This window comes from Trachurus trachurus (genome assembly GCF_905171665.1).
Source record: "Trachurus trachurus genome assembly, chromosome: 6".
Lineage (NCBI taxonomy): Eukaryota > Metazoa > Chordata > Actinopteri > Carangiformes > Carangidae > Trachurus > Trachurus trachurus.
Window position 1 is genome coordinate 23,942,365 of NC_139897.1, and position 72,089 is coordinate 24,014,453.

The following is a 72,089-nucleotide window of genomic DNA, read 5'->3' on the forward strand; positions in this document are numbered from 1 at the left end:
TCATGTGGTGCAGGAATACACAGCATATAAAAAGAAAATCATCTTTAAGTCATCATGAACTGGGCTGTACAAGGGAAGCACTATTGCCTGAAGTGAGTTCAAGCCAGCTAGAGGAACAAGGAGAAGGTTCAGTTCAGGCTGAATGAGCATCAGTGTAGCAAAACAATAGCAGCAACAGTCGGCTAACAGGCCACACAGTTCCTGATTCATGCAGTCCCACTGCTGCTGTCTTCACACAGAAAACAAACAGCCCCTTTGTTGGAGACTGATACAGCTGTCCTCACCAGCTCAGACTGTCATGCCCCCTCCGAAAGCTATAGCTGGACTTAACAACACTAAATAAATTTCATTCGACATCTGAGATATGATGAAATAAGATCACTTGGCCCTGGGTGTTTTGTGATAAAGCAATAAGAGAGATCCTTTCCAGAGTACAGCAAATTGTTTCTGCTTAGTGCAAACCTGTAAACGCTCCTTCACATTAAAACTGTCACAACATTTCATCATATGCGTGTAACCATACAGTATGCTCTCATGCAAGAGGATACAGGACTGGATAAGGACATATATGACAGATTTACATTCAAAGAAAACATGACTTCCTTATGAAAGGACATCAGACTGATGCAGACGTGGCCATTTGTCTAGGAAGACGGGAGCAAAACAGACATAAAAGATGACAAAGCATTTTCCTCAGCATAAAATAATGGATTTCAAGTATCCAATTGTATACCAATTCATTGACCTATAAGTATGAAGTAGAAATGACAGAGCATCATTATAAGTCTGATACCGCCTCGCTTCTGTGGTCCAAGAAATGCAGGATCAGCCAGGCGTAATAAAAACAAACAAACACTGGATCATTAAGAGTCATGTTGAACCAAGTCAAATGGAAGGAATTACTATTTAACTCTGTCAGGGGCAATGAAGTTATACTTATTAGTCTTGTTTGGCGATTTCAGTTTTTGGAATCAACCACGGGTCAGGCACAGGTTAGATTTAGTTTTACAGAAAATGCCCGCCTGCATATGTTTATAATGGCTCACTAATGAAACGGTGAGACTAGAGAGGAGAGGGGAATTAAGGACGAGGAGAAATGTTAATCTAAGAAAGAATCTGCAATACTATTGTAGGCCTATATTGCGAAAACATGCATGATGACTCACAATGACAGATAAAACTCAGGATATCCTTGTCTTTACCTCACTTCCTGACTCATACCTGCAGAGGTGTAACTGGGGCTGTGAGCTTGGCTGATCTTAAGAGTGGCACCATTAACCATAGAGCAAAGTTCATATCAAACTGCAAGTAGAGCACAGTCAGTGATCTTTAGTGGCATGTTTGCACACGCATTCAAGATAAGAATAAGTCAAACTGGTGCCTCCTGTCTCAAGGGGCTCAGACAGACTGAGTTATGTATCTGGATCCTTGTTTTGTGAGAAACATTGACAGACTGATTGACTAAAAACCTGGGCAAACTTTCAGTTACAGCTGTTCAGGCTGCAGCTCTGAAAAGATCCATCTGGAAACGTCAATAGGAGACAGATCCCAAGACTGTCTGATCATCACATTTCAAATCTCAAAAACAACTCTCAAAAACAACATGCAAGGGTTGATGTTCAGGAACCGTTCTCTCATGGGAGATGAGAGTTGCATCCTGATCAGATCTTGGACTTCCTTTAAAGAAATATTTTGTGGACTGAGGGGGAAAAATGTGTGCCCTCCAGCATCTAGAATGGTTACACAACAGGCTGGGGCTTGTCTCTGAACCCTTCATACCTGCTGAGCAGCCACTAAGTCAGCAGTGGTGTGTAAACAAGGTGTGTAGGTGTGTTACAGTCTGGCCTTTCCATGCTTTCCCAACCAAATTGCCAGATTGATAATAAATACAGAGACAGACAGATAGCAGATAACAAATCATGATACTGAGTCATAGCCTACCTCCAGCTCATGCATTGACAGCCTGCAATAATCCATCATCAAAGTCTTGCTCTCAGGTATAGAACTTCACGAAGAAGTTATGGAAATGCAAAATACACAGTAGATAAGTGGTAATGAAGTGTGAAATCTTGTAGTGGGCCTGGGATGGGATAGTTATGTTTTTTACTATGGAAATAGTTTTCCAGCATTCCTTACAAACTCACCTTCTTCTTCCTCGGGCTCATCTGTTTCCAGACTTCGTGGTTTCCTGCGAAAAGCGACTCTGTTAAATCCGTCCATTCTTCTGTGAGGCTCTGGCCGCTCCAGCATCGAGACACTTCAGTGCGACGCATTCAAAATGACCAAAACACAACTTTTAAAGTTTAAAGAAATAAAGTCATCCTCCTGTCCACAATCTCTGCACCGCTTCCTGCTGCGCGGCGGCAGCCCATGTGCGCCTAACCGAGATAAAAAAAAAAAAAAGGAAAAAAAAGTGAAGTGCTTGTGCAGGTAAATAAGTAACGTCAAAGTGGCGTTGACTCGAGACACACCAGACTCAGGTAAACAGCTGTGTGCATGTACGATAACAACAGCTGGGTCCGCTCGCTGCATTCACTTGTTCCCCTGCAATATGCCACCGAATTGAGGGGGGTGTTTCGCTCACCACGCCCTTCTCCCTCCCCCCGGTCCGCACAGTGGTGCAGACCTCCTGTTATGTGAGTGAAGGCATTCAAGCGTAAAAAGAAGCGGAGGAAATTTGCCTCTGAAATGTGGAATAGAAATGGAAAGTATAAAATGTTCAACTTTGTAGTACATTAAAATTACTTATATGTATATTATGTATTATAATATTACTCATGTGTGTACAGATTCCTGCATATTGAGACAAAAGTATGTCTCAATAATGCAAAAGTAAAAATGATACTAGAGTTTAATAGGGGCATGCAGCTGGAAAAAAAAAACATTGATGTGATTTCTAAGAGACTGAAGTTAGTTTTAATACAAATATTCAGTCACTCAGATTATTGTTATTTTCACTTGCTTCCATGGTGACAGAGCTATAGCTTTCAACACTGATGAAACTAATTTTTGTAGGTAAGGTGAAAGACCAACGCACAAAAAAGGTAAGAAAGTGTGTGCTGCCTGTGTGATAGAGAATCAGACACACAAACAAAGTCACATACAAATCCAAGGACAGATCTTTAATTTACTCGTGAAACCAATTAAACACAGTTTTAAATGGAGGAGAAACTGTAAAACCCACTGTAGTACAGCATACAGCTATCATTCTTTTTAAACCACAGGTTGGTTGTTTTGTTTTTTTCATTTCTTTCACTGGATTAGTCTCTCTCCATCCACTGCTATATTGTGCAAACAAAACCAAGAGAGTTAGCTCACCAATGAGCCTGCATGGGGTTCAGAGGCTTCTTTTTTTTTGGACCACAAATAATTTTTCATCACTCTGTAGTTGCAAAAGTCAAACAATCTACACTGTTAACAAAGACAAATCCAACAAATGTAACAGTCACAGAGAGAACAAAAAGAGTCCACTCATACTCTGCAGTTGTAAGGAGGAAATGCTTTTATCTGTCGAGACAACACGGTACTGGCTATGTATGTTTTTTTAGTCTATCCTTTTCATATCCATGTGGCAGAAGTTATGTGTTCAGTGCAGTGAGGACAACACTAACGTTAAAGACATTATTATGAGGGCGTAACCATAGAGAGAGGGGACTTCAATTATGCAACATAGTAGGTCACAAAATACATCCATCTCAGTCAGACTTAGCCCACTTCCTCTGGGATCAAAGCAGTGTTTCAAAAAGAAACAACGTCTCGACTGTGTCACTGTGACCAAGTCCCCTACTGTTTTAAGAAAGCTGGGGACACTCTTGCTGTCTTATATTCTTCTCATCAGCCTGCTGGTTAGTTCATTGTGACAGAACTGGTTGAAATACCAGGTGTAAATCTCATCCAGATCCGTCTACGACCGGTGCTACTGTATTGCTATAATGCATACTGCATAATTGTGCTTGGACAGTACTGCATACTGTTTGGACGAAGCATATGGAGACAGCTCAACAAGGAGATGCTACGATGACAAACAAGGTTGCAACATCAATTTGATTGACGTTTCTATCATGGTATATTATGAGAAACTAAAGGTGATACGCTTTCTGACAAATACGGAGAAAGAAGCTCATGGAGAATACTTTGTGGTGATGAAGGTAACTCAACAAGGAGGCACACCTTTTGGGGGGGAACCCTCAGTTCGTAGCTAATGTTAAAAAGAAAGAGGTCAGATCACTCCATGGTCACCTACACCTGTGCAATTCAAAAGGCAAAAACTCAGGCCAACAGCCCTAGTCCTGATCTCACACTTCCTCTCACCTATTACCTCAGGTCTCTACAGAGATCTGAGCTACATAACAGACAGAACCACGTCACCAGAGTCTGCTGTAAAAATAAATAAAAATTAAAAGGAGGTATAAAATAGTCTTTATGCACATGATTTGCAAAACAAAAGTTGTATAAAAAACACAGGCATTCCAAGAAAGACTAGTGGCGTTAGAAAGGTAGTTGAAATCCACCCATCACCACCACAAGAAACAATTTCCTTGTAATAATAAAACGCTTACCTTCATTAGTCTGTTTGCAATGTCAAACCCAATGTCCTCTCACACCCCTATGTAAAAATGGCATATACGGTATAGTTGTTGATTATTATACTGACAAAATCTAACGTCTTAAATGTATAGTAAGGTTAGGCAAGTGTTCAACCTGCTCACTAGACCAGTAAGAAGATCTGCAATGAGGAAAATCTGTTCTGTTTTTTTGGTTGCATTGGCTTTCCTTTGTTTAAGTGAACAGAATTGGCCATGTACTGTATAGTAAATGTGCCAAATTGATCACTAAAGTCTTCACCACACGCAGTAAAACACGTCTTTTGATTTCCATTCTGTAAAATGACCAACAAACACAGAAATAACACATTCCAGAAATAAATATCTCAACAAATCAATATGTAAATAAATAGTTAATAAATTATAAATAAATACAGGTGGGAATAAAGGGGATAGATTCCCTTGATTTGTCACTCTGGCATTCGCGCCTCAGTCCAGTCTTTTTTTTTCAGGACAGGATGTCACTTCCAAGACAAGAAGAGAGCGCCCTGCTCTTCTTTTCTTCTGCGACCGAGGTAACCGAAAGGCCTGCCGGGGGGGCCGGGGCCACGTAGCACTGGGGGGTTGGAGGGGCGTGGGGGTCACAGAGTCCACTAAGCACCAGGTTGGACTGTGGGGTTAGGGGGGGATAAAGCCCCTATCCAGAGTGTCTCTGTCTATGCATGACTCCTATACCAGACCCAGGCTGCAAGGGCCGGGGCCGGAGCAGCTATAGGTTAGGTACCGGGGGGATGCGGCGGTTGGACCAGACAGTTACGAGGGTCGCAGGGGGAGAGAAGGCTTCTGCTGTGGGACAGGACTGCATGGTGATCCTGGAGCTCTTCCACAAACTTAGGACTGTAAGAATACAGAGACACAGGATAAAAGAATGAATAAGGCTTTGTGAAAACGTGGGATGTAACAACAGGGCTGTAAAAGAGGAGAAACAGTGATTAGAAGAATGAGGTTACACCAAATAAATAATAAAAAAAGCAACATATGACAAAGGCAAAAAAAGACTGGTGTGGTTTGCTCAAAGGAAACATTTGACATCTTGGGAAAATATATAATTTACTTTAAAAAATAGTTTTATATCAGAAGATTGGTAACGCTCGTGTCTGTAGCTATAGTAAATATACTTCTAGTTAGCTTAGCTTAGCACAAAGTCTGGAAACAGGAGGAAACAGCTAGTCAATTAAGCTGTTTTACAATTTGGGGAATTTAAGAAAAAGTATTAACATATCTCCCTAAATGTCAAAGTGTATCTTTAAAACCACTCCAGATACACGGGACGGGAGGGGCTGTTCATACTTGAGGACAAAGTATTTGGTGGGAACATGTACAGAACAAAACAGGGTTAGAGAGAAAGACTAAACAGCACAAAACTTGGACCAAACACGGTCTCAGATCTGTCAGCAGTTTCCTAGTTGCCTTGTATGAATGTGTCTCAATTAAATGTGTAGGCTATCAATTAAATAAAAATGGACAATTTGTTTTTAAACCTGTTGGTAAACTGAAAATATTTGCCAAACGTTAGCTTACTAGCTTCACATAAACTTAATTTCAATTAGGCCTACAAGTGAATTATTAGATTTTTTATTCTATTTTATTTGATTTGAAGAATGTTTATCTGTGTTTGTTACTTCTAACCCTTATGTATATAACTATTTTTTTTTCTATTTAGGAGCTTTGTACCAAAAGAATTTCCCTCCAGAGATCAATAAAGTATAAGACAGCCTGTGAAATGCACGTGCAGTTAATGATGCAAAATAGCGACTGGCTAACCTGCGTATGACACTTTCATTAGTACTGATTCTCCTGTGAACATGAATGGAGAGTCACCATCAAAAGTGAAATTTCTGAATTCAAAAATTTACCTAGGTAAAATCACCAACATATCCTTCATATGGACTATTCAAAATATCCATCATGCACTATGCCTCCATTCAGAATTGGTGCACTTTCATGTTGTAGCTGGTAAAAAATAGAAGATAGATCCATAATAGTAGATGATTATTTGGTGATTGTATGTTATACATCTGTACTTACTTGAGTAAATGTACTTTCCACCATGGGAGATAGAAAATAAGTAAATAGCATTTATACAAAACTACCATGCAAAACTACACATGCAAAGTGAAAAAATTCCTCACCCAGTGTGTTTATTGATGTGTGATAGGCTACAACTACAATTTTGTGGCCATAGATAGATAGATAGATAGATAGATAGATAGATAGATAGATAGATAGATAGATAGATAGATAGATAGATAGATAGATAGATAGATAGATAGATAGATAGATGTTGGTGATCCTACTACTACCAGGCTCTACAGCTCGTTACCTGCGGGCTAAGGAGGTTCTCCCTCGCCTTAGTTGTGGGGAGAGTGACGGTACTGAGGCAGCAGGCTGCTGACAATCTACAAGAAACTGATAAATTAGACAGATATACAGAGTGGTGACACTCAGGGTTAGACAATAGGGACAATAGGGACACAGGGAGGGCAAGACAGGGGAAGGCCTTGTCAGGGACGAAGGCACTGACTGGTTGGCCACTACAGTAGCTCTGGTTGTCATAAATGTAGCAGTAACAGTCTGATCCTCATCCACATACACTTGTTCTTATGTCACAGCTGAATTATAGAGGTATCTGTGGCTTTACATACTAATCTTTGGATTTATGTATTTATTTTTGCTTGGTTAGGCTTCTCTTGAACAAGGATTACATAATTTCTGTATGAGGGAAAAAACAAGAAGAGCCATCGAGTTAATACTTAATACTACAGGAAATACTTAAGGCCAGGCTGAGAATAACCTGACTTGCTTCTACGACATATAACCTGTGTGAATGGAGCTACTAATTAAGTAATAATGTAAACTAGTCTCATCCGAGCACACTGACTGACGGGATCAGTATCTGTACAGCTACACAATCACACACAAAGCATCCTAAGAGTCAGAAACACATAAACATTTACACACACACGCGCTCGCACACACATGTAAATCCAATACTGTATTGATCTGCAAAGCACACGGGGAGAAGGACAAACACTACTGTTGAACAATCCAATCCTGCTCAACTCCACAACACCTTCTACTTTCAATTATATCTCCAAACTTCACACAAGTCCACCTACTTAGAGAGCACATGTATGATGTCTTGTTTTGTTAAGAATGAAATGTGCTTTTACTAATGATGTATATGATTATCTTGAGTCCAGCAGCGTTTTCAGTGGAAATACTGTATGTTCAGACACTGCCACATGGTGGAAAGACTTGGTAACAATGCAAGAGCAGTTTTAATCATCAGTGTGGGTATAGAGGGGATTTAGTCTGCCCACATTGGATTTTCTTTTTTTTATACCAAATGCAAGGTAGGAGGAGAAGAACAATCAAAGAGGAGGCTGAGGTACAGAGAGGAGGTCTGACTGGTTTTTTATATTCTATTTAACAAGACATTAATCATGTAACACACTCTAAGCCTGATAGATGCTTTTTAATAGAACTTTACATGTGACAGCATAAGGCATGCAAAATAAACTGGAAATATCCTTTTTTACAACACATTATATCTTAAATAAAGTATCATATTCTTAATGCAATGGGTTAATAAACATTTAAATTGAAATATTATAACATGTAATTTACCGAGTCTGCCACAAGGAGGTGCTATGAGACATTATATGTTAACAGAGATGCTGCATTTTTTTTTTTTCCTTTATCACACTGAGACACTTCCCAGTACTGTAGGAAAGTGATGCATCACGTAATGTGTTATGCTAGCTGGTATAACAATATCAAATTCATAAGAGTGTTCATTATTAAATCCTATGCTGAGCCACTGTCAGTCAACCTTTGCAGCAGCAAAATGTTGTAAAAATGTTTTGAGGATGGACATTGCCACGGTCAAGGGCTCCTTCCTCCTGAGTGTTGCTGCATGTTCAAACCACAGACATGTGAAACCAGTTTTTTCCTCCTCTCTGTATCCCACCTACTTCCAAGGCTTCTGGGTGCTGTGTGCGCAGCTGATACTGGTGCACAGTCAGATGATGATGAATCATCGCTTTCGACGAAGGTGAGGCGATATCGAGGCGGGGCTGCTGCTGCTGTTTGGCTCGTGTGAAGGGGACAAAATGTGGTCTATGCTGTGTCGTAAGTAAACGAGTCGTTGGAACTCTAAGCTGATCCACTCGGGCTCTATCATGATGGGCTGGCTGTCCAGAGACAACGTGGAGTAACTCAAGTCAGGCAAAGCTGAAGCTGAGGTCTGGATTGTTTCAGAGAGTGAGTCAGGAATCCACGGAGACATGGACGGACAGGTGGTTATTTCTACAGAGGGGAGGCTACTACCGAGGGTCAGGGTGGAGGGTGGGGTGGTGATGATGGAGTGGCTGTGGAGCCTGTTAGGGCTGGGTGGAGCCGTGTAGGCGCCTCTGCGACTTACTTTGGGCGGGCTGCTTCTTATCCTGGGCACTTTAGCGCCACGACCGCGGTGGGTCTGCTCATGGTCAAACTCCAGATCCTCCAGGCGCTGGGTCAAGGCCAGTTTCTGCTGGATAGCCATACGGAGGAGGGAGTTCAAAGTCTTTTTCTCATCCTCTGCTGCCGCCAACTGCCTCTGCATCTCATCCAGTTGGGTCACGTACTCATCACACCTAGGAAGAGAGGAGGCGTAAGAGAAAATGTATTCACGTTTACAGAGAAGTCAGATCTTTAGTTGCACAGTTGAGATCTGGTATTCTTCCTCTGGCCATTGAGGTTGGTCGATTTAAGAATCGAGGAGAATAGAATATGTGAAATGTGTGAGTTAGATGAAGTAGAAAGTGAGTCTCATTTCCTTTTATATTGTACGTATGACGATTTGAGAGAGGTACTATTTCATGAAATCTGTGGACAAAACCCTGAAATATTTTGGTGCTCTGATGAGCAGAAGTTGGAGTGGTTGTTTAATTTCAGTGTGTTTAAAACTGCTAGTTTTATTTCTCAAGCCTGGAAAAGAAGACAGGAAAATATGTTTAATTAATTTTTGATGATTTCTCTTGAACCTTGGCATTGTTTTCCTTTTCTTTTTTCTTTTTTTTTTCAGATAATGGTTTTGAACCCCTGTTTGTTTTCTTATTTCTTTGATGTGCTGATGATGTGCTCTGGACCCAGTTTGTTTTCTTGGTGTCTTATAAGCCCATGTGGGCTGGGCATACAGAAGTATGCATGACACAATAATAAAAGTGATTCATTTCAAGTTATATTTCTGCATCTCACCAGATTCCCCCTCTCACCTTGTGGCGAACATGGCCCTGAGAGATGAGAATGTGGCAGCATCTTCTTTCAGAGCTTTGAGCTCGTTCCTCAGCTTCATCATGGTCTCCGTCACCATCGCCTTTTCGTTCTCGTACTTGCTCTTCAAATTTGCCAGAGCAACCTCTGCTGTCTGTAAAAGAAGACATTTAAATGTAACTCTCTTGAAATCACACGTCTTTTTCATTATGTATCAAGAGCAAAGGATAAAACCCTTCACCTGTTTGTTGGCCTTGAGCACCAGCCTGAGCGTGGCGATCTGCTCTCTCTTGGTGCTGAGCAGGGACTTGAGCTTGAGAATTTCCTCCATGCACGATTCCTTGTCCTTGTCGAGCATCGGCGCCAGCTCCCTGGCCGCGGCCCTCTGCCTGGACAGCTGCAGCGAGCGGTCCACGACTCTCTGCAGGTGTTTGATCTGGTCTCTGATGATGGCGTTCAGGTTGTAGATATTCATGGGCTCCTTCCGCAGATCCCCTCCCGCCTCCGAGGGGAGTGGGGACGGGCAAGGAGAGATGCTGATGACCGGGGAGCCGGTGGCGTTGCGGGTGGGGCTGCTGTGGCAGGACGAAGGGTCCCCGGTGGTGTTGTTGGTTGTTGTTGTCTCATTGTTGTGATGGGCGTCTTTGGATGGGGAGTCCATGGGGCTGCGCGGGGACTCGGAGGAGGAGCAGGAGGAGCAGGCCGCTTGTGCCGCAGCGAGGCGTCGGGCCAAACGGGGCGAGAGCAGAGCCCGGGGGTCGTCCGAGCCTTTCAGGCTGCCGCTGCGCGTGACCCGGCTCTGGCGGTAGTAGTCCAGCATGACGCGGTTGGGGGTCTCGTTGTTGCACAGACAGACGTGGTGATAGAGCTGGGCCAGTTCCTCGCTGAAGGTGACCAGCTCGTCCTGCGCCGCGTTCAGCATGCCCTGGCTCTCGGAGGCCGTGCTCGAGGCCACTCGGAGCTCCGCCTCCAGGCCCACCACCTTCTCCCTGCTCTCACGACAGTTGCGCTCCAAATGAGTTACCTGGAATTATTTGGACAGTTGGGAAATGTGAGGTCAATACGCTCCATAAAATATGTTAGGGGTGGGAGAAAAAATCGATTCACATAAGTATCGCTATATTTCTTTTGACGATTTTTAAATTGATTTTTTTTTCCAAAATCAAATTTTTTTTTTGAATTTTTAAAAAAAATATTGTGCAATGTGCATTTGTTCGCCTTTTTTACATACAGAGAGTCCAGGTTTTGAAAAGGGTTTAAGTTCACTTTATAATGGAGTATGTTCATTTATAGGCTCCTACAGTATTTGTGTGCAGATAAATGTTAAAATGTAGCAGTTTACCTCAGTCTATATCTCATTTTTTAGTTTTTTTTAGTTTTAGAAGCCTGTTTTAGAAGTCTTTTTTTTCTATACTCTTTTATTTTTTACCACTTTTATGCAGTCCAGGCTTTTGAAAAGAGAGTAAACATATATATTGCTGCTGAACAAATCTTAAAAACTGACTTACATGTGATGGTGGTTCCTGGAATAGTCTGTAGACAATCATAATCATTCAACTGTTTCACTGGTGTTAAAAATGCAGACTAAAAATCGAGAAAATCTGCAATATCGTAGAATCGCAATTTAAATCGAATCGGCATCCAAAAAATCGTAGAATCAAATCGGGAGAAAAGCATATCGTCCCAGCCCTGACAGTATACATAAATCCACAGTAAGTTTACAACAACAAACCTGGTCATTCAGTGTCTGGACTCTGTCGTCACTGTGGTTGTCTCCCTGCCCCTCCACAGCCTGGTTGTACTTCTCCTTCAGGGCCTTGAGTTCTGCCTTCAGGTCGATCACCTCCGTCACCGCCACCTTGTACTTACACTCCAGGATCTCAAACCCGTGGATGTCGGGATCGTGGTGACCGTTGGCCGGAGGCGAACCGGAGCCACCGTCGGGCTTCTCGCTCTCCTGAGGGTCGTCGAGCTCCTTGTCTCCATTGAGCCGCTTCATGGCGTTGACGCGCTCCGTGAGGCGGTGGACCCGCTCGTTCTGCTCGGTCAGGGCGCCCTGCGTGTGCTGCAGCTGGGTCTGTGACTCCTGGAGGTTCATGAGCAACGCTGACTTCTCCCGCTCCACCTGTATGACGGGAGGATGAACACCAACATGGGAGTCAGGCAAGACAGGGAAGGTAAGAAAAGAACAACACAAGCCTTTTCTTTTTTATTATTTACACATTACATCATTATGTGTTTTGTTATTCATTCATTCACCTATATTGATATGTTGAATACAAAAGATCCTACAAACATTTCCTTATAATAAATAATATAATTGACAATCAAAATAGTAGGCTGCTACAGTAATAAAAGCTTAGCAGTATGACCTGCCTCAACACTGTAGCATATAGAGGTTAAATACAAATACAATGCACTAGTATTAAACAAACACAGGTTAATCATGTACTCCATTATAACCGTTGACTGACTGTGTAATGATATATTGTATCTTTACTGTTTAATTGCTTTTTGGTGAAAGGAGTGAGCTGACTGAGCATCCCCAGTTTCCAAAGGGTGACACTTTACTGATCCACCGTCACTTCACACTGTTGTTGATAGCGAGAAAGACAAAACAGATTTTGCAAAAATCCTGCAAGCAATTAGAAGTCAACATCTTCCCCAGAATAATCAAGTGGAAAGCGTAAATTGATTAGGGAGTAATTGTGTTTACTGAGAAAGGCACACTGCTAATATAGCAGCCACTAATCTAATTGTCTATCTCCCAATGGGGGATCAGCTTGGAGAAAATTGTACAGCAATGACTAAATTAGATTTCAGCATGAATCTGATTTATCTATGGTTTCTATATCATTTAACATACCCTCCTGTACGGTGTGTCTGATTATGAATGTTTTATACACGCACGTGAATCAGTGAATGAGCGAGAGTAAAAGAGAAAACAGTTCTTACACTACGTTACATAACCGGTATATTTATAGTCTTAGTTTATACGGATGAAGTTTATTGTAGAGAAAGCTTAGAAGTAATCTAGTATAAATGTGAGCGCGCAGCGGACAAAAAACTTTTATGACATTCTCTCTCTCCATTGGGCTCTCTATTTCTGTCCCCGTCTCTACACAGAAAGCAGAAGTCGTCAGTTTCTGTCCTCGTCTTGCAGCTGGATCTGCTCCTCCTGCTTATCGGACTCTAATCACCCTGACAGAGCTCCCTATGGCACATGCAGATGTACACGCAGCAACTCTGCTGGACTCCATGTTCAACTCTAAGGCTTCGGTGTAGTTCCTATTACTCCCACCTTGGCACAATTACAGTAAAAGCCAACAAAATGCATGTACACAAATGCACATGTACAGATATTGCTGTTATATCTTAATAGGTGAGTTGGGTCACTAGCAAAAGACATTATTATTATGGATTTCAGTGGAAAGTGTACTCAGTGCTGTATCTCATACTAAGCCTGTCGTGTTGTTTTTCCTGTGCGTCTCTTGTTCACCAGATGTCATCACCTTGTCATTTCCTTGCTGCCACCACCAGCACACTGAACTGCTCTTATTGGTGAAGCAATCAACACTTATAAATGTACTGTGGGAAAGTGAATCAGAATAGACAAATGGTCTGAACAAAGAATACGTGGGTTGAAACTGTTTTTTTTTTTTGTGGGCGATGTAATTCAAAGGTGTGCTTTAAAGGGTAACTATTCAAGTCTGGTCACTTTTCCTCTGTTTTGGTAACCTTCCCCCCGGCAATGTGCATTTGTTTTTACAGTAATGAAACTGGCGAGAAATCAATCCATGTGGCGGTGCATAACATTATTTATACGCGTTATGATGTGTATATTTGCGAAGTCTTATCTGTCATAAACAAAACATTATGGATTACGGGGCGCGTTTGTGTTGCGATGCTGTCGAGGCGAGCGCTGAGACACCGGGTCGGAGGCGCTCTTTTGAGGTTGGTTTTCAGCCAAGAGACACTTGGTGGAAGGCAGAGAGCCTCCATTCTCCCTCATAACAAGTTACAAGTCTAACCCTTTTAACCATCACAATTACTCCAAAGCTAAAAGGTAAAAATGTAGCATATTTAAGGTAATAAAATCTTGCGTAGTTCCTCTTTAAGGCATCTTCCTCTGACCCACCTGTAGCAGCTGCTGTTTGAGCTTCTGCATCTCTGACAGGTTGAGCTCACTGAACAGGTCCGGCACAGATTGCAGGGCTTCTCCTTTCCGACCCGGGCGAAACTCCCCGTTCATCTTGCCTGTATGGACGTGACCGTTGCGCCGGTTGCTGTCCTCATTGTTGCCGTTGGGAGCTGGGATGGCGGTGCCATTGGTGCCGTTGGTTCCAATAGTTTCCTCTGGGAATTTGAGGCCCTCAACGCCAGTGACGGTGAGCGCCAGATGGGCCCCTGCTCCGTACACGCTGTCACTCAGGCTGATGTGGTGGGCCAGCTCCTTCCTCAGGTTGTTCTTCTGCTCACGCTCGCTCTTCAGGGCATCCAGGGCTTCTTCCAACTGACCCTCAGAGATTTCCTTAAGACGTAAAGCGTCTTCAAGCTGGCTGTTGAGGAGAACGGTCTCCTCTTCCAGCACTTTAATTTCATGTTTTAGTCCCTCATATTCCACCTGAGGGAAGAGAGGAAAGGAAAGGAGTAGAAAACATTTAATGTAATTATTTGGTTAGATTCTAAAAGGTTTTTATTTTAATCATACAAAAGATAGGAATAAAACTGTGCTTCAGATTATCTATCATTTTATATTTAACTCAAATGACACCTACATAGGTGAAAAATCTAAATGCTATTATACAATTACATTTTCAAATTTATTTAATCTATTAAACATAGTCCTTTCTGGGCTTCCATATAGATTAGTGCTTTCATATAATACTTCATCTAAAAATTGTGCTGGATGTCATGGACCAAAAAAAAAAATCTATAGTAATCTGGATTTGGTTACAAAGTAGGTAAAGGGCATATTTTAATTGAGTTCACAAGCCAGTGGTTTTCTATGATGTAGCCCTTACAGTAAGACCAGCAGGACTACATCACACTGGTGATTTTATGATGATGTATAGTCTTAATCTACTCCAGCACAGAGGGGGCATTAGAAATTGGGGCCACAAACAATACATACAGTGTTTGACTTTGTAATTGGATGAGGGATAATGTAACCCCTTACAGCAAATAAACGGTGATGACCATCTAGAGAATAGACCTACTGTTAAGTCCAGTGCATCCCATAATGAGAACAGACACTAAAACATAAAGGCGACCTCACTGTTTTGGAAGCGATACTGGAAAACAGAGTGTGAGTCATCTCTCTTGGTTTGTTTTCCATCGTTAAAAGTGATGACAAATCTGTATGAGGCAGTTTTGTGGTGTAATTGAGAAGTGACTAAAGATTAAATCAGGGAATGAAATGTTCACTTAAATTGCTGGGTGTTATTCAAACTGACCTGGCTCTGCTTGAGTGTAGAGACCAGTTTCTGCAGTGTGATATTCTCCTCCTCCAGCTCTGTGTAATCCTGAAGAAGTCTGGTCTCCCTGAACTTGTACTCCTTGATCTCCTCCCTCATCCTGCTCCTCTGTAGCTCCAGCATGTCATTGCTCTGGAGTCCCGGAAAGAACAAATGGAAAGAGAGAGGCAAGGGGGAGAGAGAGAGATGGGTACAATGAAAAGAAAGGAGTGAGGAAAGTGAGAAAAAGAGGAGAAAAAACAGAATTTAGTGCTTTGTCATAACCCAAGTGGTACCACTCCTCTCTGAAAGCCTGAGAATAAACTCATTCTCAGAAGAAACTTTTCCGAAACAATGCCATTGATGTAAATGTAATGCATCAGCAGCCACACACTCCCAGAAAGATCATCATTTTCAGTCATCTGCTGTGCACCGACAGAAACATGAGCATATGCTGGACCAGAGGAAGTGTCGATGGGAGAAATGCACAGACCACAGAAGTCATAAATCTACATACAGAAGGCGGCAGCACTGGGAATAAACGTAAGACTCAGCAATATCATCTAAGCTCACTTAATCCTTAATGTTACCTGAAGGAAATGTTGCTAAATTATCTTTTAGAGTCTACTTATAGATAGTGGTGGTATAGAAGGATTATTATTAATCCCTATGTTTTCACACACTAAATGACTACAGTACAATGCTGCAACCACTAAGGAGACAGCTTATATGAAGTGTAGGATGAAAGTCTGCGTGTGCATGTGGGTACTTCCCTCACTGCAGAGCTCCCTGCAGCTCCCTGTATACATATGGCAGAAGTGCTGACCCAGAGACAGAGTCAGGACTCAGTACAGTCAGGAGGTAGAGACACATACGGCCTCCAGAATCTCTATATTTCTCTGTGTGTTTAGCGGTGGATGGCAATTTTTATAACTGGCAAATGGACTGAGACTAAAGACCATTATGATTCACTGGATCGTTTGATTTGTACCGTGGCTGACAGCGGCTCCTATACTCGTGAAGCAAATGGAGGCAAAACTGCAAAGTCCATAGAAGGACAGCAGGGCGGCTTCGTCGGCTGCACTGGAAATAAAACACTTTTATACTGATCCAGGAGGAGAACACAGAAATCATACATGGTGTTTTAGGAAAATGCGAAATCATACAATAGGTAAGAAAGTCAGTATGTTGATCAATTACATGTTCACTCTAATGTGGGGGGAATTAACACTGAGCTGTGTGTAAAGTGCACAGGATTAGAGGCCAATTATCAGTCAGTGAGGCTCCATAGAAGCGTAGCTGATCAGGGGCTACAGCGGCCGGGGTCAGGGACAGTGCGGCATACAACGCTGGCACCGGGCCGACCATGGGCCAGAGCCGGGCAAACACACCCCCTGACCTGGAGGCCACAGCACTGTGACCGTGGCAGATTCATGATACATTGGCAGAAGTCCAGCCATGATGTATTTATTCATCATTACCAGCACTGTAGCGGTGGTGATGTGGAATGAAAAGACAATTTTTACATAATTTGTGACAAGATCCTGGATAAATGAATAATACAGTAAGGTGGTGGTCACATAAATATATCAGCTAATGTTCTGATGTGTGTCTGCTGACAAACAGCAAAAAAGTTCAACTTTCCATCAAAGTTTTTTCTTGATAAATCTGCATATGCTAATAGGAGTTTCTGAGGGGTTGTTTGGAACTTGCAAAAATCTTTTGATTAGACATGATTTGTGGTGAGTGAAGCCCCCAGTGTGGTTGCAACACCTGCTTCTCACGATGAAAAAGGCGACTCCTCCTCATTAACAGGCATCAAACATGCAAATGAGGCTTTCAAAGACGGGCAGAAGGCATTTGATGAACACATCATCAAAGAGCCGTGATCATGATGCACACAGGTGACAGGTGTGCCATGAATATGTTGACCAGGCTTTTCAACCAATTAGTTGCTAAATTTAAAATATATATTGACTCTTAGGGGTTCAGACTATAACACAGCAACAATTGAACCCCACAACTCTCCCTGGTGAATTTAGTGAATGGGGAGTGTGTGTCCTGTGAGTGTAGTGTTGGTTGTGTGATGAGAGCAGCCCGGCTCACTCTGTCCCTACACATGTGCCGAGCTCAGGGCATTTCACTTATTCCCCAGCTTAGCACCGGATTTGCCCCCCACAATGGGGTCGTGGCCGCGGTGTCTGACCCCGGCTCGAACTTCTGCACTGTCCGACACAGTGGCTGCAGACGTGTAGTGTATGCATGCATAAACACACGTCTGCACATGTAAACTGTTTTCTCTGGCTGAGATTTGACCCTGTCCTGTCTGTCACTGTGACCTTTGCCCTTTATCATACACATAGATATATGTTTTTTTTTGTGGTACAAAAGACCTTGAGTGACCAAACTTTTCAAAACTAAATTACATTGTCAACCACCAAATCTAATCTAATCTAAAACATCTAACATATCACAAAATAAAAGTAGATGTCAGTTGCTGCTGCATTTGTACAATGCGATGCATATTCAAAAATATTTTTTAAATAAATAGACGAATAATGAAACTATCCGATTTTGGAAACTCACCTCTCGCAGATCCTGCACGAGCGCGTTGAGCCTCTCGTTTTCTGCCTGGGCGTTGGACGCCACAGAGCGGCTGAGTGTCACCTCGGTCTGCAGCTCCAACACGCGGCCTGTGTAGTAGGCCTCCTTAGAGGCCGACTCCTGCAGCAGCGTCTCCTCATTGCTCTCCCCATCCTCCGCCACCTTACGCTGGTTGGTGTAGGCCTGGCCGAATGCCTGAGGAGGAAGAGAAGGAGGGATGGTTAGAAGAATAAAAACAACCACCAAGTTTGCATCTGTTGGAGTAAGCTGAGTTCATCTTTCATTGTTGACCACTAGGTGTACTCCTGCTGTTCTTTTGACCACCTCACAGCACCAGCAGCACCATTTGACACAGAGGCGGTCCCTTAAGGATACCTGCTTTGTGTGTATGGGATGGTGTTTCAGTGTGATCAATAGACACACTGTTCCCATTTTCCTGACACAGGTTTTCACAGCACTGAGCGCTGACTTGTCATGATAAAGGACCCGAGGTCTGATTGAGAAAATCAAAGCAGGCGTCAACAGCAAAACAGGCCTTCAGCATTGGCCCCTCTGTACTAAACTACGTGAACAAATGCACAAACTCAGTTGGCTACAATATTTCTTGCAGTTAAATATAATGCATAAATGAAGAAGTGTTCGTGCACCATCTTCCCGACAAGTTTGCCTGAACACACACACAAATTCCTTAGCTGTAACTGCTCCTCAACATCCATGCTGCTGCAGCCTCAGTGGTTCAATAAATAGCCCTACTATGAGCCATCTTTCATTTTCTCAGCAGATCAGCAGATGAAAAAAACGAGAAAAGGGATTGGGTGCCCGAGGTGGCCTCTGTGAGAGAAAATCGATCAATACTGCCTTGTCTGGAAAACATTTTATGGATTAAAATTGCCACATGAAACTGTAAACAGCACAGCATGTAGAGCTTTTTACAGCCTTCAGGAGGCAGTTCCTGGACAGGGTTACTTGACCAAATCGACCATGCAGCCTAAATCATAAGGGAACTCTATATTTTGGAGTAGATGTATTAATAATTCACACTGCAGTCTTCCCATTCCCACTCCACCTTCATAACAACGTTTTCTCTGTTTGAGATGAATCATTTATAAGTTATAAACATCTGTTATTTGCGGAAGACAAGAGCCTCATTGGATCAGTCATCTTCCATTTTTCTATTTACTGTTGATTCATGAGCTAACTGGTTAAGTAAGCAGCGTGCAGAGAGCTGTTAGATAGATAGGGGGGGATTTATGACAGTCAGAAATCGACTTTAGTGCAGAACTTGAAGCGTACGGCTCTGGCACAGAGAGGGCTGTTTGTCATGTGGTCGTTTAGCCACCGTGGAACTATGTTATAAGGTCAAACCAATGCGTTGAAGACTAAATAAACTGGTGCGTGCGTGTGAATGAGATGAGGCGATTCACCATCTGAGAGATTTCAACGACACCTAATTAGCTTTATTGACCATCTCCATCTGTCTGCCACATCTCACTCGCTGCTTCAATATACTCATCACCTGCTGCGACGCCAAGTGCATGTAAAACAACAGATCCAGTCATCCATCGTCAACACCATCTTTTCATAAGCTTCACTGTCATGATCAAACGTCTATAATCTATAGAAATTAATGCCCACACTTTCCACTCTGTCAACATGAACTCGCCATTAATAAACATGCTGTCAGCCAAGTCAATGAAGACTTATTCACTCATAAAGGCGCTGATTCTCCCTGCTGGCATACTGATCCTGATTCAACCGACTCCTTTGTTTTCCCTATGAATGACAAATGTTACAGTTTGCATATGAATAAGACTCCAGCAAAACCTCTGTAAATACACAGAACATTTAGCCGCTCAACCACAAAAACCAACCTTAAGGACTCCCCTTTGTAATGACATGAAAGCACTCATCTGGAAAAAAGAAAAAAAAGAATAAGAGTATTATCATTTTTTTCTCACTTTCTCTCCCCACTATTACTCCCTTTCTTTCACACTCTCTCTGAGGGGAGGCACATTGTGATCGTGGGGACCGATTAAGAGGGAGGGCCCCTGGAACAAAACAGCTGATTAATTCTGAGCACAGTGCGAGTGAATGAGCTCAAATTTTCACTTCAGATAAAGGACTGTGGAGGTCTGAACAGCTAGGCCCCTACAGCAGCAGAGCAGCTGAGCCCCGCAGGAGGTGCTGGCGAATGTCTGTCCACACGGGGCAACCGCTGCTGGATTTCTGGTGTCAGGAGGTCAAGGAAGAGAGAGCAGAGTGTGAACAGAGCATCTGTGCTGCTTTCACCAGCACTGTTACTGTATGTGCCGTGACTGGGGGGCCTATTTAAAAGACAGACAAGGAGTTTTTTCAAGAGGAAAATATGTCACGTTTGGCAGAATATGCAAAACTTCTGTTACAGTCACTGTTTTGGGGTTTTTATCTTTAACTCTTGTTCACTCTCTTGTCTATACTGTATGTATGTAGTATGAAGCTGGCAAGTTGCTTAGCTGCTTAGCATAAAGACTGGAAATGTGAAAACAAATGAGTTTATTTCTCAAAATGACACACACACACACACACAAAAAAAAAAAACTAATAAAAGAAACCTAAACTGAAAAGCTTTCACTATAACTAATGACAGATTGGCCAACTTTTTAATCTTCTACACATACATCTTGTCCATTGATAACCCAGCCCTATTGATAAACATGCCAGCCGTCTCCTCTGGGGGTCAGGGGCGGAGAGGCTGCCTGCCCTATAGTTGCGGGCAGTGATGCAGCAGTTACTCAGCCACGGAGAATCGGTGGCTCTCGGATGCGTAACGAGAGGCAGATGCTTTTGTAACCACCCTCCTTCACGGGCTGAGACATGCCCGCTCCTCCAAGTCCGCTCTCTCCATCTGCTTCCCTCTTCAGGGAAATCACAGTGAGTGACACTGATGGCTGAACCTCGACGTTTGCACATAAAGGAGCACAGCGCGCTCTGGCCCTCCTGTTGCTCATGCACTGTATAGCTTCTGGTGGGCTAAAAATAACACTGTGGCAGCTCTGTATTTTTCTGGCTAATTACTTGAATAGCACTGACAATGCTGCATGCTATTATCATTACAGTGATGGATCTACAGTGCTCCACTGTCGGGGTCCTATGGCTGGCACATATAACATAGTTATCCAGGCTAGATAACATGGGAATAAACAATGTGGAGGATTAAAATTTAATAGCATTTCCTGAGGATGATATTAATATGGAGCCACTGATTGGCAGTCTGTTTGGTTTGGTGTACTGTGAAAACCCCATAATGCATTCAACCTTGAGGCTCCTCAGCCTTCTGTGCCTCAGTGGATAAAGTCCAGACAATAGGGTCCCCTTCTATAGATATTCATCCCTGGGGCCATGGGAAGAGGAGCAGACAAACCAAACGCTGCACCAGTGTGTGTGTGTGTGTGTGTTACCCTGAAATCCTTCCCTGTCTGTTGCAGTCCATAATGAGGGCCCATGGGTCTGCAATCTTGTATGTGTGTGTGTGTGTGTATGTACAGTGAAAGTGTATTTTTACACCCAGGAGGGAGAGAGAGAGTGAACTCTCTGCAACAGTAATTAATCTAAACCAAAACTTTCATTATAACGGTGAGGTACGAGGTCTCCCCACCAGCAAAAACAGGTTTATTTATAGACGGCAATACACAGCTATACAGTAGCTTAGAGTCCAGATGTGATTAAAATTTCAAGGTCAGAGAGCAAAGCTCAGAGTGAAATTCATCTAGATGCTGGAATTAAATTTCAAAGACTGTAGAAATATTGACACAGTCAAGAGTAACAACCCTCAACCACTTTCCATGTGTCCTTATGTATTCATGATTTATTCGCCTCCTTATGTATTTGAGTTCTAATTTATGTGGATCTTAATTAGACGGTCTGGATAATCTAATATTTTAATTGTGGCTGTGACACTTAATTAATTGTTAATCACTGCACAGTCACAAGTGAATTAATGTATAATATGACAAGGAGAACATCAAGTAAGGTCGAGGTTTTAAGTGATACCGTGATAGATGGGGTTTGAATAAATTGCAATTCGCTGCAGTAATCCATCTATATTTCATGAACGTACAAGATGAGTAAAGCACCATTTTTTTATTGCTGGTTATGAAAAATGAAAGAAAAAAATGAAAAGGAAAAAAAAGCTCTGAATCTTGAACATGAAGTGATTTAAATATTAACCAAAAAGACAACTTGCTCAGGCCAAATCTCTGCTACAGCCATGTTTTGATGAGTTATGTTGTAGCAGAAATCACGGTATTAGTCATCACATAAGAAGCAAAAAGTCTTATGGCTGAAACACATGCATACAGACACACACAGACACACATGGACACACACACACACAGGCCAGATGGTCAGCCCAGCCAACCACATCAGGGATTTCAGTACCATGGAGAGAGACATGCAGGACTGCTGCTGCTGCCGATGTGAAGCCATGCAGCTGTCAGTGTCATGAAGGGAGCCCTGTTTCTGTCCCTGTGTGTCTGTGTGTGTGGGAGAAAGTGTGTCTACCTTGTTGTTCACTTGCTTGATGATCAGTTGTAAAGCATGTCAGAGCAATTGTCATGACTGTTTGAGGCCAAGCCGAATAATCCGAAACATACTGTGTCTCTTCCATCAGCGAAAAATAACAGCATCAAGTACGACAGAAAAGCTGGGGACATAAGTCAGAGGGCAGCGTGAGATGTGTAAACCTCCAGTCACAACAGGACAGCACACGCACAAACACACGTCAGCCAGCAAACAAGATTTGTTCCTGACTCACTGACTGTTTTTGACAAGCATGCTGTCTACTCTGACTGCACTCTGGGGAGGTAAACACAGCCCAACAGGATGAGAGGAAAAGTTGAGTTTCTAATTCACTCTCTCTGTGATCTCTCATGTACAAATTCAAATGAATCAGATGATACAGTTTCTGTAGTTAGGTTTGGGAATAAACTTTTTATCACTTTGAAAACTCTCAATGTAGAATGTGCTATGTCTATTCCTCTAATTTAATGTGGTAATAGAAATCTTCTACCCTTTGTAATGTTGCTGTCAAGGGGCTACATTTTTATGAACTGATTTAATGTATGTCCTAAATGGCAGTTCATTATTGCATTTCCATAAAGTTTGGAGACAAAAGGAGGACAAATATCCACATTTTTGACCTAACACTGCATTCCCCATGATGCCACACAACAGTGCCTCTCATTAGACCATCCCTGCCTCCTAAATGGCCACTTTTTCCAAATTCAGACATTATACAGTTGTTTCACAGGTTGAGTACAACTGTTAAAGACAAGTGAATTGAACTTAATGTGTAAAATCAATGGCGCACCGTGTTAAAAGAAAAGGTTAGACTTCCTCGAACACCGACTGAGGTTAAAGGATAACACTCCTATCAGACCCTTATTTTAATGTCCTAAAGTTACCCTGTAAGTATTTAAAAGCCATGTACCCACGACGAGCCGTTTAAAGTGTGTTTATAGGAGACATTACTGTGGCTTATTTTGCCCTTTAACAAGGACACTGAAATGTCCCCATGTGCTTCTCAGCCGCAGGGAAAAGTGCCAAGTCAAGAGATCTGTCATCTATAAAAACACACAATCACATTTCCACAAGCACGGGGAAGCTGGGTAATCACAGCCCAGCAAAAATGGAGGTCAATCACTCTAATACAATTAAAAAAAAAAAAAAAAAAACAGAAGACTAACAGTAATTGCTAAATTAAAAAAAAAAAATTCAGTAACACAAACTTTGCATGCATATAAAATCAATTTGTGTGTGTTCACGTACTTTAAGCCTCCCCAGGAGTCCTCTGTTGAATCTGTAGGGATGCTTACCATTTTAATATTGTAATGCTGAGAGGCCAGACATGCTCCGCTGCACCATTTAAATCCTTTACTTTAATTCCTCCACTGATAGGAAGCTCTTGTGTTCATGAATTACTGTCTACAGTCTGCAGACACTGAGCTGGTTTAGTATAAATGTTTTATAGATTCTAAGAAAGGTGGATGTGTATTGCTATGCTTTCTGTTCTTCCCTACCTAAATGTTATTCAGTGCACGCAGAATCCTATTATCCCACTGATAATAATAAGCTATAATGCTGACACACAGGAAAAAAAAAATCAACAATACCAGATAGCAGCATCAAAAACGCCTTAATGAGCTTTGTAGTGGAAAATCCATGGCAGTTTACAAGGCATCCAAAACAGTGTCACATCTGTCGCTTTCTCCCCGACACATTGTGTACAGTACATGCTGCTGAGAGGTCTGCCAGGGGACAGGCCATGTTTTGTTAAAAAGATGGGTCTTGTTAAAATGATTCGATTTGGCTCAAGTCTGCTCATGATAAGAAAGATGCTTGGACTCTCTCCCAGAATGCCTATCACTAATGTGTGCTCAGTCTACGCCTGGCTGAATGGACATCGAATTGGGAGACAGAGCGGCAGCTGGGCATAAGATTTGTTTGCTGAATCCCAAATGGCTCTTTATTTCCTCTCTTTTCTCTTCAAATCCATCCTTACATTCCTCTTCTCTCTCTTTCCAGACAGGAGAAAAAAACCCATTAGAGCTCTCACAAAATTGCACAAGCTCTCCTAGCTGAAACTGTGTCATATGTAGCTTTATCTCTCTGCTTGGTAATGTAGCCCCAAGGAGATCATGAGCAAGTCGACCACAAAAACACATGGGCTGCCCCCCCAGGCCGTTTCTGCACAAAAATATATATACATTCAAAAATACACCTCAGCTACAGGCACTCTCCAACATGCACTCCACTGGTATTCATCCCAGACTACTGCCTTTCATTTGAATACAAGAGCTGTCAGGCTGCAGCGGGAAATAAAAACGTGTTAAGAGTAATGATGACGAGAGGAGGCTTTAATTCAGAGAGGATTCAACACAGACACAAAGAGGGAAGGAAGAAATATGTGCTTATGTTTTAATCTGCAACTGACTGATCTGTATTTTTTTTTTTTATTACAGTTTAATCTAAATCTAAACTAAATTAAAATATCAAAAATTTGCACTTTCCCAGAGTTAGCATATCTAAATATTGTGTTTTTGCATTTTTTGCTGTAAAAGGTCATTCAACCATTAACCAGGTAGGTACATTGCCTAACTATTTTAGTAGACTAACTATCTGACTATTCAACTAATTGTTTCGAATCTATGTGTAAAAAGAGTACTGTTTTATATGCACTGAGGGGAAAAAGCAGCTTCTGCCTGTACTTCCTTACCAATGATGTCAGTCATGTCTCTTCAGTGTTGCAGCCTTTCTGAGCTAACTCAAGTGCAATGCAGCCAAATACGGTTTCAAAGAGACACTGCATCCTTGTGCATATGTGTGTGTGTGTGTGCAGGTGTGTATTTGTGTGAGTGCGTCAACCTGAGTGTCCAAGACAAATCCTCCGAGCCCTCAGGGTACAGCCTGACGAAAGCAGTGATTCACAGAGGCTCAGAGGTCAATGAAAACTGAATAAACAAGGCTTTATCTCAATTCTCAACATCTTTTGCTTGCACTTAACAGCATGAACGACCTATTTTATTACATTTCTAAACATGAATCATTCCCTTTCTTTCCTGCTCCTATAGTTTCTAATACTTTTTTACACTCTTGTCCAGAAGCTTTCGTCATAATCCTCCTAAATGACAACAGACCATTTTCATTTTAATCCCTAACTAAGTGCAGAGTCTCCTCAGTCATTTCACTTCTCCAGGAACTTGCCTTGGGTCAAGAAAAATTAGAGCACTAATGTAGGGAGAGTGGAGATTGATCTGCTCTGTCTCCTCTTCCTTACACGCCACCTCCATCCCTCGCTCCTCCCCATAGTCCCTTATTCCTTTCTTTAGACTAAGTGGTGGTGGAAATATAATGAGTAATGAGGATGGCACAGAGAAATAAAAAAAAAAGACGGAGGTGTTTAAAAGCTCACCGGCTGATCGGTATTCTGCGTCGGTGCCAGAAGACGCAGGGAGGGAGAGACAGAGCGATAGGAGACAGAACAAACTAGATAAGATTGTCTCCTCTCTCTCTCTGCAGTGGGTCTCTACCGATAAAGAGGAGCTCAGTGGAGCCAGACAAACACAGGCCTATACAATGGAAAGGCGAGCCTGCCCTGCACAGCACGTGGGGCCTCTGGGTGACTCAGTGGTTTTTGTGCGGCCCAAGGAGAGCGTCCATGCCAAGCCCGCAGACCTGTGGGAATTCTTGTACAGTAACAAAAAAAAAAAATCTGGGCACGCTGCCGTTGAAACAGCCCACAGATGTTGTTGGTGGTGTTTGATTGGGCAACATGTAACATTTTGGTTCGGGTTGTTGCATCACATATTTCATTTGTCTTCCTCTTCACTTTTCATCCATCAAAACAAACTGAGGCAGCTCCTACAGGCAAGATTTTATTTTATTCACGGATCAGGACATTAAGGAGCTAAAAAGTTCTGCTCGATAACTGTGTGTTTATGCCAGCAGCACTGTGAGGCTGTATGTGTACTGTGGTGTTCTGAGATTCATACACGCCTACAACAAAAACGTGCGTTGGTCTCTAATTCTCAGGCCTCTTACCTTCAGCGTTGTTATGAAGCATCTAGTATAAAAGCTTATACAGCTACAACAATGGACCTTGCTCTTAGCTCTTTCAGTATCATGACCTAACCTGACACCAGCTCTCTGGTGATGGAGGATGGGGTCAATTAAACGGCTTAACTAGGGGAAGATTTAATACCTGTCTGAGCCTATACATCCCCTACCCCGGTGAAAGTGACAAAGACAGATCCTCTGGCCCTGAATCTGTGTCACGCATGCCCGATATGAGTGCATGTTTCGGCGTGAACGTGCTCATGCATGCCAGTGTATATGTGCACTGACAAGGGAGAGGCTTGTCCTTGTTCTACATCGTTGCTGGATATATAATAGCCTCTGGTCATCTAGATAGGAGGCTTTTCTTCTCTCTGGGTGCGGAGAGGATGATCACGAAAGAAGCTGAAATGAAATCGCTCCGTCTAGACACAACCAAAGCAGAATTACTGCTGTCAATACTGCTTTCAAGTAAAAAAAAAACAACTAAAACCTCTAAATCACGTGAACAATGTTAATACAGATAATAAACCCACATCTCTTCACACAATGCAGGCCTTTGGGTTGCAAATACAAAAGTTTTCCTTGTGAGAGGACGGACTGCGTTTTTTGCTACGCTTTCAGAGTTTGCAGCACACACAGCTAAAGTAGACGACTAATCAATACAGCAGCCTGCAGGCAGGGGAGTCCTGTTCCCTCTTCCTTCTTACCCACTACTGTATTTCACTGCAGCAAAAAGGAGCTTTCTGAAAAACATAATCCAGGCAGGCCTGAAGGGTCTCTGCAGAGAGAACAGCCTCATTAAAGTCATTTTCTCCCTCGTGAGAGGATCATGAGATATCAAAAAATTCCGGGCAAAACAAAAGAATAAGGGTGAGACTGAATTAAGTGAAAAAAATAATGATTTTTATTGATATGTGTTGATATGAGCTATGTTATTCTCTGTACAGTGACCAGTAGCCACTTCCTCTCCAGCCCCCGTCATCTCCCTTAAGTCAACGCAAGCGTGAAATGCTGAAACAACAAAGAGAAGCAACTGATCGGAGTCACTCACCAGCAGCAGCAGCAACAACCACTCTATCCTGCCGCCCCTCCCTCTCTGGTCTCAATCACAACATCCGCACCCAAAGGCCCCACCTCTCCTGCTACACACATACGGACAGAGCAGAGAGGGGGAAACAAAAAAGAAAAGCCATACGCATACACACACACGCAGGAAGAGTGTGACTCAATTGCAAAGACAAATGACCTTCCCTTCAGGTCCTGACAAAACACACACTCACCCCCCCATGTTCAAACACCAGAGGCCAAAACAGAGGGACAGACAGGTCCTTATCTCTATGCTCAACCTCATCCCTGAGCCTGTTGCCGGGGTCACAGGTCAACGCCACCAACCTGCAGCGTTCACCGACAAAGCAGAAAAACCTCCTCCCTGAAAAAAACAAAACATCCCACTCACCATACAGCTGAATGATGAATAATGTGTTACCAGCTGCCTTTAGAAAACCACAATCACTGAGTGAGTGATACATTTATTAAGTGCTGAAACAGATTCGGCCGACTGACTGACTATACCGTCCAGCAGACACCGCAAAGTGCCAAAACACAATTCCCTTTGTACAGTAAGTCACTCATTCAACAGCTGTTATCTGCTATGAAACATGTCCGATATGTTTCACCAACATGCACTGCACATGTTTCCACAAGCCCACGCTACACTTTACACACAATAGAGTGCAGCTTAGCTCAGACATGATACATTTCCATCACACAGAGCTGGAAATCGATGCATAATTCCCACTTCACTCCAGGGGGGTGTGGTGTGTGTGGTGTGTGTGGGGGGTATGAGAGTGAGAGAGTGTGGGGGAGAGCCATGGGAGATGAGGAGGGGGATGGTGGACTGATGGTGTGGAGAAAAAGTGAAAGAAAGAAAGGAACAGCATCATCTCATGAGCATGAGGTATTGATTCAACCCCTCCATCCATGTTTACTGCCCTCCTATATGGAGCCATGTAAAAGAGGAGCGGAGGGGAGGAGGGTGGGGGGGTGGGGAGGGGACAGGAACCTGTAATGCACCCTTTCTCCCCAGTGAGGACAGATAGATTTACAACCACTGCTGCTTTCTTGTCTGATCGTTGCCCCCAGAACTGGAGAAATGGCCCAGTCAAAGCACGCCAGGATGTATGGAAAAATAGTTAACAGGTTAATAAATATTCAAGTTTTGGCGTTTTTTTCCATCAAGTGTCTCTTTTTTTCTTCAAATTCAGGAACCATCTGGTATAAACAGATGTGCAGAGCAGGTTTGAATGTCCTGCTTAGCTTTAACACGTAATGTCAAGCTGCTGCTTCAGAGCCTTGTCCGCCACATTTCCCCTGATAACAGTTGGTGTGGGAGAAATGTTCAAACACCTCTGGAAATATCACTCTCTCTAATACTTCTAACATTCGGGCTGTGTGTTCTGGTCCTTTCTGTGCAGGACACAGAGGATTTGTGGATCAGCGTGACTTTGCGCAGGTCATTCACTGGGCTTTGTACTGTAATTCATTCTGAAGGAGACGGAGACAAGCAACACACCCTCATCAGGAGTCCCTGATGAACGGGGCCGTCGCATGATATTAACTTGATGCAGATGCACACAGAGATAATGCGGTGACAGGTAATCAATCATTATACACTGGGTACGGAAAGTATTCAGACCCATTCCGATTTTTCACTCTTTATTTCATTGCAGCCATTTGCTAAAATCAAAAAAGTTCATTTTATTTCTCATTAATGTACACTCAGCACCCCATCTTGACAGAAAAAAACAGAAATGTAGAAATTTTTGCAAATTTATTAAAAAAGAAAAACTGAAATATCACATGGCCATAAGTATTCAGACCCCTTTAAATTTTTCACTTTGCAGCCATTTGCTAAAATCAAAAAAAGTTCATTTTATTTCTCATTAATGTACACTTAGCACCCCAGCTTGACAGAAAAAAACAGAAATGTAGAATTTTTTGCAAATCTATTAAAAAAGAAAAACTGAAATATCACATGGTCATAAGTAACCCTTTGCTGTGACACTCATATTTAACTCGCATGCTGTCCATTTCTTCTGATCCTCCTTGAGATGGTTCTACTCCTTCATTGGAGGTTACAAAAGAATTTCTGCAGCACTCAAGGTTCCTAAGAGCACAGTGGCCTCCATAATCCTTAAATGGAAGAAGTTTGGGACGACCAGAACTCTTCCTAGACCTGGCCGTCCAGCCAAACTGAGCAATCGTGGGAGAAGAGCCTTGGTGAGAGAGGTAAAGAAGAACCCAAAGATCACTGTGGCTGAGCTCCAGAGATGCAGTGGGGAGATGGGAGAAAGTTCCACAAAGTCAACTATCACTGCAGCCCTCCACCAGTCGGGGCTTTATGGCAGAGTGGCCCGACGGAAGCCTCTCCTCAGTGCAAGACATATGAAAGCCCGCATAGAGTTTGCCAAAAAACACATGAAGGACTCCCAGACTATGAGAAATCTGTTCTGGTCTGATGAGACGAAGATTGAACTTTTTGCAATTAATTCTAAGCGGTATGTGTGGAGAAAACCAGGCACTGCTCATCACCTGCCCAATACAAAGGGCTGCAGTGATAGTTGACTTTGTGGAACTTTCTCCCATCTCCCCACTGCATCTCTGGAGCTCAGCCACAGTGATCTTTGGGTTCTTCTTTACCTCTCTCACCAAGGCTCTTCTCCCACGATTGCTCAGTTTGGCTGGACGGCCAGGTCTAGGAAGAGTTCTGGTCGTCCCAAACTTCTTCCATTTAAGGATTATGGAGGCCACTGTGCTCTTAGGAACCTTGAGTGCTGCAGAAATTCTTTTGTAACCTCCAATGAAGGAGTAGAACCATCTCAAGGAGGATCAGAAGAAATGGACAGCATGCGAGTTAAATATGAGTGTCACAGCAAAGGGTTACTTATGACCATGTGATATTTCAGTTTTTCTTTTTTAATAAATTTGCAAAAATTTCTACATTTCTGTTTTTTTCTGTCAAGCTGGGGTGCTGAGTGTACATTAATGAGAAATAAAATGAACTTTTTTGATTTTAGCAAATGGCTGCAAAGTGAAAAATTTAAAGGGGTCTGAATACTTATGACCATGTGATATTTCAGTTTTTCTTTTTTAATAAATTTGCAAAAATTTCTACATTTCTGTTTTTTTCAGCCAAGATGGGGTGCTGAGTGTACATTAATGAGAAATAAAATGAACTTTTTTGATTTTAGCAAATGGCTGCAATGAAACAAAGAGTGAAAAATGTAAAGGGGTCTGAATACTTTCCGTACCCACTGTAGTATGTTCTCATATGTTGCTTCTTGCTGCTGTTTGTTTATCTGACAGGTATCCCTTGAGAATAATGCACAATAACAACTCACTTTGCCACAATAGAAAACAAAAAGCTATGTTGTTTGGCTTTCCAAAGGCTATAAAAAATGTTAAGTTTTAATAAATATTTTTGAATTATTTATTATATTTAAATTATGCTAAAAAAATGTCCTGTTTGTTATTGTTGATACCGTCTTTAAATAAGCTGCTGTCCTGTCCAAAAAAGCACCATTGAAGAAAGAAATACATTTTCTTATTAGCTTTCTTACTGAGGGTTAGATGATCAGATACACCACTCACATCTGTATATTAAATCTGAAGCTACATCTAGCAGGTGTTTAACTCATCTTAACTTGACATACTGGACAAAACAACTCACACAAAAACACAGTCTTTTATCCAGAGCACAGTCTGTTTGTGTTCTTTCTATAAGAACAGAGACTTCGTGACAAAGATATTTAACTCAGAGAGATGATGACTCATGACTGAATCTTCCTCTCTCCCTTAACCCTTTGATGCACAACATGGGTCTAAAGTGACCCGAGTGAGTTTTTTTGTGCTATATCTTTGCGAAAAATGTATTTCATCATATAGAATTCCAGGTATTCCTCAATTAACTTGTTTTTGATCATAATACATCCTTATTTTGTTTTTTACTTTTTCACTTTTTTAATAAAAACACATTTTGTATCACTACCCCTCTAATGCGCAACATGGGTCTAAAATGACCCACATTCATTTCCAATGTGATTTCATGCTGAGTGATAGTTTATTTGCTGTAACTTTTGAAATCTATCTATTTTATGATTGAATGTTCCAAGTATTATTTAATATCTTGTTTTTTATTAGTGGGGTCATTATTTCCATTTTTAATTTCTTACTTGTGAACAAAAATTAACAAAAATGTCTCAGTGAGTGGACCAGTTGAAAAAACAAGTATAGCAAGAATACTTTAATTTTAGCATTCCCTCACTATCTATACCAACAACAGACCATTGTTTCCTTGATTACAATAATGACTAGTCATTAGGCTACTTGTCCTTTTTCCCCATTAATAGCTCTGTTGACATATTCTACTGTGGTCAACAGCTAGCCATAGTTTATAATGTCTGAGTAGGCTATTTCAATGTTATATCTTTGAAATCACTGCACAGTATTTATCATTTTCTTCAGTAAATATTCGTTTTTAAGCACATATAATCATATTTACTTGTTTTACAATTATTCCAATTTACCTAAAGAAACATTTGATGACTCATTAAAGATAACTGTGCATAATTGATAAGGTTTTAGTTACCTTGAATAAGTAGCTACATTACTTGTCATAAAGGGAAATACCTTAATATTAGCAAGTTAGCTAACTGTTAACATGATGACATGTTCTAGCTGGTGACAACAATAGAATAATATTCTATTGTAGACACCAGCTAGAACATGTCAACAGCTACCTAGCTAGCTAGCTGGTGACATGTTCTACTGTAGTTAACTAATACAGTAGAATGTAGAAATGTCAACTGCTAGCTAGCTAACTGGTCCACTCTCTGAGACTTTTTGTCTATTTGTTCATAAAATAAGAAAGTAAAAATGGAAATAACACCCTGTACTAATTAAAAACAAGATATTCAAATGATACTTGGAGGATTCAATCATAAAATATATTGATTTTAAAAGATACCACAAAGAAACACTCACCCAGTATGAATTCACATGGAAAATGAATGCGGGTCATTTTAGACCCATGTTGCGCATTAGAGGGGGTGTGCATATGTTGTGCATCAAAGGGTTAAAAAAAAAAAAATGTTTTTCAAGTTACCATGTGAAACATTTGATGCAGATTTGATTTGGCATTTTCCTCAGCCTACAGCCTTGAGAACAGAACTGACCTGTGAACTGCCAGTTCTCAACATATCACAAATGTCAATATTTCCACAGACTTGTAATTCAAAAGAGCTCATCAACATTATCTAAAAAAGATGAGTTATGACAATAAAAAAAATGACCAATACTTCACACCTCTTTAGACTTATATTTTGCACAGATGTTAAAAGGCCAGAGTATTTTTCTTTTTAGATAAAATGTCAAGGAGTTTCATTCAAATGAAGGGAATAATCCCATCTGGACTATTATAACTGCAAGGTTGCTCTGCGAGTGCACTGGCTCTAAAGACAGATTTCGAGTCTCAACAGTGCGATGAAAACACTCTTAGCCATATGAATGCACTGCTCTTCCTACTCTGCAGTGATGGCATCCTCCTCCTCCGGCCGCTTAGTGTGTCCTATCTGAGGTTGATCTGCCCGGAGACAGCACTAACAAGCCAGAACCACGGGGAAATGGTGTCTCCGTCACTGCTTAGGCAGCTATCCAGAGACTTACGGCAAACACACACACACGCACACACACACACTAAGCGATGCAAGACATGAGAGAGTGATTGGGCCGGGAGGCAGAGAGAAGGACAGGGAGAGGGAGGCTGAGTGAAAGTGCCGGCAGAAGGGAAAATACACGGGAGGGGACAGGATGCTACAAAGCAAGAAAACACTTTGTCCGTTGCCAAAATCCACTCTTAGCATTCTATTTCTGTTCGGACCCTGCTGACAACGTATATAAATGCTGCTTTTTCTGAGGAACATAGGCCTAGTGCACAGATAATGAGAGAATAAACAGCATGAGTTAACTTAAAAAATGTCTAAGATCAGCTTCTTATGAGTGGTAAAAATATGTTGCCATTTTAAACAACAACCAAAGAAACCGATAACTTTATAGAGGTTTTGTTTTTAATTAGTTGATTATTTGATTAGTCAGTTAACATAACAATTTTCAGTGACTTTTGGTAATCACAAGGAGCACTTTTTATTGATTAATTGATAATGAAAACAATAGATAATTTCCTTCCAAAGTGCTCAAGACTTTTCCTAAGAGAACGCTGTTTTGTCGTCATCTCCTTCTGTTATCCATCTCACATATACATGCAAATTACTGCCAGATACAGACACACAAATGCCAAGTTTTCTACAGCAAGACCAAATTAGCCCAGCTGAGGCATGAGTGTATGGAGTCTGTGGGTGGTGAATGTGTGTGTTGATGATGACGGGAGAGTGTAGGACGAGCAGTGCTGCAGCAGTGAGTTGTTCTCCACCAGCTGGGACCGGGATCGAGGGCAGAGCATGTAGGACATACTGTTACCACACAACATATGTAAACACAGCAGGAACACACATGCAAATCTGGCCAGTTTACTTGCACATATACTAGACTATACTCTGTGGGACATCTACAGTGATGACAAGCCAATAGTTAATACAAGCTTGAGGCATTAACCTGTTATTTTTGACAATCAATGATAAATGTGAGAGGTTTTCTGTGCATAACTATATAGGTAACATAATGCCTTGTCTCAGCATACTGAACATATACTGGCAGAATGAAAAAGAGGCTGCAATCTATTCTCAAATAAAAGGAAAGTGATGTGGGAGTATGTAATGGATTTGTGGTTTTTCATAAGAATAACCAACAGACATGAGACGGGCCACTCGATCCCAGAAGCAATCCCAATTTCCATTTTCTGTTTCCCCTGCCCTTTTATAATGCACCTCTCCCGAGCGCAGGCGGAGCAGATATGATGTTATTTTAGTGGCAGGTCTGCACACCGCCATGTGGACTCATTTTATAGGAGTGTGCGACAGGCAGACAGACAGACAGGGACCAGGAGGTGTTTTTCTGTGGAAGTAATATCACCTCCGGAAAATGTTCCCTCCATAGGATGAGTGCAAAAAAAAAAAAAAGAGAGAGAGAAAGACAAATGGGCAGGCAGACAGGTGGGGAAACAAAGAACAAAGGCCAAGTTTACCACACAATCCACTATCCTTCCCTTTCCCACTCTGACATCTTTATATCTCTGCTTCTTTCTCTTTTCTGTCTTGTCATGCCATTCCCTCCATCATCTACCACATCGCCCATCATCCAATAATCCATAAGTGTGAGATATCAGCAGGACAGTGCTGTGCTGCCGCTGGTGTCAGGCTGTCTCTTCATCTTAACTTCCTGCTGTGAGCTGCACAAAGATCACTCAGATTCTGCATGCACGTCAAAACAAAATCTTCAACAAGTCAAGCAGTGGGATGCAAGGGAGAGCAGGAGAGGAAAAGCTGCAGAGATGTAAATGTATAATGTGACATGGTGAGTGCTACAGTAGCTCGAGCATGTGATGTCATTATTTTTTTATGTGGACCTACAGTAAATATACTGAGCCAACGGAGCAAGAAACACCCACTGATGGAGTCCATTTTAGTCTGACAACCTTTTTATGTTTTTTTTTCTATATTTGGAGGACACTGTATTACCTCTTTTTGTTTGAAATGATAAAGTAAAGACTTAAGAGACCTATGAGAATCATTTTCTCTGTTTTCCCAAATTTGCATGCCTTTTGCACTTGTTTTTTTCATGCAAATGTCATGTTGAATATGTAATGTGGAGGAAACCCATCTTCGTTTGCTGTCTCTGTTGTTCATTAAGTTCATGCAGGTCTCATGTGTAACTGGTTTAGGAAGAATGAAATGAAGATATATATGAAGACATGTTTTTGGCTTCATCTTGCAAGTATAGCTGAATAAAGAATAGAGTCAGGTAACAAATTTAACTTCCTTAAAGTGGATTTTACTGTACACATTTTTCAAAGCCTTGATAAAGAGTCACTATATGCTTGTCTGTTACAACATCTAAAGCCAAGATGTGCACATTTTAAGTCAGAAAAATCACATCCAGAAGTCTTCAACAGTAAATGTACTACAATGCCAGAAATAAATCAACAAATCCTTACATACAAGGACCCGAAACTAACAAGTAGTTGGCATTTCAATCCATTTATAAATGTATCTCTGCAGCTCTAATATGCTTTAAGGATTTTCTTGTGACTTTTAGACCTAAGTGAGTGGTGTGTGCACTATTAGAGATGACACTGTACTGTATAAATAGCGACGAGGTCTTCTGAGGTGGCAGCACAGTGCAAACATCCCCATCTCTTTGACACACACATACAAGAAAAGAAGAAAAAAAACACACAGCCGCCTTTAGCTCCTCCTTCTTGTGGCCCCTTTGGCTCTGACGTCTCTATAAGCGACCTTGAGCTGTGAAGCTCTGTCAGCATCCACCTCTTGTTGCTATATATGCATGTGTGCATTAATGAGTGAATGTATAAACACCAAGTCATTATTCAGGCTGGGTCCCACAGCACTTTTTGACTTTGAAGCTTGTGTGAAGTTGACCCACCCAAAACATTTTATTGTTTAATTCATCCTTTTGGATTATGAAGATACAGTATATGAGTGGGTCATACTGTATCTTTATGTCCTTGTAAACTTGCAGGGTCTTTATGGAAACCCTTATGCTGACATTTAGATCAATGGGGCAACTGTAGTGAACAAGTCTGAAGATCCAATTACTGTGAGCTTCTTGAGAAAAAAAGAAAAGAAAAAGATCTTGGCAAAACTTCAAAAACCTCAGTCCCAAAACAGTTACTGTACCTCCTGGAAGTAATAACTGGCACCATGCACACACACTGGGAAGGAGTTGAAACAATGAAACACAGCGGTGTGGGTGGAGCAGGGTGTTAACTGTGTGCTTGCAGAATCCTGAGCTTGCAATTATGATATTATGATGTTCACTTCTGCTCTCTGTATAGCTTCACTGCACAGAAACCACATGAATTATTCAGGGATTTTTTCTTTTTTTCTTTAGAAGTCTAACTTATTCATACTGGATGAAACATATACACCACCACAAATATAGACATTGTTATGTAACCTCCATCTGAAGGATTTTCAATTAGATTACATAAAAAAAAAAAACTATTGCTCATCCTGTTAAAGACCCTGGAGACCACCCAACGACCCCTGCTGCTCCTCAAACTGGCCCTGCTGCTGCTCCGGATCGCACACACCAGTTTACAGCTACAGTACCCGCTGAGAGCATGGTAACACAACAAGAAACACATCAGTCATAGTGGGTGGACACCCGCTGGGCTGGTGCAGCTGATCCCACACACACACACATTCACATTCACACACACTCACACACACACACACACACACTCACACACACACCTGACTGCAGTGCCTCAGCAGCAACAACACAACCCGGTGCAGGCAGCCTATACCTACCTCCTGTAATTGCTCCAACTCCTTCCTGAGAGTCTCTTGCTCGGTCTCCAGCTCGGCATACTTCTGCTTCAGCGCCTGGTTCTCCTCCAGCACCACCAGTCCGCACTCCGCAGCCCGGATCTTCTCCCGGTTCGCCTCGGCCAGCTCCGCCGTGAGCCGCTCCACCTCGGCGCGGTACTGATCCACCGATTCCCCGCATCCTACACCGGCGGCCATCGCCCCTCTCTATCTATCTCTCTGCACCTCTGTCTGTCTGTCTGTCCCCACTGTCAGTCTGCGGTTCCCCCTCCACTGTGTCTCTCCACCACCGATATGGACAGAACCAGAGGAGAGAGAGGCAGGCGGGCGGAGGCTGAGAGACACTGAATATCCGCCCCCCCTCTCCTAAGAGCCGGTGCAGGCAAGGCAAGGCAACACAAATATTTAATGATATGACATTTAATGAGTTTAAATTAGCCTCAGCAGAATTACCAGCAGCAGCCAATCACTGATCAATAGCATCGCAACGGACATAGCACTGTGAAATGAAGCCTTGCGAGTTAGAAGTAGGTCAGTGCTGTTTTGTATGACACTCAGCAAAAATACAGAGCTTCATTTCTGCTTAATCATGGGAGCAAGAGCGCCACCTGCCCGCCACTTACAGGTATCTATCTATCTATCTATCTATCTATCTATCTATCTATCTATCTATCTATCTATCTATCTATCTATCTATCTATCTATCTATCTATCTATCTATCTATCTATCTATCTATTTTACTGGCCTATGAAAATACTGTTCATTATTTCCTTTCAAGTGAAAGTGCAATGCAGCCTTCATTATGGCTGTTAGGAACATGAGTGAGTCACGCTAATTACAGATATCAGTAGGCTATCACATCAGTTCTCAGAAATTGGATATGATATTACAGTAACTTGCATGTCTGGATTTTTTTTTTACCTAGCAATTTCTGATCTTTCAAAATAAAGTTTATGAACTGAACTCTTTGATGCTCCAGACAACACAGCTTTAATTCTCCATATATGTTTATCAGCTCTTCGAAATCTCTTCAAACCTTAAATCTAACAGATTTTATTGACTTTATTTGGAGACTTTTTAAAACCAAACATACATTTCCATATGCATATGCAATCCAATGCAAAACAATATGATAGATCTGAGCCCCATGTTAAACATTACAGGCAACATAAAAGGAATAGTTCACCAAAAAATCGAGTTGTTTTTTATTCCTCAAAGTGCATCTGGAGACCCGGGAGGCCGGTTCGTAGTCCAACGGAAACTTTGTATGACAGTCAACAACGTCCATAAAACTACACAAAAACCATTTAATCTTCCTCCACACTGCTCGTCCGCTGCAAACCAGGTGTCCTGTAGTCATTTACAGTAGTCATTTTTACAGCCTAAACAGTCCTGTATTGAATTTGCCAGGGGCACGCTCTTCATGCGATGCACGTGGACGTGACTGGACTTGCCTAAATGACGTTGTTTCGGGTAAACCCCGGACTATATCCCTTCAGGACACTTGGATTGCTGCGGACGAGCAGTATGGAGGGATATTAGAGGGTTTTTGTGTAGTTTTATGGGCGTTTTTGTGTCGGGCCCTATTACTCTCATATAAAGTTTTCATTGGACTACGAACCGGCCTCTCGGGTCTCCAGATGCACTTTGAGGAATAAAAAACTACAGTACCGTACTCCGGAGTATTCATCAGCATGAGGGTGAGTCACTAATGACAGAATTTCATTTTTTGGTGAACTATTCCTTTAAGATATAGTAAGGGTGTAGTGAATGATGAAGTATACAAACATCTCTTTTACCAATTAAGTAGACCTACTTTACCTTCAGCTAAACAATTCATTACTGAGCACTAGAGACACAGACATTACAGGAATCACACAGTATGTGTATGGAAATAATTGATTAATTGATTGATTGATTTAGATCTTTCTCCCGAATAAGTAAGCTGCCATTCACAACAATCAATGTAATGGACAAGCATTTCTCAGTTATCACAGAGCTGTAAGTGGCAATTTGTAATCACCTACTTTATGATAACAATACGCTTGATTTTTATTGTGCTGCCCTCTTTGACCCCTCCTCTGCAGCCAGGAGGACAGTTTATCTTGTGGCATACACACATGCAATAAAGGGCAACATAACCGGGGTGAAAAGTTTAGCTGCGTTCAGAGGCTTGTCAAATGTAATCAGTAATGGCACTGTCTAGTTAGTTATGGTACAGATAGTGAAGGCGTTGCTGTGTTATCATTCTTATAATTAGTAATTATATGAAAAATGGCCTATGTAACACTTCTGGGAAAGAAAGAGATGCGATGAGTTCATGTCACTGTTGCAGCCTTCTCTCAGAACAATATCACACATACCTCACAGGAAGCAGGTTTCAGGGTAAATGGAGGATATACTGTAGGTATATTATTACAGGGAAGGTTATGAGATACATTTACAGGAGCCTTATCTGTAAATAATAAATAAAGATGACTTGAGACATTAATGTACATTTCTCCCCTTCCCCCCCCCCACAATTATGCAGATGGTTGACACACTGACATCAAGTGTCTCAGTAGGGTGTTTGGGCTACTGCTTGGCACTGAGTCTACAGCTCTCTGGACTCTACTAGAGGGATGAAACCTCTTCTTTAATAAAAGTTTATTCATTTGTTATTTTGGTGAAGATGGTGGTGGAAAGTACTTTATAATGTGCCAAGTCCAAAATCCCCCATACAGTAGGTGTTCACCTGGGTTGAGCTGACCGTGGAGGCAATTACATGAATCACATCATATTTATACAGTACTCATCAAACCATTCAGTGACTCCCCCACCCACCCCATTATGAGGACATTATTATCCTGTTTCACCACTCATTGTCTGGTTTTTCCATTAATTCTTCATATCTCAACCACCCCCAATATAAAATAATACCAGTAATAGTAATTTTCCCTTTGATCCTATTTGCCAAGTTCTAAATTTCCCAGCTGACCTGCCAATAACCTCCTATTTACAAGCCCAAATTAAGATAAGGAGAGGTTGTCAGAAAGTCAAACAGATGAATGTTTTATGGTTGGCCTGTATATCTTATCTCTGACAAGGAAATGTGGTGTCATGAAAAAACTCGAACAGGCTTCTGCACAATAACACAGCGCACACTCACTCACACAACTCTTTACCAAGAAGCATGTCGCAGTATAACGAGTGCCCTCAAACCTTGATCTGTACAAATAGTGTTCATCAGTACAGACTTATCACAAGGGCTTTTTATCACAAAGACACCCAGCTGAATGCTTTCAGTAGCCATGTAGGACATCAACACTGAAAGCAAATTTCATTATTAGACAACAAAACGGCACAATTACTAATATGAAAACTTTATTCCAAGTTGGATAGTACAATATATACAACGCATTTTGACAACTATGAAGCGATATATTCAAATGAACAGTTATCAAAGTTTACACATCACAATCTAGGTTTTGTTGTTTGGTGTGTAACTAGAAACTCAATATGATCTTTGTACCAAATAAAATCAAAGAAACAGAACAGTGTCATCATTTTAGGGGTACTGAGGGTGCTATCTCTCTGTCCGCAGTGGATCAAAATAAAGAGTCCTGTAATCTGGGGAATGCGTGTTGGTCAGCACAGTCGGCGTTGATGTTGTTCTGAGGAACAGCCTCGACTGAAGAGGTTTAGGTAAGCAGCATGGCAGCCAGCACACAGCCTGCAGTGGGGGCTTCTGTAAAAACAGAAGAGTGCATATTAATGAGAAATACCCATGAGACACATAAGAGGAATCCCTGCGTCATCCTGTGATTGTTTCCCACTCGTGTCCGGTCAAGTGATTTCACAGGAGCGTCACACTTTGAAGTATCAAATTATATATTTCATGGACTTTACAGAATGACCAGTCACGTTTTGTTACCTCATAATAATGCAGCTCATGACCGGCCGTCTGTATGGGCTGTCTGGACATCAGCTCAAGGTCTCTCAGTGTCTCTGTCTTCCTCCATTTGGCCCTGCGGTTCTGAAACCAAATCTGAAGCACAAATAACACGTAATGAGGATAAGATATACTTTTTTTCTTTCTTTCTTTTATAGCAATAACAGGGTACAGAAAAACCTTGTTTTGTATCACATTCTACTGAGAGATGATTAAACCACACATTGAAAGTAATGGCGATGGTTAAAAATTCACCTAATTTGGATCAATACAGCATTCCAAGTACTAATAGGTTTTGACTCGCTGTGAGTGGGACATTCCAAATTGTGAAGGCGACACATATCATTATCAATCATTAACACTGATTGACATGTAATTTTAAATTGAGCAAGAGTACACTGGAAAAGTACATTTATATTTTTAGTCTTGGAAATAACCTGACAGTCCTACAACAGTTTGGATCTGATTTTATTTATTGTATAGCCACAATAGAAAACAAAAAATAGGTTAGTTTTTTTCTAGTCACAGTTGCATCATGTGGTGTGTCATTAGTCATCTTGAAGGTAATGCGTTACGTTAACAACAGGCCGATCACCATTACCACTTTTCCACTGATTACATTTTTGTATTATCTGTTGACTATACTCTATGTATTCACTGAATGAGTCTTGTTTGCTAGAAATAAATATATAAAAGGAAATATCAAAATGTCAAAAGTAAAATACAATAATTATAAAAGTTACAAAATTAAACAAATGTTTTATTGGTGTATGTGTCTAGAGAAAATGAATAAAGACTAATTTGCTTAATATTTGAATTGTACCTCAATTATGAACACTGCTACACAATTTGTTGAGTATTGTAATCAAATGAACTACCAGTAAGTGATTGCATATTACCGTCATGGTCTTTGGTAAAACCACACATACACAGACTCATAGAAAAAGTTACTCATTCATATAAATGCTGGCAAATTTAACAAATTCACTTAATCCACTGGTTAATTATCTATAATATTAAATGAGCTGTATGTGTCCTACCTGTATGCGGCCCTCAGTCAGGTGCAGGTGGCAGGCCAGCTGTTCTCTGGTGTTGATGTCTGGGTAGTGAGTCTGCTGGAAGACTTTCTCCAGCTCCTGCACCTGGAACGGCGTGAATGTGACCCTTGTTTGCCTCTTTTTTCTCTGACCTGTACAGTACACAAACGACAGTCGCTGTCATCTTCACCATCAGCATCATCCCCACACCTACAGTATCTAAACATGCAGCTCGGGATCACAGTCAGGCAAATTTGTCAAGTATAATACTCACTCATGCAGTCTGCGATGACCTTCGGAAACTCTTCTTGTAGTCTAGTCTGTGGTGTCTCTATTGATAGAGAAACATTTTCGATGTTAAATTGAATATAACAACCCCTGAGAGTTAATAAAAAGGTTTTTAAAAAAAAAAAAAAAAGACACATACCTGTACATGATTGTTGATTAGATTCCCTGGTGTTCTCCTTGATCACAGACCAGTTACGGTGAACTCTTCTCTCTTTCCTCCGCAGTATCTCCTCAATGGAATGTGATAATTTCTTACACGGCTGAGTTTCCCTCTCTTGATCCACGCAGGAGTCTCCTCTGTTCCACATTTCCACTAATGCATCCCCCGCCATCAGCACCTTTGTCATCAGATGTCTCGCTGGCACTCAGAAGCCCCTCTCCTTTAAACGTTTCTCCAGCAAAGGAAATACAACTCTTGTGCTCTGACTTCTCCTCCTGTCTGACCTCTAACGTTGCACTGTACTATCTGAGAGGTGAGGACCTGCTTTTCTCCCTCTCCTGTCAGCCTGGTTTTGACCTGCATCACATGGTCATCATTAGGGAGGAGCAACTGGCAGTATATGACAGCATACCTCTAGGAAAAACCTAGTAATAAACATCCGTTCATATCCAAGTTTTTTTTTTTCTCGGTACCTGCTCATTGTAAATGACCTTATGCGCTTGATCTTTTTTATCTCCCCTTATCAGACCTTAATGTGCACCCACACACACATACACACATAAGCATTATAGAGTTGTATTTGCTCTGTGACAAACAAAAGAACAAATTCTTGCATTTTTGAGGCCAGACTCAAACAACAGTCTCTGTGGTTTTGTTGCTTGATTGACAGCCTAGACAACATTTAACTATGGAACGTACTTAAATTGTTGCTCGTCTCTCTTATCACCCGATTTATTGGATGTCTAATCTTTATCACCTTGGCCTCAGAATACCCTCTCACACTCCAGTTAACCTTTCAGAGACCCTGGGAACACAGGCTGTTAGCGACTCCTTGTGGCCTGCAGGAGAGGATACCTCATGTGCTCAGTTTGTCTCCATCTAGTGGTTCATGCAGTTAATTGTGAGCCTGAGGTTGAAAATCAGGCTGGTACGGTCTGCAGAGAGAGACTCCTGCAGAGAAACAGAAAGTTGACATGCAAGTCGTCCTTGTGCAGAATAAGCAGACCATGTGAAGAATAACGTGGTGTATCAGTGCAGATCAGTACATCAGTGTCACATGCACATTCATTAAGTTTGTAGTTGCAAGTCTACAATCAAATACCAGATTTTTATTGCCTGACAATTCCCCTGCCTCCAAATGCTGTTATCTTTAAAATTAAAATCATGTATTCTAGCAAATATCACAGCTAATGCACAGTTGAGTCATGATTTATCATAATTGTATTGTTTTTGATGACCCACTTGAGTCTTGTGTGGTCTGTGGGTAATGGAGGATGGGAAAACCTTTGATCAAAGACAACTAAAATATATACTAAATTCAAAGGGACGCTCATTGCTCTTAAATGGACCCCCTCGAAAATGAGATGGCACATCTCAAGGGGCTATCCTGTAAAATAAAGTCAAGTCAAATGATTTCCTGCATAGTGTCATGGAGAAACACTCTTTGAATAAACTCGAAGCTGCGCTCTTTGTAAGGTCACGGGATGCGGTAAGACACTGGATCAGGGCAGATCTCTTGACTCAGTTTTTTTTATTTTTATCAGTGTTGTTACAGTCCTGTTGCCTCTCCTCAGGACTTCCCAGCATGCTACAGTGAAGATAATGACTTCATTGTTTTCTTTTTCTTTTTTGTGCACTGTTCAGCTCGTCTCATATTGTTTATTTTCACTGATACTGTATTATTTTTATTGCCTAATTAGACCTGGTCATTTACACTGAGGTGCTTGGTATGGCAACATGATAAACTGATGTTATAAGAATTATTTTTTTTTCATCAAAACAAAATATGTTACAACATACGTACATCTAAGAATGTGACATAAGTATCGTGATATATTTAAGTTGCATCATTACCAAAATATTGACCTTTGTGTATGGTGTAATAATGTTTCAATGCTGACCTTGTTTCACCCTGATTTCTCCATTACTCTTGTGCTTGTTTACATTTCTCTTCCACATTATACTCACTATTCTCGTGACTTTATTTCTACATTGTAACACAAGACAGTTCCCCGGTCCATACAGTGATTGGTTGCACACTGTAAGGTACACAGTGTCTGTGACTCAATGCGATCATGTGCGTTTGAGTTACAGACTGACGCAGAGCCTGATGTAAATGACATGACCAACAAGGGACACAAAATTGGCTTCGCTCTGCTGATTGGACACACATTCACAGAGATGAGTCATGAAAAAGTAAACAAAGCTCTGATTAGCCAGCTTTAATTTGTCAAGGACAACAATGGCTTAGCTGGTAATTACTGAAAGTGCACCCATTTTGAAGATAAAATACATTAAACCAATTGCTAACATTAATATTTTCATACATAACATTCATAATATGAGTATGTCTTCATTCAGCTTTCATAAATATAATCTAAAAGAATCCTGGCTCCAATCCCAGGCTGTCAATACCTGACATGTGATTGACCCTTCTATACTTCACACAGTCACATGCACACATAACAGATAACCTCATGATGTGCCAGCAGTCCGCTTCTCAGTGCTTTGCAGGTCTCATGTGAGCTCAGTTTCCTTTAACATTTCTATTTATTGCATTTGTCAAGCTCCCATTGCTACTATCTGAACAGTCCACAGGAAAAGGTTTTCTCTTAGACTTTATATTCTTTTGTTTTTTTTAAATTTCTTTCTGCACAACAATTCCACATTGATCTGCTGATTTTCTGCCAGGTTTTTGCAGTATCTATTTTGGTTTAGTTGGAAAGTTGGTCAGTCTGAAATATCTCAAAATCTGTTACAGACATCACGATCCTCATAATGATCCACTGACTTAATGTCCTGACTTAACCCCTGTCACCACCATGAGGTTGACATACAATACCCACAAGAAGTTTGGGATATATGGCTTTCAGGTAAAATCTCAGAATGCACCTAAAATGCACTATAACCTTTACAGGTGAATGTAATTTGACCTTCCCTAAACTTTTGAATGCACAGTTACAACAGTTTGTATTGAAACAGTCCTCTTCATCATGCTGTTCACATTCTGACATCATGAGACCAAGACGATCACCTAATGATCGATCAACAGGACCTGGCCATGTCGAGGTTTCAGACGATGGGATGTCGTCAGAGGGAAGTGTCCACTATGTTTAGAGTGTCACAGAGTGTCATCGGCAGGTTGAACAAAGACACAAAGAGACTGGAAGAGTCACAGAAAGGCTGAGAAGTGGACGTCCTTTGACCACAAGAGAACTTATTGACACATTGACATGTTTTATTGTGGCATACCCACCTTTGTTGTTAGCTTTTGTTTCAAAAATAGTTTCAGATGAAGAAATTACCATCCCATACTGTACCTCTACTTCAGTGCCCTACTTTCATCACTGTAGCATACATTTTTTACATTTCCATAAATTTCATCCGCAAGTTGAAAATCCACAACTTTTTGTGAGTAGTGTATGTGGTTTTGTGTTGGGTTTTGGTTTTAGCCAACTATTAAAGTGATCATCATGAAATTGTACAGACAATTAATGTCCCCTGCAGGATAAATTGTAGCCTAATAACTATCCCTAACCCTAACCCTCTATTTTAAAGCCAAAGAACAAATCTTAGCAAGCTTAAATGCCAAATTAAGATGGTGGACAACATTCAACCTGCTAAACATTAGCATGTTTGTACTAACAATTTGGGGTAAGTTAGCATGTTGATGCTAGCATGTCACTTGGCAAGACTTGGAGTCTTGTTTTAAAGCTAAAATGTTGTTTACTGTGCAAGGACTGGCAATCGCTGGAAGATAATGAGATTCATCATGAAATGTGAATCACATGATAATGAGATACTTCTTGTAACTCCAGAGATTTTAAAAGAAGTGGAGTGTAAGGTGTGCAAGCATCGGCTAAACTGCAGAAGCATTAGTTACACAAACTTTTGTTGGTATTTTTCAGATGGTAATTCAAAAAAAGGAATTGAGGTAGGCTATTTGTGTTGCTTTTGCTTAGTTTTGCTCTTGAAAGCCTGTTTTGTGTTTGTCTCACTCCTGGTGTCGTGCAGCTGCCTGCTTTGTGACCTGGATCTTGACTCTGGAGCAAGAAGAGATGCAGATTAACAATCCTGTGACAGTTGATGTGAAAGTACAGATACGGATGCCAGCAGTGTGTGTGACTCTGAACTTCCTCTGCAGCGATAGGAATGCCGTTTGGCTGCTGTTAATTAAGTAGATGTGGCCTGCTATCATACTCTTTAGACAAATAATCTAATTTAATCTAATATCATTTTAGGGAAAACGAGAGCTTTACGGTAAATCAGGAAATCAAGTTAACATTTAGGCCTACCCATCATCAATAGCAGCTCGGTACCACGTGATAGTCTGGCAACATGTGATCCTTATGAAAGCTTCCCCTTGCAAAGAAAACATTTAGTGTTAAAATTAGGAGGAAAGTATAGGCAAGACATAACTGAGATGCACCAGAGACGGGATTATTATCTGTTGTGTATCTGTTGTGGCTGAAACAACAGGCCAGAGCAAACGGTGAGTAGCCTATTGCCTTAAACTATAGGATCTATTCCCTCAGTTGACCTTTGTATAGACCGATACCAATGACTCACATATGATTTATAATGTTTTTATGGCCTCTGAAAAAAAAAGTGTGTGTTTGAGAGAGATGGAGACGGAGAGAGAAAGAGTTGTCTGAATGTATACGGTATCTCCTGCCTGCCAGATGCTGGTTGGTCAGCTGCTGTTACTGTTGTAATTGGGTTCACATGAGCTGCTGAGTAACAAGCACAGAAATCTCTTGTCTCAATTTCGCTCCTTCCTACCATGCCGCCCCCTCCACCCGCCACCCGCCTCCCAGCTCTCTCTCTCTCTCTCTCTGCCTTCTCGATCGGACACCCTTGTCTCGTGTCCCCGCCCCTTCAACTCATGTTTTTTCACTTTTCTGTTTTGGTTTTTCAGACTCACAAGTCCAATCACCTGAGCCTAAACTGAAGCTGTAGCATGGCTCCAGAAAAGGAAAGTAATGGTCTTGACAATTACGCATTCGCAGTGAGTATAACTTTTGTTTTTATAACTTTATACTGTTGTGTGAAGCTGTTTACAATAATCATAATATCTGAACTACTGACCACTGGCTGGACATTGTGGAAGAAATTTGATCAATGGAACAAATGACCTGCTGTAAGATGGACAAAATGGCACCTTTTTGTCCACCTACATTTGACAAAGTAGTGTTTACCCCCCTTGTATTTTTGTACCTATTTTATGAAAAAAAAAGAAAGAAGTTTAATAAAAAAAAAACCCTGAACTACAGAACTTTCACTACTCAGATAAATATCCCCAATTCAGTAATTTACTTTTAAATATTTAGAAAGTGAACATATTCCGATTGAACATAAAAATTCTGTGGAGCTTCTTCAGCTTTATCTCTCCTCTGATCATTGATCACTTTGACTTTGGCTGACTCTGACTGGTGCTATCAGTTAATAATTGACTCCAAATAGCATACCTAAGTATCATCACGGATGCATATGAATGTAGTCGTTACATTCCAGCTCCTCTGTGACTTATTCTAGTAATCATTAACTTTTAATACTGATTAGAAATGTGTATCACTAGTATTGGAAACGAGTTCTTGATCCGTCTGTGGCCTTTTTGATCAAATTACTCTGTAAATTCTTTGATGCGATAAAAGAAAATGAATATCTTGTGCATTTCCTTTTACAGCTGCTATATAAGCATGTGAGCTACAAGGGAATAAATCACATTCCCTCACAATGAACTGTTCAGAAAGCAAAGTGTGTCAGCGTCCCAAAGTGGATGAAGGAGTGTTTGTTAGGCATTCTGTTGTTGTTGTTGTTTTCTGTTTTGAGACTGTCATATCACTCAATTATAGATTGCGACAAATCAAAACAAAGATCTGCAGCATTCCTTCATTTCACATGTATATTTATTTGACTGCTGTGTGTCCTTCTGTCTGATTCATTCAAGCTTGAAGCACGTTTCTGTAATCTACCTGAGACAAAAAAAGGAGAGGAAGGGGACTCGTTCACGGATGGAGACCACAACAAGCTTGCATATTGCGTAACGGATGTTCCTCCTTGGTACCTATGCATCATTCTTGGCATCCAGGTGTGGTTTTTTAATGAGTTACTAATCATTTCCTGATAAAAGAGTCAATGTAGCAAAGTCCCTGCTATTATATAACAATACGAATATGACCACAGTGTCACATGAGAACCTCAGTTTGACGCTTCCTTCATGGTTGGTTAGACTTGGGTTTTATTCATGTACTGTAGGCCTGATTGTGAAATTTGCTTCAGATACAGTTGAGAGGGGAGAGTCAGTGCAAGCTTGTTTTATGTGTTTGACCAGTGTGTGTGTTTAGATGATGTTACCTTCATGCTAGTAGTTCCCCAAAGTCCAAAACTGTGTCATATTATATTTTCCAAATGTACATCAACCACAAAATAAATGTATCTCATCATATTTTTCCTGTCTTTGCTCTTCCAGCACTGTTTGACTGCATTTGGAGGTATCATCGCCATCCCGTTAATCTTGTCTCAGGGTTTGTGCCTGCAACATGACGCCCTCACACAAAGTCACCTCATCAGCACCATCTTCTTCGTCTCCGGCGTGTGCACTCTGTTGCAAGTTACCCTCGGCATCAGGTAGGAAATAAAACAGGAAGTTGTCGATAATGAGGAGGTTGACTCATAGAGGACGCTGGGGGATTTGTTCTAATTGTTTAATTAGAGATATTCAGTGATTTCTTTACATTAATTCACTGGACACGCTTTTGTCATGTTGTGTTGGTTCCTGCTTCAACACTTCAGTACAGCAGAGTTTATTAAAGTGGAATCAAGTACTGCACCCTCTTAATTAACCAGCTGAACAGAACAACCTTTCAGATTTCCTCCTTAATCTCTTTTGAACTGAGCGGTTTGCCAAAGTCAGTGTACGGCCCTCTGTGCAAACAATAGAATATTTCACTGTGTTGAAAGGAGCAGCCTCTATTTAAGGGATTATCTGAGAGTTAAAGTATCAAATAGCTTAATTTCAAGCATACATGCATGACAATGCTCAACATTATGCTTTCAACCATGCATGAAGGGTATCGAGAGTCATGACAATGGCTTCAATACTACAGTATACCTTCAGCTAGGTCCAGATTTGTAGAAAATACGATATGATACTGTACGATGCAATATGATATGATACGATACGATACAATTGGAGTTTATCACGAGCATCACCCCTTGCACAGTGTTACTATAAGCCCTCCTTGTCAGCAGTGGCATTACCTACACACAGGAGAATCCACATGATGTAACTGCTGATTTGGTTTTGAAGAACAATAAACTGAAATCATGTTTTGGAGCTATGAACTTGTACTAAGCTCATACTGACTCAGCCTGGCTGCACATTGGTGTCAGAGTAGGATTAGTGAAAGAATTTCCATCTTATTATGTTAGGGAATCTAGTTCTTGCTAAATCCACATTCCCTTGGCTTAGCACCACTGATGCTTTCTTGTCTCTCTCCAAATACCAGGAGGTCAGCTGTAAGGAAAACAACCGCTATGTGTAATGATACTGTCATTTGGGTAAACTAAAAGGAAAACAACACTAATTGCATGTATTCTTTAGGATAACATTGTAATGAAAACATTACAAACAAAATATATCTTCCAGCGATGTGTCTGTTTTCTACAAAAATGCTTGTCTTCAACTGTGAGCCAGCTGTGCGTGTTGCGCTGTCTAGACAGTAATGTTAATTGCTAATGGGATAGTGACCAGTGTAATGGGAATTATTAAACGAGAACTCACTTAACCTCTTACAGTTGCAGTAGCAGTTTGTCTAATCAGAGTCACTCTGTACCGTCACGTGATTTAAATCTCATCATGTGTATCTAGAAGATTAGGCCCTATTCACAAATGGCTATAGTCAGTCAGTCTAATTTTACAAGTCACCTTAAAGGGATAGTTCAACATTTTGGCAAATTGGCCCATTGCCATAATTGCTATAGTCATAGCAGTAGGTTCGTTACCTTTAATTGTAGGTGTAAGCTATTTTTAGTACAGCGGAGCGCAGCAGCAGGCTGCTCAGAGCTACGCTATGGAGGCTAAGGGAATTTCTTGGTTTCCCTCATTAAACTCATCAAATTCAACATCCCAAAACTCCACAGCGCTTTTGTAGACAAGTTGTGAGCTGCACAACCACCACGCTATGAGATAATGACGGAACGATACGAAACGGAGCCGTTTTCGAGGTAAATTCATACAAAACCGCTGATGCGCGTTGCGTTCAGGGACAGTTTTTCAGCAAGCAGTCTCCGTATTTACCCTGTATTTACCTCGAAAACGGCTCCGTTTCGTATCGTTCCGTCATTATCTCATAGCGTGGTGGTTGTGCAGGTCACAACTTGTCTACAAAAGCGCTGTGGAGTTTTGGGATGTTGAATTTGATGAGTTTAATGAGGGAAACCAAGAAATTCCATTAGCCTCCATAGCGTAGCTCTGAGCAGCCAGCTGCTGCGCTCCGCCGTACTGAAAATAGCTTACACCTACAATTAAAGGTAATGAACCTACTGCTATGACTATAGCGATTATGGCAATGGGCCAATTTGCCAAAATGTTGAACTATCCCTTTAAACTATCTTTAACAATACCTGAGATCTGATGATCATGTATCACCACAGCTCCTATCCTGATGTCATATCTGTCTGGCTCCCTCATGCTAATTGCCTTTTCTCCTGATGTATCGTTGTCATCTTTTCTTCTAGGCTGCCCATCCTCCAAGGTGGCACATTCACATTGTTGGCCCCCTCAATGGCGATGCTGTCCATGCCAGAGTGGACATGCCCTGCTTGGACGCAAAATGCAAGCATGGTCAACACCACCTCGCCAGAATACATAGAAGTTTGGCAGAGCCGGATGAGAGCAGTACGTAAACCATCTGATCTGTCTTAACCACAACATAAAGCATCTTGCACTATAAACTTTATTGTCAACAACCAGATTAAGATCATTTGTAGCCCTGAGGAAAGCCCCTTTTCTGGCAGTGGGCTAACCCATCCTCTCTCTACAGAGAGCTTTACTGTTTTGGTTTTACTCCCTGCAACTTTGATATTTTTGGTTCAGTGTCATACTGTAGCTTTTCTCAAACTTGTTTCTAGGCAATTCTTTTCAGTGAAACAGCAACTGTTTGTCTGTTTACTTGCCCAAAGTACTGTAAGGTGAAACACACAGACTCACCAACAAAACAACAGCTGCTCTGTGTGAACTGGAAACTCACGTGATTTACTCACCACGTGTGTCTCTGTGTCTTTTTGGCCTCTCCTGCCATGCCCAAATAAGCTTTGACTATTCCCAGTTATCCTTTGCTTGACATATTTATTCCCTATGTTTCCCTCACTCTGTCAGTTGATCTGCACTATTCCCTAACATGCACATTTTGCTGGCTTATTTAGCCACTGAGGTCTGAGGAAGTTATGTTTTCACCCAGCGCAATTTGCACTATACTTGTTAGAGGACGAGGATACCAGTTCCATCATGGTGCTGAGCTAAGTCCAGGCAATCAGGATCTGACAGTTGTGTGGGATTGTTTGGCATTTTTGGAGATACAGTAGGCTATACTGTAAGACAGATGTAAGATAGCTGTACAGGCTGGGCTAGGCAGCTACAAACTTACATTAGGGTTGCCAGCTGTCCCTGTAATATGGAATATTTCCATATTGAAAAATAAAATGCACTGAGTAGGGTAAGCACAGGACACTCACCCTACTCTAATGATATGCTATGTTTTCACATGCCTGGTGTGACATTTGAATTAATTAGACACAGTGGAGACGTATTAAATCAGAATGACAGGCAAGTTGTCTGTTACTGTCACTCACAGTCATTGTTGCCCTGGTTGAATAATAAAAAAAATAAAATAAAATAATACATAGTCTATGAAAAAAGTGGTGATGAAAAGTCCCAGAATGCACCGGTCCCGGGTATAATTTTCTGCCATTTTTTCGATTGTGTCAGTCACTTGAGTTTTCTTCCTGTTACCTGTTAATAACATAAAGATGGTGTCATACAATTGGCCTGTAGTGCTGTAGGCCATGTCTGCTTTGATAGCCTTCCCAGTGATTGTGTATTTGATGAAAGTAGTTATAGTTAGTGTAACATTTGCATTTAATGTAGCATATTGAAAGTTTCATCAAGGAGATGTGAGGTACTGCTGGGCCTGTGTCTTTTTGCCTGTGGAGAGGATATCAGCCTTGATGTGAGAGTGTTGTTGTGTTATGGAAATAATGTTGCTTGTAAATTAAATTAGCATTTCAAATTAGCATTTGTGTCAGTGCCCATGCCTGTGCTGAGACAAACACTCAATCTTACCAGATCTTTCATCTGAACAAAAGTAGACAGTGTTCAGTTGCTGGTAATAATTTAAATGCAGATTACACGTTTGAATCTTTGCCTCAGTGTGCTACAACATTAGCAAGACAGAGCTTCTGTTGTTGTAGCTGAATATGTGGTTATTGTTGACGACCAAAAAATAGATTTTTCTGTATCAGTAGTGGTTGCAGCTCAGAAAAACCCAGAACGTCCACAATAATAAGAGTGGGAATGCTCATTAATTCAATGTACCATCTTAATTCTGGAAAATAAGATAGGCACACCTCATTGCCCCTGCAATGCACTTTAGATGCAAGTGGACGGGGTAAATAAAACATTAAAGTAAATGAGCAGACCTACGCAATACACGCCCCACAACATTGTAGTACTCTGAACCATGAGTCATTACTACACACAACTGTAAAGTTTAATGACTATACCTTGTGTGGTTGTGATTTCAGTGATTATGTAATGAAGGTACTCAGTCCTCATCGCCTCCCTTTTGGGGCACTGTTTTTAAAGATGACAAAAAAATAAATAAACAAAATAAAATAAAATAAAATATGAATGTTCTTGAAAAAAGTAATTCACTTGCCTTTCTGACTCTCTGTAAAATGCCTTTGTGATTTGTTCATCGGCCTTTTCTGTTGTATCTGTGTCCAGCTCCAGGGGTCCATCATGGTGGGCTCGCTTTTCCAGGTGTTTGTTGGTTTCTCCGGCCTCATCGGCCTCTTCATGCGCTTCATTGGTCCTCTCACCATTGCTCCCACCATCTCTCTCATTGGACTGTCCCTGTTTGACTCAGCTGGAACGAGTGCTGGCAACCACTGGGGCATTTCTTCCATGTGGGTAACATGCCTTTTTGCAGACTGAGATCATTGTGCAGCAGAGCACAAAAAGTGGTAGTGTACTTCAACTGCTGAGATTATATTACTTTATAAAATTTAAGGTAACTTAATTTTTCTTCAGACTTTATTATTATGTTACGACTACACACAAGCCTTGTCGGCTTTACACTGCAATTAAAACAGTTCTTAAACAGAGGGCATGCCAGTTTTATGCATCTTTTTCTCAATCAAACATGTTTTATAGGTCATGTTAAATCTGCTTCCTCCTATGCCTAGAGTACAGCCAAGGTTTTAAAAATACTAATAGACTTAAAATCTGTGTAAAGCTCTACTCTCTTGGCAGGGCAGGAAAGCCTATTAAAAGTTCTTGCCAAAGAACCTGAGTTGCTCGATAGTCACTCCTACTTACTTACAACAAATTTAATATTCCTCCCTCTCACACAGGACCACAGCATTGATCATCCTGTTCTCACAGTACCTCCGTCACATACCCGTGCCTTTTCCTAAATACAACAAGGACAAAAAGCTGCACACTTCCCGTGTCTACGTCTTTCAGATTCTGCCTGTATGTATCAGACAACAAGATTTATGAAACCAATTATGCATTTTTACTTTAAATAAGATAATAAAAGTGATTTTTTTCTATGTATCCTCAGGTTCTGCTTGGAATAACATTATCTTGGCTCATCTGTTATATATTGACAATCTACAACGTACTACCTGCTGACCCAGACCAGTATGGTCATCTGGCTCGAACTGATCTGAAGGGAGATGTTATGGGCCAAGCTCCCTGGGTCACTTTCCCCTACCCAGGTAAGACCCTGCAAGACTGTTACCCTTAAAATGACCTGTCAGTGAACAAATAAAAAGGCAATATTAAGCTATAAACATACTATGAAAATTCTCTGTTCCCTTGTGTTTAAACTCAGGTCAGTGGGGGTTACCGACTGTGAGCCTGGCAGGAGTGGTTGGCATCCTAGCTGGTGTGATTTCCTCCATGATAGAGTCTGTAGGGGACTACCATGCTTGCGCCAGGCTGTCTGGGGCTCCACCTCCCCCTAAACATGCCATCAACAGAGGCATTGGTATCGAGGGAATAGGCTGTCTGTTGGCTGGAGCCTGGGGTACGGGCAATGGTACCACCTCATACAGCGAAAACGTTGGAGCTCTTGGTATCACAAAGGTGAGATGAGCCTCCTTGTCAGCTGATTTCTCTTTCTTTCTTTCCATATTTTTCAACTGATATATTGAGATATTTGTGATTTGTGAGATGTTTGCCTGTAGTAGGAGATGTTTTTAAGAGATGGTATATCTCGCCCTCTTGCAGGTTGGGAGTCGCATGGTGATACTAGCCAGTGGAGTGTTGATGGTTGTCATGGGTGTGTTTGGTAAAGTGGGCGCTATATTCACCACCATCCCAACCCCTGTGATAGGAGGGATGTTCATGGTCATGTTTGGTGTCATCGCTGCAGCAGGAGTTTCTAATCTGCAGGTACACACAACTAAATATAAAACATTTCATGATCTTAAGATAAATACATAAATAAAAACGCATATTTTATGAAAATAGTATTGAGGTTCTCTTCATGTTGTCCCCCCCCCAGTATGCAGATATGAACTCGTCTCGAAACATCTTTATTTTTGGCTTCTCCATGTTCTCTGGTCTGGTCATTCCCAACTGGATTTTAAAGAACCCCAAAGCCATCGCTACAGGTGCATGGATTAAGTTGATATATCTTATATTTTTTTATATGATTTTTTATAGGAAGCAGAATAATGTTACTTGATTAGTGGAGTAAAAAGGTTTAACTGTTTGCTTTGTATTGTGTTCAGGTGTGGTAGAACTTGACCAAATGCTGCAGGTTCTTCTGACAACCAGTATGTTTGTCGGAGGCTTCTTTGGCTTCATACTGGACAACACCATTCCAGGTATCCTTCTTCTTTGTTTGTATTGTATTATAAGTGTATTTTACTTCATATCTATATTTATGTTTTAGGGTTTTTGCAAATCTGTATCACCTGATTGTCCTATACTATTATAATTTAAATATCAGTGATGGGGCCAAATCCCATAAATTACCAGGCAAAGGTCAAGTTACACTTTATTTGTGTTGGTGGTCATCTTCTGGTCAAGTGATGGAGGGTCAGGTGGCCATGGTTAATTGTTTTGTATTGGTTCGATTAAGGAAAGAGTACTATAATGGACCATTGAAATGAGGGCAGTGTTTAAAATGGTGTTAGACCATCAGCTGATACTTAAATGTCAACATTGGACCAAAAAAAATGTCAAATAGGCTATGAGATGAGTTAGTTCTTGTGTTTTATAAAGCAACTTCTGTCGTTTTCAAGTAGCAGTGCTAAACGAAGCACAAAGGTCTTTTACTGCTACTGAAAGTGCCACAGTGTAGAAACAGGTCTTTCATTCAAAATTTTTACAGTGAAAGTACCAAAAGTAAACAAACTCATTAAGATTGAACATTATATTACTAGATTATAATAATTTGTGCCCCAATGAGTACATCACTTTCGCACAGTTGATTAACACATCACTGTGTTAATACAGTTGTGTTATTAGTAACTAGAAGGTAAATAAGATGTAAAAGATAATCAAGTACATGACATTTTATTTCTACTTGAGTGGAAATACTCACCACTGAGAAGTAGTCTGAAATGCAACTAAGTAAAAAAATATCTAACGGAAATCCAACTTTTTCTGTAAAACAGTTTTGAAATGAATAGTCTGTGTATTTCAGAATGAAAACTGCATAGATCAGTCCCGAGCTTTATGAAGAACAAATAAGCAAGTCAGAAAACAACTTGAAAATTGTCAGTGATTTTATTCAGGAAGCTGCTGTACTAACATGGTTTGACACATTTAACACGCATCCAACAGGATCAAAGCATGAGCGAGGCATCCTGGCCTGGAACAAGGCTCACGAGGACGACTCCAGCAACACACTGGAGAGCGGAGAGGTCTATAACCTTCCCTTCGGCATCAGCTCTTCCTTGTCTTCCTCCTCCTGGATCCGGTACATACCATTCTGCCCTCCTGGTGAGCCCGATTCTCTGGATGGAAGTGGAGCAGATACTAATTCACTGGAGCCTAAGCAGTCACTGGAACACCCAGAGCCTTCACAGATCATTGTCGGAGTCGCTCTGTGAGTTGTACACACTCTCTCCAGTGTGCCATTTTGGGGATTGGCAGAAACAATACCATCAAAGGCAGCTCAGTTTGGACCTTGTGTTTTCTGTTAAAGACCTTGTACTGTAACAACATGGTGCAAAGGATTTTCACATGACACTTTTGGAGTGACATTTTGCAGATGACATCCCATATAATAATATATGGACCTCCTAATTTTCATAGGCTTTTTGTAAACTGTTGATCAACGAAAGCTGACAATGTATACACTGATCAGCCACAACATCGCTGCGTGTGTGTTTGAGACATTTTTTCTGTGCAGCAATTTGTATTCACAAAACATTGTTGAGTATAAACTGTGATTTTTTGTTTGTTTGTTTAACCTTGATCTTTTCTTAGTTCTTTCCATTCTAATCAGTCTTAGAGTGTGATCACACCCAGGTGCTAAAGAACAACCACTGAAAAGACATGTGAATGTAAGTAATGATGTTCAATACCACATTCAACCCAGAACCAATGCATACTTCCATGTATATAAAGTACCTCATGTTTGAATCAACCCTTGCTGACAGTCAGTGTTTTTTTTTTTTAAATATGCACTACACCGAAGTGCAGCAACATTTTCTAACAGGACTCCTCTCTCAGGCTACTTATTCATAGACGTCGTCATCATACATTACATGATATTTCTTCAAAGCACAAACCAGGACTACCCACTTATTTCAATGGATTTTTTTCCCTATTTGCATTAAACGCTATTAAACTCTTCCAGTACATGTGTCCATTCACTAGTTTATCCCAATCAGATCCTGCTTGACGGCTTTGTAGAGGCTGACAAAAGACTCTGCCCAAACATCTCGTTGGTGTTCGGTCGTGGCATTGACCATCTGATGGGTGATGTAGACCAAAGTCAGCAAAGTGCGCTCGAAATCATCCTGATGCAGGTGACCGATACAATTTGAAAGGCCAGAGATTAGCGTGATAATGTCCGTTAACCTTCGAGGAACGACCTCCTCGCAGATGACCTCCAGGTTTTGTGTCTTGCGAAGGGAAGCCAGCTCTGCGTCTTTTATGGAAAACTCTCCATTGGCATCAAAGTGTACACCAGTCAGTAGGATCTATTTGGTAAAACAGAAAGAGGAAGTTGGTATCAGTGATAATTTCTTCTTATTTTTACTTTACTACTCTTATTTTCTTTTGCAAAATATTTGTGTGTATTGATGTATGTCTCACCTCAAATAGTAGATGGACATCATCGAAGGAGTTGTGGAAGGAGAGGTTCCCTGCATTCGGTACCCCTCTTTTCACTCTGCTTGCAGCTGGGAACAAGGCTTGAATGAAAGAGACACAGACTGAGGGTTTATTGCCTTGTGATTTATTTCAGTTAACCCAAAAAGCCTCTTGAAGTTGGATTATCTGTGTCATGCAAATAACAAATTTAAAATTGTTGGGCTCCTTAAAATGTAGATTTCATTTGGGTACTGACGTTGTGCCACATATGACACCCATTTATCCCACACTAATGCATAGGCTACAGCAGTTAATTTATGATATACACGCTGTGAGCTTCAAACCCAGCGATCTCTGACCTATACAGATGACTTCTATCTGCAGGCGATGAGACATGACCTCGAACTTCAAAGGCTGCAGAGGAATCAAAGGTGGAGTAACACGCAGCTCCAGATGATTTCAACATGCACTGAGTGGTTTAACATTTCAGCCTCATTTTCATAGCATTCCTCAAAGCCACAATGTGGACCAGGGTGTTAGCTGCAACTGATCTCGTGCAGTCAAAGAAAGCTCACAACAAAGGCCCTCCTTTGTACTGGAGCTTGAGGAAGCATAACCGTTATGCATTTGCATAGATGTTCATTGAATGCAAGTCAAAGACTAATTAAAAGACTAATGATTGCACAGAAACTTTGTGTGGGCTCGTAACGTGCAAATGACATCAAGAATTGGATGATTGCATTCTTTTCTAAATAAATAAAATTGTGAAATTTACATTACTGATTAGTATGTTTTCATATTGTATACTATTACTGTAGATTTGGGAACATAGCTAATGTTTAGAAATGTAATGGTTTCCAAAGTTCCTTCAGGACATCAAGGGGAGCAATAATGTCTTTATCAAATGTCAAGAGTGGTCAACACTTTTGCACTAAACCACCTGGAGGGAACTAGAGGTAAAGGATCATTAATCAGAGTGATCCTCTGGGAAACACGAAGATCCACTCAGTGATGGACCCAGCACTTCACCCACCGCACTGTCGTTCCTAGAGCCATGCTGCCAGCATGTCAAAAATGTAAAGACAGATAGCAAGAAATTCAGGCCAGACGTAGATGTAAAGCTCTGTTTCCACTCACTGCCCATAATGTCTGACATTCTGTCCTGGCTGCTTTTATAAATGGGAGTAAGACGTGCATGCAGTTTGCAAAAAGAAGAACAGATGAAGGGAAAGCAGGTGGACATCACACAGATACGGATGCAGACAGACAGAACCTCCCCTGTCATACAGACACTGAGACAATGATGGACTAACGGATTCCAGCGCTGCCTGGAAATGCACTTTGATGTCTGATGTCGTCAAATAAAGCTGCAGCATTGTACTCAATCACATTCAACCTGAGCAGTTTTGTCTGACATCTATTCAGAAGTAGGAGTGTGTGTAGTAGTAATAGTGTCTGTTTGATTTAATGCAGTGTATCTTCTTTCAACCATCAACAGTCACAAACAATCTCATTTAAAAGAGAGAGAGAGAGATGAAGACAGTGAGTGAGAAGTATGGACGCACTGAAATAATTTAAATGAATGTCTGAGTCACAGTCAAGAAATCCTGACTGCCAGTTTGCTTCCTTCTATCAACCTGTTTATACCAGACTCAACAAGTCTTTAATGGACTTCTGCAGGATCAAATCATCTATGCAAGTTGGCCATAATGTCATTAATCTAAATTTGTCAAAGTTGGTTTAACTTTTTCAGTGAATCACTGTGAATACCTTCAACTATTTTGTCTGTAAAAATCAAATCATACTTCAATATCTGATCAACAACATTTTGCCTACCCTCCAGTTGTGTTCACTGAAGTGCGCCTTTTGTTTGTTTTGTTATATTTAGCAAATAGGAAACAGCCTTGCAGCCAGGCTGTGATCACGCAGTATTTACTTCTACTGATGGCCCACGTTCTGCTGATGTCAGTGGTATTTCCAGAGGATAAATGCCAACGATGATGATGTTGAGCTTTCTGTGCTTAGATCACATGATGCTTTTCTAACTATGCCTGGCCCACTTCACTTGGTTAGCAGCTCCAGCTGGAACGCAAACACATTCACAGATCACGCAAACATTGCACCAAACTGCACACTTAATATGTTTAGCAGCTGAACTTTGTATCAAACACTCAACAGAGGCCAAATATGTACTTCTAATGAATCCAGCTTTTTATGATGAAGTGTTCCTAAGTGCTGCTTTCATGTCATGACTTGGAACTTCCTGTTAGTGGAGCGTGCCCGTAACCCAGACCAGAAAATTTTAACCATCGCAGTCATGGTGCCACAGTTTATCACTGCAGTTTAAGTTCTGTTTCTGTGTTTCAGTGTCATCTTGAGTGAATGATGGGGACCAGAACAAAGGAATCAGACAAAAGGAAATACATGAGAAAGGCTGGTCTGAATACCTCAGCTCAGCAGTGTGTTTTTTATTCATTCTTCATTCATTTTTCCCCCTCCCAGGTCAGTTTTTGGAGCCGTGCCAATGTTTCCTCATGAGAAACATGTGCAGTTGACATCTGAACCTGCAGCTATATTAAAATAAAAGTGAAATATGCTGTGATTTGTTTTTATATTTTTGGTATTGTGCTCTGCTCTGTTCAAGCTACATGATGTTATTGCACTTGATATTGTTTTGAAGGGTGTTACTCCCTCAAACTGTGTTAATGGTGCAGGAATTCGTCTGCACTGCCTAGTAACAACAAACAAAAAAAGATAAGTATATAGCTATTCATGTCCAATATACACAATGATTCATTCTACTGGCAAAGCTATGTTTGCACAATATTTTTTTAAAAATCTGTTTTCAGAGAAAACACCAATGTTTGGAAAGAAACTGAAAGATGAGGGTGACTCTCCCCCTGGTCCAATAGGAACACGTAATGTTCAGCCAAGATTAATTGAATCACTGTTCTCTAAAACACTTGGATTTGGAATCTGGATCGAATTTGTATTTTTTGAAATATCTAACAGCTTACAAACAATTGTCAACATTTTTCTGTGGCCCAGACACATAAAAACCCCAGACAACAATTAACCCATCATTGGATTAAGTCACCATCAACTATTGCCACTAAATATTGTCTTTGAACCACATACAGAAAATAAACTTGTTGCCATTCAGAATTTAAATAAAAGTCTTACCTTTGCTCTGACATTGGGCAACACCTGTTCTGATGCAGCAGTAGAAAAGACCAACAACGACCATCCTCCAGGGCAGCATGGTGGCCAGGTCACTCGTGCAATGTGTCAAGTGTCTGGACAGTGGCTGGACTGACGTCTGCTCAAGCTCTCCAACTAATCTTTCACTACCTGTTAGCATCCACTGTGCCCTTCCTTTGCATTTCTGCCTGTCTCCTTACTGTGCATCTGCAGCCTTGCAAAACATCACAACGTACGTCCTCTTCATCATTTCTGTTCTCTGACTGCGTCTGTCCTCAGCACTGTCTTCTTTCTCTCTCTCTCCCCCTCCCATCCACATCTGATCTTTCTCTTCCTCCCTCTCTCTCTCTTGCTCTCCCTCTGCCCCTCAAACAACCCACTGAAAGGCTTTTCATTTTTTCAGCTGGTTGTCATCAGGTTTTCATTTTCACAACACAGTCCTCTGCATGTTCCTTTTACTACCTTTATGTTAATGACATCCCATTTGTCCTGTTATTGGCATCATTTTCATCACGTTTTTTTTCTTCCATTTATCCTTATATTCTTTGTCTGAATACAAAAGGGATATTCCGTAGTAAATTTAACCCATGGTCCAACAACACCGAGTTAGACCCACCTTGAGAGATTAAGTCTGCTGACCCCTAGCTTCTGTAGGCTAGTTGTAGCAACTTTAGCAAACTATTTTCTCCACGCGCAAACCGCGATCAAAAAGCCTCTCATAGCCACAAATAATGCTCAGCACAGCACCAAACGTCATCAACAGTACAAACAGGGTCCGAGCACATATGAGGCATCAAACATCTGTTAGCTTTGCCTGGTTTCTATTGAAAAGAGACCAAAACAACTCACCCACTCTCCTCCAGTTAGGTTATGCAAACTTTCCGCGTCCAGGCACTGATAAAAACACGTCCGAGTCCGACTGGCAGCAATTTCAGCGGCCATTGGCAGACAGTGACCACACTGACCACTTGATTCCCCCAGCACCCGGCATCTCTCCCTCTTTCACTTTTCTCCTCCATTTCCTTCAGCTCTATGGTCTTCAGTAAACTCCGTCTCAAACTGATAGGGGCGCCCATCAAATTGAAACCAGTCGTCGTTGTTCTCAAACTGCACACACTCAGCCTTGTTGTCCCTTCTGTGAAGTCTGCTCATGGATGTATTATAGATCCGCTTCACCATGGCTTCACTTTGTTACAGGCAGTCTCTTCCGGCAACAAACGTGATCTCGCGGGTGACGTCACGTCTAATCTCGCGCTTGTTTACGTGATTTTCTCCCGCAAATATATAAAGTTAGAAATGCCCAATTCCGTTCATGTCCCTGTGAACATAACTTTAATAACTTTTATAAACTGATAGGCAAGATACATAGGAACTTTGACTGCATTGCATGGAGTAATAATCACACATTTTCATCCTTGAGCTGCGGGACTCTACTTCACTAGGTAATCGCCTCCACGCCAGCTGACTACCTGTAACCATGGCAGTAACAAGCAGACGACACAGAAGGGACAACAACACAGCTAAATTTAAGAACAAGGACGACTGTCAGTTTGAGTTTGAGTTCGCCGAAGACGAGCTGAAGGAAATTGAGGAGAAAGGTGAAAGAGGGAGAGATGCCGGTGGAGTCTCTGTGCTGGGGAAGTGGTCAGTGGTCACTGCCTGCAAATGGCCGCTGACTCGGAAAGTTGCTGCATAATAACTGGAGGAGAGGGTGAGTTGTTTTTTCGTCTCTTTTCAATAGAAACCAGGCAAAGCTAACAGATGTTTGATGCCTCGTGTTATGTGCTGGGACTGGCTGGGACCCTGTTTGTACTGTTGATTACGTTTGGTGCTATTCTGAGCATTATTTGTGGCTATGATTGGCTTTTTGATCGTGGTTTGCGCTTGGAGAAAATAGACTTGCTAATGTTGCTACAACTAGAGAAGCTAACGTTAGCGGTCAGCAGACTTCATCTCTCCAGGGGGTGTCAGCAATAGAGTATCTTTGGTTGGACCATGGGTTAAATTTACGCCGGAATATCCCCTTAATAACGTTAATGCATGTGTGCATTTTAGTCAAAGCCTCTAATCCACTACTGATTTCTCATCAGTTTATCCAATTGTATTCATTATGAACATGAATGGTTATTTACCATAGTTACAACCACCAAACCCTGTATGTTACTCTTGGCCTTAGTTTAGCTCTTTCTTTGTTGTTTACACTGTGTTCAGGCTTGCTAGCAGCTTTGTCAAGTGAAACATTTTCTGCCTGTTGAACATGTTTATTGTCGCTGACGTTAAAAACAGTCTTGTTGTACAGGCCCTGATTTGTCTTGGCTTCTTTTAGTAGATTGAAGAATTGAAAATGAGGGAGAACATGTTTATTCTTCCTATGGGAACTGTGTTTATTTACCTCTGAGGTCAAAGTTAGTTCTGTTTTTACCAGCAGCATGCTCCCTCAGTGTGTTGGAGCATGTGCGATGGTGCCAGGATGACCACAGGTAACAGCTCGGTCGGTGTTCTCCTGGAGGACATCTATGGAAACTTAACACTTCCATGAACATGAAACCCAGCTAAGTTATTGTGTCTAATTACACAAAGCATGCACTCCAAGCACTGGGGAAAAAAAACATATGCAGAAACCACAAAGAAAAACTTTGTTCATTGCCTGGCAATCTTCACCTTCTCCACAAGCCAGAGGAACAGTAACCAGAAGTGCAACCATATAAAATAAGTTTTATTCGTTTTAACACTATTTTAACAACAGTTTATTCCATTTGGGTATATAAACTGAAGCTGACATGTGAGCATAGCATGGTTAGGTTTTTTGAGATGTTGTTTCCTTGCATCTGTCTCTCGCCCTGAGGATGTGTTTCTGTGGCAGTCGGAGTCGGAGCGATGTGGCAGTTGTGCTGCTGCTGCTGCAGAGGAATGCACAGGCACAGACTGTTGCTACAGCTGGCAAGAGAGCTGTGGCCGCAAATAATTTACTCTCTGAAAATGGTGCATTTCGTTTGTGACTCAGAGGTCGTTGGAGCTCTGTGTTGTCTTTTTGACACTGGGTGATGACCTGGTTAGGAATAAACAGACAATCACTGAGTTTTGATGTGTCTAATGTCGCATTTGAACTCGTTCCTAAACAAAAGCAAGTTGGCAGTGCTGAAGGGAGTAGAAATTTAAGACAGGAGGACAGGACATGCCTGCGGACTGACTGTTACACAACAGAAAAAAGACAGTGTCCACAGATTTTTGACTTTTATATCCTGCTGCAGTGTTGCACTCACTGACTCTGCTTATCACTCTGTGGCACAATATGTGCATCGTGCGACATTCACAGTGAATCCACATTGTCTTTTATATCTTCCAGATGAAGTGTGCAAAGTGATCAATCCAGTTACAATGAAAACAATCCAGCAGAAGCAAGAAAACCATGTCTTATTTCAACCTTTTTATTTTGATATTGTATTCTAATTATTCTGACATCCATGTGCTATGTTGGCTACTGACATCAGCAATTCCTAAAAAGGATCTTTATTTTCAGTTTTTTGCTAAAAATCCTGCCTTCCTGTCACCGATGCCCCAAAATAATGACGTACTCATAAGAATACAGTGCACAACTATTTACTCAAACTATGTGCTAAGATTTGAGGTGAATGCCAATTCACCCCACAAGATTAGTGAAATAATGTCGCCTTTGAGTGCTATAGTTTGTTCTGCATATCCAAACATCATAACTTGCTGTTGAGTAAATTAACCAGTGTGGCCCACTGTCAGGTCATCTTTTTTTTTCTGCTTTACAGTATTAACCTGCAAATCCTGAACTCCAGGTACTGTGGGGTGTGTGAAAAAAGAACTGGGCCTAATGGAGGCAGTCATGAGCAAGAGCCAAGATAGTGGAATGAAAAGTTTAATTAGCCCATCTGACATAAAACAAAGGTGACATGCCAACCAGTTTCAACCTTTTACACTGGTCTTGTTCAGGGCGTGGCTGGAGAGAAACCAGAACTGAAGGTAGAGGGTGGCCCTGTGGCCTACACACAGTTGCTCATATAAAGGACAATACACCTTAATTAATAATAATAATGAAAAAAAAACACGAATCACAAATGATTCACAAATCAACATACTGACATGTCAACATGTTGATTTGTGATTGACATGTGATTTGTGGATCTTTGACATAGCGGAGATTCAATTTTTGATTGATGTGTATTGTCCTGAGCAGCTGTGTAGTCAGCCCACAGGGCCACCCACCCACTTTCCTTATATGGTTTCAGTTCTGGTTTCTCTCTAGCCACGCCCTGAAGAAGACCACTGCTTTTACTATTTGTGATATTTTCCTTGTTTGAGTATTTTTATTTTATTGTATCAGTTCCCTCACTTCAGAAAAGGATACAACATACTGGCTCAGAGTGAGTAAACAACTTGGCCTGGACATTTCTCATGCAACCACTTTAATGTGTCACACACAGGTGTTACTAATAATGTTGATTATGTTTGCATTCCACAGTCCGGTTCGTTCACTGCACTCGGACAGATCAGAGTGTGATTAGTTGCACCTGTGTTTTTCCTGCTGCGACAACTCAAACATACTGGAAAATTATGCAAAAACACTGTGGCTTCAAAATCACAGAATAACAAATGTACCCACAAAATTCAGTTTGATACATAACAGACAATTATGAATTAAAAGGTTGTTTTAGAGACAAATTATGTGATATTACCTGGCACATAGATGCATCATTATTTCTAGACACCTCACACAAAAGCTTAGCTAGTGCCTGTCCGTTTTCAGCTCTTTTCCATATTGAAGGTGTAATCCACCAACTTTACACATGATGGTCAATCCATCCATTGGCTATACTGTACTGCTTCTTTGTGCAGGTTGCTAGTCATTCACAGACACATTAGATATCATGAGAAGCCAAACACAGTCTGTGTGAAAATAGTTATTGAACGTCCTTTGTCACTCTGAGTTTGTAAAGTCTGAAAAAATAAGTCAGAATTTCCCATTTTACAAATTGGGGATTGGGGAATTCACAAGATTTGGGTCAATATCAAGCGGGAAAGGAACAGTGTAGGATGATATCAGTTTCTTTTATAAGATATAGGAAACAGGGGTTTTGTGGCTATTCCAGGGACTAACAGTTATGTTGGACTCAAAAATCATATAAAATCAATGACAACAATGGGTCATGCAGAATGAAAGAATATGCCTTGACAAACTGCAATCCAACTCCTAAAATCTATAATATTAATTGTAATAGCCAGACTTTTCCACTAGGTGGCAGCATTTCTTTGTATCTGTGGGCAGCCCCTGCTTTATATGTTTATTTTTTTCTATCTTCTTTTCGATAATATGATCACTTGGGAGATGTGAATGTAATAGGAATAAACATTATGATTACCTGCATTTAAATTTGGGTCTAACACAGATGTCTATGAGATATTTGGTGCAACTCGTCTTTATTCAGGGAAACTGAACTTTGAATACCTTCCTAAACACTCAAACACAGTCTTGGCAAACTGTTGTATGCATTTCATGTTGAATTTTTCTCTGCTAGAAGCAGGAGAAACACACACTCTGGGCAGTTGCCACTTCACAGCCTGGTACTGCAGACATCCCAGCTTCCTCACAGGCCATCTGTCATCACCGTGCAGTTGTATTGTGTGCTGCTGTCTGCAGGCCAAACCCGGTTTATGATCCGTTCAGCCACCCTCCTGATTTTAAAGTGATACTTACTCTTCATCATTTCTGACTTCTGGGACACGCTCCCTGACCAGCTCCCTGGCTGGCGCTGCAACACATCACCGACTCAGACTGTCAAACCCACTGTCCATCTGTTCTTCATAGACACAGACCATAAGAGCACAACCATGACTGTAATTAGCTGCATGGGGAAGTTCGAAATCCCCAAGACTGCACTCAAAACGTGATGTTCTGGGACAGTCGGCATCCAAATCGCAACCAAAAATAGCAGTGTGGGAACAGAACAGACTTTGGATCCTGAACTGAACACAATTACTGTACTTTGATAAATGACCCATGTTTTTGCATTTTGGGTTTAAGTTGCAACAAATACCCACCCCTCCAGGACCCGAGAACAGCAACTGTATTGTTTCAGAATGATGAGAAGAGATAGTATAAGTACTCTGATGGTAGGCTTTCTCTCTCTCGGGCTTTAAGGAGACACAAAGGCAGACGGAGCAAGAAACAACAAATAGGTTAAACATGTCTTTGCGTGGAATTAACTGCAGATGGGGAAGTATTTATATACAAAGTACTTTGCTCTTCTTTTGGAAATGCTTTGGGCATCAAGGACTGGTAAATCAGTGTCTGATGAACATAAATAAAATAAAACAATTCAGTTAAACAGTCAAAAAACAATATGCTTGGAGTGCTGCTTGGGTGTGGAAAAGAAAGGTATCCCTCTGGTAGTCTTCAGTTTGGGGATCCAAGTTAAACATTTGTGAAAAGATCTGAGTCACTCACAGAGGGAGAAGATTAAACAGCCTTTATTAATCCATGGCTATCACATTAAAAACATACGCCTTTCAGCCTACAAGGCCTTCGTCAGGACCAAAAAACAAACAAACAAAAGTTCAATTAAACACTTAGGCTAAATGTGTCCAAAGTAAAGTTAAACAAAACATGTATTTGGCAAATTCTACATTAAATGTTAAAATGTAAACACAAACTGGACGTCTGTGCTTAAAATATGAATGAGCTCATTTACATTTTAGACGCAATTTGCATATTTACTATGTGACTATTAGGGTTTGATGCGGTTCAGTGAGCACATTAGTAAACAGAAAGCAAGTCCAATGCTATTTTTCTTTTTCATATTCTGTTACATACACTCATTGCAAAGAATGATTTTCAGTTAAATTGAATGTTCCTCTTGCAGTTTTATCCTTGCTCCACTCCCATACTTTCAGCCGTTTACGCACAATAACTGCAAGAGAATCCTGAGAGTTATTGCCTCTCATTTCATTTAGCTTTGCTTATTGTGAGATTTCAATCTCGAATGCTCAGCCTGCAGACAGAGACACAGTCTGCCTCACATTCTGGGCCCATCCTGCCTGAATCCTCCTCTTATCTCTGAGGACGACAGATGAGCTGTCTGCAGTGGCAAGGCCTTGAATGTGCCCCTCATCACTCACATTCACTTCTCACAGTCTTTGTTTGAGTTTGTGTATGTGTGTGTGCCTGCATGCATATGGCCATTTTTATTAGAATATACTATGTGTGTCTGCAAATCCTCAGCCAAATCCACAATAGTCACTTATGTAAATCCAAGGTCTTTCACTCCTTCCCTCACATATCCCTCTTCCTCCACATCGTCCTTTATAGCTCTCTGTACTTCTGCTGCTTCCTCTCATCTACCTTGACCTTGACCATCCCCAGTCTGCCCTCTATCTTAAAGATCAGAGGGAAAATGTTGGAGATGCAGAGCACTGATGATTGCCCAAATCAAACAAAAGTGCACCTGTTTTTCCCCCCACTACTAAACAGGGAGCACTTGTACAGTTTACAGCTCACTTCCACCTCTTTGAAGCACGTTTAGTTCCTCTTCCTTCTCCTAGTTAAGATATAGTAATGGTTCAATACTCTAGGAGTGACCGTGGGGCGATGGTTTCAGGCTGTGAAGACTGTTGCAGTTCAAGGCCATTACCTCAGTTATAACTGGGGTCCTGCTGTGAGCTTGGAAGTGTTCCTGCATCTCATCCATTGGGCCAAAAAAAAAAAAAAGTAAATCATTCTTCTAATCATCCTTTTAATGTTTTTACTGCCTGTAAAGCAAAAAATATTACAAAGTAGAAGACGGGAAATGGTGAGTTACACTCAGACCGATGAGTAAACACTGAAATAGTTTTCTATAAACACTCACTTTTCAGCATATTACTCTTTCAGGCATGCACAAAAACACACTCACGCACACACACACATGAACTCAATAAAATGTCAATATAAACTCATCAGAGTATATGGAACTGATGTTTATGTTGCCACGGTTAACATGGCATTGAAGTCAATACTCTAATGGAGCCAGATTCCATTGACATTACAATTAAGGCTACTGGCTTTCTGTTTGAGCTCTTTCACAGGCTAATGGAGATCACATTAGCCCCCTTCAGCTTTTATTGTCTACTTCACTCTATCTCTCCCCTCTAATGCACTTGAGCTAAGTTGTCCAGTCTTTTCTTCTTCTTTTTTGACTCATGCAATAGTGTCATAGCAATGCTGGTTCATCATCCTTAATCTATACTGAAATGAGGTGACCATGAGGTTTTGTGTTTTTAAATGCAAATCAAAGGATATAATGTAATAGAGCCTATGCTAACCGTAGTGTTTCATCATCGTTATTGGGTCAAAATTTCAAATTGTGCAATACCTGGTTTTCAATATTAGCTAAACTTTGTGTTTAATGCTATTCAGTAAATATTAGCTATAGTGAACATTATAAACTGTAGCATTGTCCGTGTGCGCTAACCAGCATTTAGCTCAATTACTGCCTCACAGAGCTGCTTGTATCACTGTAAACTCTTCTTTAGGCCTTTAGCCCAACTTAACAACAGTGCGTGATAAGTATGGTTTTGACCTTGGGCTTTCAGAAGGGACTTATCTCGTCAATCTGATGGCCTTCTTTCTCAACGATCCACCATACTGTATCGGGTGCCATCTCGATTACACACTCTCCTGTTCATACCCAGGTTCTGCACAAGCTCAGAGGCCAACACAAAATAACTTTAAGCCTGCAGATTTGGGAAATAAATGTCAAACAATTGTTTTCACAGCTGTGCGCTTGGAGTGGATGCTTTATGTCGGTGTGACTGGTATGTATCAGAGAGGCTGAGATTCAAAAGGGGAGGGGAAAGGCATTGAGGGTGTGCTGTTACAGAGAACAGGACAGGGTTGAGCTGCGGCGTGTATGGGGGGAAGAAGAAGAAGGGGAAGAGATGAAGGTCACTTGTAGGTGATTGATGATGTTGCCTGCAGCGCTGTCATTGAGTAATTGACCTGAAGTCATCTGAGTTGTTAGTACTGAATGAAGCACCTGTAATGAAATCATAGACCCTGGCAGCGCTAAATGTGGGGATCTGACTTAAATGCTGCAAGACTGATGAGGCTGCTGCTGCACTCGTGTCTCCGGTCCCTGTGTGGGCATCCTGGTCAGACTTCATTGTTGTTGTTGCTATTATAAAAAGCCAATATAAACAGTTATATGACAAAAAATGTGTTCGATATTTGTAGTTTATGCAATAATCTCTGCAATGTCTTAGATAAAGCATTGATAACTTACTGAATTTGTATATATCAGAGTAAAAAGCCAATCAAAGTACAAAAACCCCATTACTTTCATACAAAACTTCTCTGTTGATCAACGAAAACCAATTCAACAATCCAACCAATGCTTTTCCAGGTAGATGATTCACAATGAAAATCCTGCATTTGGATGACTACGCCCGGCTCATGGCTGGACACACTGTTTTACTGGAATCAGATTTGTGCAGTCTCTGGGATAATTCCTCCATCACATGCAATTCAGTTTCAATGAAAACAACTTCTCTGTGTCTATGGGAATGTCCGGTGGGTGGTTGGGTGGCTCACTCGCTTCGTCTGTGGTCTCACCACTAACTGTGTCACGCACTAAAATAGGGGAGTTTGGTTCAGTTTGTAAGTAGGTATTTAGTTCTTTAGTGTACTTACAGAAAATGACTATCTTCAGTAATCCAGTAAATTTTGGGGGCCTCGGGGGAGCAAATTGCTGCACATTCACCCTTCGCTCTCAGCCCTTCTCTTACTCAGCTATTTTCTCATGCAGCGCAGTGTATCTGAAGATGGAGTGCACGATGCAGAAGCACGGCATTATAAACAATAACAGATGGACACGGTGGACCATGAGTCTCCCAGTGGGCACAAAAACAACGTGACTAATGATTTGTCAGCGGCAGAAACGAGGATATGAGCAACACACTGATCGTAAAGATGGGATATCTGACCTGTGGCGACACCATCTCTGCTGGCAAGAGCCAAATCAGGACTGATTCAGAGTGAGAGACATCCACTGCAATACAGGACAATATAAATATTTTCATGAGGCATCAAATTGAGTTAGAATAAAGAGATTTTTTTTTATTGCAGCTCCCACTGTGCTACTCCATTCAGCATGGGGAGATACTGTATAAACAGGTTGAGGCTTTTCTGATACAGAGGAGATTCTTCTGCTGCAGAGATAAATTGTTTACTTGAAAAAACTCTGACAATTAAAGGAGAGACGAGACTCCATAATCCTCCCTCACTCCTTGATTCTTCAATTGTTACAAAACCGAAACAAAACAAAAAAAAACAAGCCAGTTATTTTTTTCGTCTAGTGGCCTCAAGTGCCAAACAACATCATTAATCAGTGCACCCAGAAAGCCATTTTAAGAGGTGGAATTAAAAGTGGTGGGATAATGATTTCAAAATATAACTCAATATAAAACGAGGGCCAGATTGTCTAGGTTAGTAATCATGGAGATTACATGCTATTAGACTACATTCCGAACGTGGATCAAAATTAACAGATGAAGCCAATTACGTCGTGTCTTTCTGTTCCAAAACAAAATGGAAAATTGATGACTGTGCACAATGCAATTACTTTTTTATTTCATCTATCTTAAAGTTCATTGCTTTGTTTCCTTTGGGTAAAATGAGGGCGTAGAGGCCTCACTTTACAGTATCATTAGCGGATTCCTGTGTGTTGTACTGGCCTCTAACTGTATTTGTTTTGGTCGGCTCAATTAGCACTGACCTTGACATTTCCTGTCGGACTTTATCTACATGGACATTAGTGGGCTTCATGGTGTGGTAGTGAAAAGTGATACGTGAGAGCAGCTGTTTTGTCTCC

General features: G+C 41.2%; 3 protein-coding genes across 3 annotated transcripts; 1 reads left to right on the plus strand and 2 right to left on the minus strand.

Moving 5' to 3' along the window:
• Positions 1 to 5,320: 5,320 nt before the first annotated feature.
• bicd1a (bicaudal D homolog 1a) lies at positions 5,321 to 37,233 on the minus strand (the record flags this gene model as incomplete). Its single annotated transcript, XM_083973604.1, has 10 exons — positions 5,321 to 5,441; positions 6,928 to 7,013; positions 9,031 to 9,241; positions 9,863 to 10,014; positions 10,102 to 10,884; positions 11,593 to 11,985; positions 13,999 to 14,484; positions 15,317 to 15,469; positions 17,903 to 18,115; positions 37,018 to 37,233. The coding sequence occupies 10 exons, from the start codon at positions 37,231 to 37,233 to the stop codon at positions 5,321 to 5,323; spliced, it is 2,814 nt and encodes a 937-aa protein (XP_083829730.1).
• A 10,179-nt stretch (positions 37,234 to 47,412) lies between these two features.
• slc23a4 (solute carrier family 23 member 4) lies at positions 47,413 to 56,807 on the plus strand (the record flags this gene model as incomplete). Its single annotated transcript, XM_083973280.1, has 12 exons — positions 47,413 to 47,460; positions 48,403 to 48,543; positions 48,925 to 49,082; positions 51,195 to 51,354; positions 53,461 to 53,642; positions 54,090 to 54,210; positions 54,302 to 54,458; positions 54,575 to 54,828; positions 54,973 to 55,137; positions 55,250 to 55,358; positions 55,479 to 55,574; positions 56,539 to 56,807. The coding sequence occupies 12 exons, from the start codon at positions 47,413 to 47,415 to the stop codon at positions 56,805 to 56,807; spliced, it is 1,860 nt and encodes a 619-aa protein (XP_083829406.1).
• Positions 56,808 to 57,575: 768 nt separating this feature from the next.
• On the minus strand, positions 57,576 to 61,279 carry LOC310987089 (protein FAM180A-like; the record flags this gene model as incomplete). Its single annotated transcript, XM_083973259.1, has 3 exons — positions 57,576 to 57,905; positions 58,021 to 58,118; positions 61,201 to 61,279. The coding sequence occupies 3 exons, from the start codon at positions 61,277 to 61,279 to the stop codon at positions 57,576 to 57,578; spliced, it is 507 nt and encodes a 168-aa protein (XP_083829385.1).
• Positions 61,280 to 72,089: the final 10,810 nt, after the last annotated feature.